The sequence below is a fragment of the Amborella trichopoda genome, chromosome 1, assembly GCF_054954075.1.
Source record: "Amborella trichopoda isolate Santa Cruz 75 chromosome 1, AtrichopodaSantaCruz75HAP2 v2.0, whole genome shotgun sequence".
Taxonomy (NCBI): domain Eukaryota; kingdom Viridiplantae; phylum Streptophyta; class Magnoliopsida; order Amborellales; family Amborellaceae; genus Amborella; species Amborella trichopoda.
The window spans coordinates 40904355-40972622 of record NC_142336.1 but is presented as its reverse complement, the minus strand read 5'-3'; the positions used below and the strand labels follow the sequence as shown (position 1 = coordinate 40972622).

Here is a 68268-nt window from a genome sequence, read left to right as displayed (position 1 = left end):
ATAAATATATAAAAATTTTAAATCACTCCATTTTTTGTTTAAAAAAATAAATATATATTTAGACCCCGGTTCATTGTAGCAAACCAACGAAATTTCAAATTGCACAATTTTTCCAAAAAAAAATAGATATATATTTAGACCTTACCAGTTCACTGTAGCAAACCAACAATTCATGACGCCAAGCTCGTGATTCCTTGTAGCACCACATCCGGATCCCGTTTTATTAACAGATCCAGAATGTCTTCAACAATACCTGCTCCGAAACCCCTGATTTCGGATTGAAACAACAATTTTTTAAACATTGCTTTTCCCTCCTCCCAAATCATTGGATGCTTTACCCATTATATCCCCTTTTAACGAGGTAATGTAAAAAACAAGTCCACCCCACCCTCACCCACACCCACACCCATCCCCTCCCACCCCCCGCCCCGCCCCGCCCCGCCCCGCCCCGCCCTTTTAGGATAACTCCAATGTGGTCCTCTTTGTGGAAATAAGTAGGGGATCCATCATCATGGGTTGGCATACCCAATAGTATATCTCTTTTACATATTGACTTAGTTCTTGAATGACATCAAATCCAGTCATGCGCGTAAGATTTCTAGCCTCGCACACACTATGGTGTACATCAAACACTTCTTATGGTCGATATTTGTTGAGGATTGATGTTTTGTATTTTGAAGAAATAGAACCGCCAAGGTGGAGTCAAAAGGACGACTTCGAAAGGCCATTTAAAAGGCTGAAGGCTGAAGGCTGAAGGCTCGAAGGGCTTGAGGCTCGAAGGAGTGTCTAGCCAGGTAGACTCGGTTGACTCGGCTGTTGAGGGGGTCCCCCGAGGAAGATTTCGGATATCCGTACATGGGAATTCGATATTTATGTACATGGGGTATTTCGGTAATTTATACCATCTATCTGGGACTCAATATACATTGTTACGATGGATTTTGTTTTTAGGGTTAAGAGAAAAACGCAGATCTCTTTGTAATCAGAGAGAATAGAGAAGCATGAGGAAGAGAGCTATTGTAGCCATACTCTCTATTGCCAATAAAGAAGTTCTCATCTCTCGTGGATATAAGCACGTTGCCGAACCACGTATATCTTTGCGTTGTATCTGATTGTCTCTTTCTTTTGTGTTTGTTTCTTCTTTCTTGTTTTCGTGGATTGCTTTTAGGGTTTCTACAAATTGTGTTTTCCAAATAAACCTTCTCCTTAAGATTTAATACTGTTAGTTTTATTTCTTCTCATGTTTGACAGAAAAGTAGTAGTGACTTCGTCCATCTTAAGAGTCTCATTCCCGTATAGTAGAGTCGTAACCAGGAGATCGTATGATCCTATAAGCGAAGCCAACAGAAGTAGGGCCTTGTCTTCATCCTCAATTTCGACCTCGCGGCTTGCTAACTGGCTTATGATCTGGTTGAACTCGTTGAGATGTTCAAGCAGATCCATGTCTTCTTCCATCTAAAGAAAATACAACTACTTCTTCAATAACAACTTGTTCGTCAGATATTTCATCATGTAGATACTCTCGATTTTTGTCCAAACCTCCGGAGCAATTTCGTGGTCAACCAAATAACGCAAGGCATCATCTGATAGATTCAGACGAATCGCTCTCACCACCTTTTCCTCAATCTCTTGCCACTCTTCATCATCTCTCTTTGCTGGTTTCATTGATTTCCCTCGCAAAGCCATAGCCAGACCTTGATGTATCAGAAGATCCTTCATCCTTCGTCGTCAAAGAGTGAAGCTGTTCTTTCCATTGAACCTCTCAATATTATACTTGACACTTGAGCCATTTCCTGTCATCGTGGTAGCAAACCCCAGAAAGCAGAATAACCTGGTAGGCCCTAATACCAATTTGTAGAAAACCCTAAAAGCAATCCACAAGAACAAGAAAGAATAAACAAACACAAAAGAAAGAGATAACCAACCACAACACAAAGATATACGTGGTTCGGCAACGTGCTTATGTCCACGGGAGATGAGAGTTTCTAACTTTTCTCATTTCTTCCTTCTTTCGTTTTATTAGGTTCTTAGTTTAAAATGACCAACAAATGGGGAAATAATTATCACAAGAGAAGATTCCATTAAGTCAAATGCCCTTTTCTGCTAGAAACCATTCACAATCAGTGTCTTATATCTTGGTTGTCAGCTCTTGTCATTGTCATTTATTTGGAATATCTATTTGTTCTTTAGTGTCTTCTTACCTTTTGGCAAGTTTATCAAATAAGCTTTATGTGAGGAATCTATGTCCTCTTATATAGATTTAACCTACTTCTCGTGTTCATCAGCGTGAGATTCTCGGTAGCTTTCTGGTTCACCGGTGTCATTGAGTCAACATATTCCAATAATTGGTACATGTTCAAGGGTTTATGGCTCCTTAAGGATCTTCTCACTTCACTTCTTGAATAGGATAATCTCCATGCTCCACACCACCTAGAACTAACATGTCACTCCTCATGGGATTCAACCTTTAGCATTTTTTGCACTTCTCCCCCTTCTTCATCATTCATCATGGTGGAAGAAAAAATGACCAAACCTTGTAAATCATAAAAGATCTGTGACTTCTCTTGCTTTTACATATATTTAAGAGAAAATATCTTCATACCTCTCATTTTTAAGTTTTATATCTCAATAGACCCAAGGTTTCAAAATATATCTTGGGTCATAAAAATACTAAGTTTTATATCTTTTAATACTCAAGCTAACTTTATCCCCTTTAAACATATTTGTTTGCCCTAAATAAATATAAAAAAACATATCCTTTCTAAACACCATTGTTTCTCTCTCTTCACATGATTTTTGCCTAAATCACTCTACCTATTTTCTCACTCTCTCCCCCCATGTATCTCACTCTCTCTCTCCCTTGTTAGAGAGACAAAAAGGGTGAATGTTAGAGAGAGAATTTAGGGGGAATATATCATATAAGAGATGAAAGGTTTATAATTAGCATGTCCTTTTTATATTTGTTAGGGCTAAAAAAATAGTTAAAAGCGGGTAAAGTTAGTCAAGGGGTTAGGAGATATATTTGAATATTTGGGTCTATTGAGATATAAAAACCAAAAAATAAGGGGTACGAGGATATTTTTCGTATATTTAATGGTTACCTCTTCTTGAAAGACTGCATCTTTACTCCTGATCACCATGTTGTTCTCGGGGTCCTATAGCCTGTTGTTGAAATCTTCGTCTAAGTATTTGAAGAATATGCACAAGAGTACTTTATCATCCAGCTTGGATCTTTGTGCTTTCAATGTATGCACAAATGACTTGCACCCAACTGCATTTAAGTGTGAAAAAGAGATCTTTTCATGTCTAAACTCTCTCAGGAATATCATCATTCAGAGAAAATGATGGGTTTTATTCATTAGGTAGTTGTGAGGACTGCTTGGCAACTGGATAGATAACATTCTCCTGAACTCTCAATAATTGTACTATTCATTCACTCTGCCACACCATAGCGCTTGAGGCATATATAGAACTTGTCTTCTCACGCTTTATACCATGCTTGATACAATAGCTTCTCAATGCATTTGAGGTGTGCTTGCCCCATTGTCTGAACTAAGGCCGCTCAATAACTTGCATGTCTCCCTTTCCACTATGAGATAAAAATTTTGAAAGATTTTAAATACCCAATGTTTAAATTTCATAAGTTACATGCATAGCTTCCTTGAAGCATTATTGACAAAGGTGATGAACTATGAGACACCACTAAGAGAATTTACATCCACAAGACCACAAAAATCTAAATGCAACAAATCCATGGTAGTTGTATCAACCTTAATGTCCATTCTAGTAACTGAAAGTGTCTGTTATTTGCCCCATAAGTAGTGGTCAAATAGGCCCGAGATGTTTTCTTGATACTCAAAAGAATATATTGATCTGCTTGTCCTTCTCACTCATTTGGCTAAGATGCGTGTGCCATAGGTCTAAAGAGAGTTCTTACATGGTGGCATTAACTTCACCATAGGATACGTATGCATATATTCTATAGGGTGAACAACACGAATGGTCAATTTCATAAGTTACACACAAAGCTTCCTTGAAGCATCATCGACAAAGGTGATGAACTATGAGGCGTCACCAAGAGCCTTTACATCCATGGGACCACAAAAATCTAAATACAACAAATCCATGGTAGTTGTATCAACCTTAGAATCCATTCTAGTGAAGGAAAGTCTATGCTATTTGCCCTATAAGTAGTGGTCAAATAGGGCAAAGATGTTTTCTTGACACTCAAAAAGAATTTGTTGATCTGCATGTCCTTCTCACTCATATGGCTAAGACATCTATGCCATAGGTCTAAAGATTTTTCTTCTATGGTGGCATTAACCTCACCATAGGATACTTATACATGTGTTCAACAGGATGAACAACACGAATGGTATTTAGCCATCACAAGATTTTCATTTGGTAGCTTAAGAATCCTCTCTTAAATGAGGTTTAGATGGAGATCCATTACATGCCTGACATCCTTTAGCACGAGCTTCATCCCGTTGTTTATCTTGATGTACACATCAATTCTTCTCTCAATCTTTAATTGTTTTTTTCATCTTCACAGAACCAAAATAGTGTAAGCACCTTAACATAACCCTATATATAAATATAGAAGTATTACAAAGAGATCATTTACCTTATGTAAAATGAGTGCACAATCACTCTTGTCTTTTAAATTTCAAAACGGGTAGTTGTAAGAGTATCATTGAATAGATACAAAGTTCAAAAAAAAAATTTCCGACTTCATGACTCACCCCAAGCCATCCAATTTGATATCTAATAGGCAGGAACAATTGTAATAAAGGTCTCATTGTACACAATATATATATATATATATATATATACACATGAGCAATGATCTAATGCAACGGTTGTATCGTAATATAATTCAACGATACTTCTAGAAAACCATGTTTGTGGTATTTGTATGACCCCAAAATTTGCATACATACTCTCTTCATCCCAATAATCAATCCCAAAAAAAGAAGTTCAATTTGAACCCTAGATACGATTAAAATGAGTCATCTCCAAAAACAAATCTAGACCATTCATTTTGTGAATTTCAATATCTTAGCCTTTATAAACTCAAAATCATTTTTTTATTTTTTAACATTGTTCATCTAATGATAATAAATCTATCCAAAAAAATTGGAAATGAAAAAATTCTTCTAAGGCTTAGATCTAAGCATCTCATCGAAATGAATGACCTATGTTAATTGAGCTAAAAAATACTTTATATGTTGTGTTTTCAATTTTTCATTTTTTGTGATCGTTCATTAAAATGAAAAGAGTGTATATTTCAAAATTTGGATCAAACAAATGGTAATAAGATGATTTTCTAAGGTTGTTGCATCATATTAAGATACAACCGTTGCATGAAATCACTGCCATATATATATATATATATATATATATATATATATATATATATATATATATATATATATATATATATATATCAAGAACAAGATAAATATAAAACAGTATTCAATGTACCTTTTGGCCAATATGAATGGAATGTAATGCTATTTGGCCTAAAAAATGCTCCATCAGAATTTCAGAATATTTTGACAAAACAACTCAGATCTTAAATATTGCAGATGGCAGTAGACTCTTTATCAATTATAAATTATCTAATGCTTCTGTTTAGTAGTTCAACTAATCAAACAAAAAGTTAAAACCCTAGTTTGCCTTGCTCTTCCTCATCCTACTGCTTTCAAAATAATTGAATGCGACGCCTCCGAATTAGGATTGGGAGGAATTCTCAAACAACGCATTGATAATCATGAACAACTACTCAGGTATACCTCTAAAGCTTGGAATCCAACCTCATTGATGCAATTAAGGTCAGAACCTGGTCTATTAAGGCTGATGTTTGCAAGCGATAATCTTCTGCTACTATTATAGTGACTTGAACAAACCATATGTATCAGACCCTTGATGAGATAAATTTTGTAATTCTAGAGTTTTAATTTTGTTTTTTAATTGGTGAACTTCTTTTTTAACTTCTTTAATCTCATGTTTCAAGTCGGAAATAGAAGGTTTTTTGTGTTGAGTACTATGTTGTTCACTCACTCTTTTCATAATAGAGGCAAAATTGTATTCATCAGGTATTTTATTAATAGAAGGTGTTTTTGCTTTTGTTTTTGTTAGAGTAATAAATTTGGTGATTACAGATTTTTTTTCTTCTGGATCTGTAATTTTCTCTATAAAATCTAATATTAGATTATCTTCTTAGGTAAGCATATGAAGATTATGAGTAGGTATAGGGCAGGTACAATTAGATTCGTTCATTGGATGAGATGATTCTGTATTTGTAGAAGAATATGAAGAATCAGATGATTCTGTCCATAAAAGGTCATCATCTTGAATATGTTCTATATGTGATTCAGTAGAATCTGAAGATTTTGGTTTATGAATAAAATCAGAATGTATTGGTACATTTTGATAATTCAAAGATATTCCTGTTTGATCGATTGATAAGGGATATAGTATTGTAAGAAATGTGACTCCAAGTATAACTGTTTGGCTTAGTCCTTTGACCATACACTATCACTTGCACTACAGCTCTTTGCAGCCAATAAAAATAATACTACTCTATCCAATCCACCTACTCTCATGGGCTCTCGTAGCAATTTTTCTCGCAATGAGAAACGCCCACTGACTATAATACTATTTGTAGGAAAAAATAAAATAAAATAAATAAATAAATAAATAAATAAATAAATATATATATATATATATATATATATATATATATATATATATATATATATATATATATATATATATATATATATATATATATATATATATATATATATATATATATATATATATATATATATGGCAGTGATTTCATGCAACGGTTGTATCTTAATATGATGCAACAACACTTATAGAAAGCCATGTTTGTAGTATTTGTATGACCCAAAATTTTACGCACACAATCTTTTCATCTCAATAATCAATCTCAAAAAAAAAAAAAAATCAATTTGTACCCCTAGATATGGTCAAAATGAGTCACCTCCAAAAACGAATCTAGACCATTCATTTGGTGAATTTCAAGATCTTAGCCTTTATAAACTCAAAATCATTTTTTTCTTTTTTAACATTGTTCACCTAATGATAATAAAGCTATCAAAAAATTGGAAATGAAAAAATCATTTAAAGCCTAGATCTAAGCATCTAACTAAAATGAATAACCTATGTTAATTGGGTTAAAAAAATACTTTCTTGGTTGTATTTTCAAATTTTTATTTTCTGTGATTGTTCATTAGAATGAAAAGAGTGTATATTTCAAATTTTGGATCAAACAAATAACCTATGTTAATTGGGTTAAAAAAATACTTTCTTGGTTGTATTTTCAAATTTTTATTTTCTGTGATTGTTCATTAGAATGAAAAGAGTGTATATTTCAAATTTTGGATCAAACAAATAGCGATAACATGGGTTTTGAAGGTTGTTGTATCATATTATTACACAACCGTTGCATGAAATCATTGCATATATATATATATATATATAATATATATATATATATATATATAAGAAGATATTACAAATGCCTATAGGCGAAAATGAACAATGATTTCGCCTACCCTCATCACCATCCAAACTTCATCATACGATCACAGTTATCCAGTAGTGTTTCAATTTTCTTTTTTTGTTATTAACCGAAATGATCTAAAATTTGAAGCATGTGTACAAACTATTGAGACGCACCTAATGAAAATATGGAAAAATTAATTCGTAAAATATAAATTGACCAAAATACCCTTGTAAATTTATGGGGTATTTTTGTTTATAGGGGTATTTTGGTCAATTTATATTTTACGAATTATTTTTTTCATATTTTCAGTAGGTGTGCCTCACTAAGATGTACACATACTCCAAATTTCAAATAATTTGGATTTGTAGAAAACAAATGTACCGGACAGCTGTGACCGTGCAATGAAGTTTGGATGGTAATGAGGATAGGCGAAATCACTGTTCATTGTCATCTATAGATATTGGGAAGAGTTATATATATATATATATATATATATATATATATAATGATCCTATAGGACCCTCCCCTACTCATGTATGTAGGACTCCAAAAGATCACCATTAAAGTCGACACAGATCTCTAGAAAAGTTATCACGTGGGACTTGATTTTTCTAGAGATCTGTACCAAATTTAATGGTGATCCTTTGGGGTCCTACACACATGGGTGTGCTCCTACACCCATGTGTGTAGGACCCCAAAGGATCACCATTAAATTTGACACAGATATCTAGAAAAGTCAAGTCTCATACCTATGTAATAACTTTTTTAGACATCTGTATCAAATTTAATAGTGATCCTTTAGGGTCCTATACACATGGGTATGTGAGGGTCTCATAAGATCATTACTCATATATATATATATATATATATATATATATATATATATATATATATATATATATATATATATATATATATATATAATCTAAACCTCACAACCCTTCAAATTACAAAGATTTATAGAGAGTTGTGAAGATTGGATTTATTAATTTTGTAGTTTAATTTTTTTTAAAAAGTTACTTTTGTGGGGCAATTTATAAATATTACTACAAGACAAAGTGTACCTTTGTCATTTTCATAAGAGGTAAAATTGAAATTCTAACTAAAAGACAAAGGCACTATACAAATAAAATTTCAAGACAGTAACTTCTAAAATGCCATTGTATTTTTAAAAAAGTTACTGCAATTTTGTAAATATTACTAGACAAATGGTACCTTTGTCATCTCCATAAGAGATAAAGTTGAAATTTTAACTAAAAGACAAGGGCACTCTACAAATAAAGTTTCAAGACATTAACTTCTAAAATGTCATGGTATTTTTGTGAAAATGTCAAATTTTAATGATAAAATTACCTATTTAAATAATTTTTTAATAAAAAAATAATTATTGTTTTGATAAATACACCCATCACACCTCTTTCTAACTTACACTTTTGTGTTTTGAGAGGTTGTTAACTCTAGATAAAACCATATAGTTGCAATTTTATACACGATGCATCTTTAATTCTACATTTTAAAGTTACAACCTCACATAAACATTTTTGTAAATGGTCCAATTTGATGCAAAACCCATGTCACAAATGCCCCGGGCCCTAACTTCATGTTTAGGAACCCTAATTTTGGATTCTAGAGCCATAATGTTGGGGTTTGAAGTACCGTTTCAAGGTCCTCGAAAACCGTAATCTTAGGCTAGTCACAAACCCTAACTCCAAGCCAATCTGACGCCCTAATCTCAGGCTCATTAGAGATCTAAATGTCGAGCTCACAAGCCCCTCCACCTCCATCGTCGAGCATATATAAGATGCATGCTTCCGCGATTTAAAAAAAAAACGTGATGGGGAAAGAGGTTCTTCATGGAAAAATTTGCCTCTCCTAAGAGGGTAGAAAGCCAAAGTCAAAATTCCAAACTTAAAAGTTCCAAACATAACTCATATGTTTTCTCTAAGGAGCGAAAAGAACCCTAATAATTATAACCATGTCTTTAACGGAACCTCCGCCGAGGCACACCATCGTAGCTCGACCTCCTGTTTCCCGAAGTTTCGATTCCTTCAATTGAATCCGAAATTCCGAACATCTCGGACTTCGAAGTTCCGTCAACTGAATCCGAAATTCCGAACATCCCAGACTTCGAATACGATTGAAGCTCCCGCCCTCATTTCCCTCTGATTCAGACTACGAACCAGTAATCTGCCAGTCAATAACCCCATGAAAGAGAGAGCCACTAGATAATCCCCTAGAGAGAGAGAGAGAGAGAGAGAGAGAGAGGAGAGGAGATAATTTCTTGAGAGAGAGAAAATGAAGGATGAAGAGGTAGAGAAGCTAAGGGGAGTGGTGAGGGACTGTGTCAGCAAGCACCTCTACTCCTCTGCCATTTTCTTCGCGGACAAAGTTGCTGCTTTCACAGGAGACACGGCTGATATATACATGCAGGCTCAGGCTCTCTTCCTAGGCCATCACTATCGCAGAGCCCTCCACCTCCTCACCTCCTCCAAGATCATATTCCGAGACCTCCGCTTCCGATACCTTGCTGCCAAGTGCCTCGTATGTACCTTCTCACCTTTCACAGTGATCTCTCTCTCTCTCTCTCTCTCTCTCTCTCTCTCTCCGTCTATCTTAATTTTCTTAGGGTTTAGCATTTGAAGGCTTGTCCATTTTTGTCACACTATCAGTTACGCATACTTGAGCTCTTGAAATTTTCTATGAAGTTTTGCTGATTCCCTGTTTCTAGGTCTATTATTCAGTAACTTTATTTTTTTGGACGAACTTTGTTACTAGGTCTATTGTTCAGTAACTTCTCTCTGCATTTTGGATTAATGGGCTAGTTTCTTGCTAACCTGCTTTGTAAATTTTTTTTGAGCTATATTTTCATACTGGCGCATGTTTTGAAAGTAGAAGTGCTTCGTGGCTTTGATGATCGTTTTGATAGTGTCTTTTGTTATTTATTTATTTTCTCTTTTTCTTCCTGCTATTTTTCATCTTTTACTAGGGCAGCTTTGGTTGAATTCCATTCTGATAGGATTTGGGGTTAGGGTTGGGGTTGGGCCTGAGATAACGTGTTGATGGTTGCCACGCTATGTCCCATGTTCAAATGCTACCAACAAACTACCCCGAAAAATGTGTTTTGATGGTGTTAGCACCTAAATTAGGTATATTTGTGTATAACAACACCCATGGTGATGCTTGATTGAATCTCTTAATATCAATTTCATCTGTGAATGTTCCAGTTCAATCTTTGTCTTTTTCCTTTCCTTTTTTCATCTTTAGTTCTCTCTCATAGTTGGCATTGTTGAGCTTAAGACATGCATAACATTGTTGAATTTAAGATATGCATATCTTGTCACCTTGTCTATATTTTGAAATTTCATCTAACTTGAACGTTTCCTCTCCTCTTTATACAGGAGTATATGTTTCTTTCCATTACCTATCAAGGAAGACTACTGTTCATAAATTCCTTTGAAGTCAAACACATTCTCATGTTATTTGTAAAATTTGAAAACTTTATAGATAGGTTTTTTGTTGCTTTTCATTGTTTTAATGTTTATTTGTCATTGAATCAATGCTTCCAAGAACTATATACTTCCACAGCAAGTTATTTGCGTATTGGTCTGGTCTATATATATGTGGAGTCAAGCAAATTAACATCTATATTTGTTTTACTGTATATATTTTCTCTCAAGGAAGAGTTGAAGGAGTGGCAGCAATGTCTAGTGATGCTCGGGGATGCAAAAGTTGATGAACATGGAAATGTCCATTCCTTGAAGGACTCAAACATTGCTTACCTTGATAAAGATGGAGAGGATCGTGAAATCAATGTATGCTATCTTGTTGTATTCATTATGTAATTCATCCTGAGTTTTTTTTAATCTTGAAACGCAGATGTTTACGTTAGAATTTTTTCTTATTTATTTGAGAAAATACCAGTATGTTTTTTTATCATGGATTTTATTGAAATTGTGGAATGATTTCTTTCTCTTGTATCTCACATTCTATCCCTATCATGTTAGAAAGGATTATAACTGATGTCTTATTGACTTTTTGAAGCCTTGAAAGGCCTTAGGTCTATAGAAGTTATGGCCACCTAGTAATTGGCTCAAGGCTAGGTGGTCAGGGTGGCCAGGTTCCACAATATGTCGTCTTGAGTTCCATCGTTACCATGAGTATCGAACCCTTTCCTGCTGAACAACTCCCTTTCCCCCCAAAAAAAAAAAAAAAAAGAAAAGAAAGTGATTGCCACCTTGGTTTGGCAAAGGAACTCTTCATCAATGTAGGAAAAGGACGGGAAGTTGTTAAGGGTATGTTTATTAATGGCTAGGAGTTTCTTCACTTGTTTCTCATGGGAACCACAAGGGAATGACAAAGTCTCAAAATACACCTTCTTTGTTGTCTAAAGTCCACTGCCCAGGGCCTTTTCCATAAGTAGTCCGTCCTGAAATGAATCCCTGTCTAGAGCTGTGATTGCCACCCCTTATGCACGATGGCAAACAGTGTTTGAGAACTCAGTGACCTAGGACTCGCCCTAGTCACTCAGATCTAGCAGGGTATGAACTCCAAAAGTTCATATCAATAGATTGTGAAGCCATACTCTTCTCACTCTGGGTAATTGACATGACTTGTATTCAGCTTTAAAAACTTGGCTAAGTTAGCATATCATGCTGCTCGTATTTCATGAAACAAATTAGTCTCCCATGGAAAATAAAACCAGTAGTGGACAATTTGTTGTTTGGGAATTCATTCTAGTCATCTTTATATATGCTTCTTTCTATAGATGAGAAGATGAACACATGAATATGTCCATGTCCATATTTTGTTGTTCAGCAGGTATATCAGTTGATGCATGAAACAACTAGTTGGTGAGTATACTGTTTTTTATGTAGTGATACCCCTGGCCGATCCAGTAACTGAAAGACCAAGAACATGTTATAACATACCTATGCCTAAATGTAACTTATGGATGTGTCTCTCGTGTTCCATATTTTCACGGCTTTAAAGGTCCAAGTCCAACCCTATTTGTTGGATGTGGGAGTGGGGGATCTTCACATGCTGGAAGATCCTAATCATTATTTACTTAAAGCTTCTTATTCTTCCTTTGTTATTTTGGGGCTTACTGATAGCCCCTTGGCGTTCTCTCCGGGCTAACCCCTAACAAGTGAGCTTGTGAATGGACTTCTTCTGCATCAGGAATTACACATTCTCTTTGTGCTGCCCTTACCTCCCTTCTCAACTTCTCCTGCATTTGTCATGTAACTCCACATCGGTGGAATTGTGCTTTTCAACGTTGTCATCATCAAACTCGGACGCTGTGTTTTTTGTGAATTGATTGATGGGAGAATGCATTTCCCATCCTCCGTGTCTTGTGCGAATAGATTGAATAATTCAGAATCTCAAAGATTAGACAATGTTAAGGACAAAATTTAAGGAATTAGATTTTTTAGAAAGGAAAAAGTTTATATAAGGCTGAGGCTCTAAACAATCAAATTAAGATGCACCTCAAAAATTCACTAGAAAAGTTTGTTTTGATGGCCCAAAAATCCTCAAATCAATCATCTCGACCTCAAGATGTATGGACATGAGAAAAAAATAGATTTTGAGTCTTGGAAATAGTGCATCTTGTAATGCATTTCTGAACCGTCAATTTTCAAGATTTTAAAGCATTCATAGATTTGCTTGATCTACGACATATTTGGAGCTTTAAATTTTATAATTAGATATAAAAATAAATTTTTGGCCATCACAAAGATTTCCAATACTAAAACTTCTTTCGACACAATTTGAAGGTGCTTCTTACTTTGATTGTTTAGGGCCTCTACCTTATACAAACCACACCCTTTTAAAAATAAAAGACAAAATTGGTACTAATACTATTTATGATTAGGATAAGTGATAACTGTGGTAAAGGTGCAGGAAATTTGCACATTTGCCCTTCTGGACATATCTCATTTGAAATACCAAGGGATCATATGTTACAAGACTTACTACTCAAATTACCCCAAACTTTTTGTTCCACATTTGGACTAGCACTGAGGCTCTCCATGAGGAAATTCCAGCTGTGGGGAAAGGTTGTGTAAAGAAAGCCCGTAGCAATTATTGCATCGTGCTTGTGTCCATTCCCATTAAAAAATTTGCAGCAGGTGCATCCCAAGCTGGGTCACTACCCGGCAATGAAGAGATTGATGGGTTTTCATTTTTTCTGCCTCTCTGCATGTGATGCAACAGTTTGAGGCATAGTATTCGTGTACGGGTGCCTTCCCAGGAGTGGAAGGTGGTTCTGGTCTGCAGAACTGTGGATTGCTCGAAGTCCCTTGTGGTTAGGATTTTTGCCCGTACGACTCTATACCAAGGGAGTATGATCCTTGTCATACGGAAGTGCGATTCCATAAGGTAGGAATCACAATAGTGAGTTTTAAGGGATCACAAATGATGTGTGGGTTCACAGTACCATTGGGCACAAACCTGAGTAAGTGCATATGAATCAGTGCCGATTATAGAAAACATCATATGTACTACGTCATACACTTGAGAACCGCAGTACAAATCTGCTGGGAACAAGGATCACAATATGGGAATTCATGTTCCATCCAAGATCCTTAGCTGGAATCATGGGATCGAGGTTCCAGATCGGATCCGTGACCTTGCCTAGAAGGTTCCAGCAACTATGGTTTGGGATTGGACCTTGTGAGGCATGGGATAGACCAAATTTTGTTTGTGATTGCAGTGTGGGCCTGGCTTTAGGCCAAGGACCCTCTACAAAGAAGAGAGAGTGAAGGTGCTGGAATTGTTCAGACCCTCTTTGAGCGAAAAGAAAGTTGGGAGTAATTACAACAAAGAAACTGGATCTTGTGAATCATTGTCGTTTAGGGCTCTTCTGATTGTGGGGTTGCATACTATTCACTCATAGCAGTTTGGAGATTTGGGCAATTGTGTTGTCTCACTTACCATCCTTAAAAGGTTTGGATGATGCTCTCACATATTTGGGTGATGCAGGCGCATCACCCTAATATGCAGGAGCATTACCCACATATGCAGGCACATCACTTAAATGCTGCACCCACATATGCGGGAGCCTGCTCATGGGTGGAACAATGCCCACGAGCAGGGGCATTTTTGCCATTACCCTCCCCAAAACCCCTTTGGAACCATAGGTATTGGGCTTGGAATAAGACGGTAGCAGCTGGGTTTTCATTGTGCTACGTCTCAAGATCCATTCCCATGTAACCTTGTCAATAAAAAAAAAAAAGGAACCTCTAGAACCACTTTTCAATGTTCCTAAGGGGATAAAAGTGAAGAAATTAGAAATCAATTTTTTTTCCATATCAAATATTTCAATGAAATTTGGGGATTATTTGGGCCAAAGGTCAAGTTTATTTTGTGCATTATTCTGAAGGATTTCGGGCAAGATTTACTGAGTCATTGTGGCTTTCATGATAAAAACCTAGAAGTTGAAAGTTATAATGATTTTGGGTTTGATATTAGAACTAAACTATCGTGAAATTTCTAGTAGCTCTATATGCTGTGCTCTATGCGTTAGGCTGGTAGCTCGATGCCCATGCTTTCATTTCTTCTTATAGAAAGTTCGTCAGTTTTGCTGCTTCTGCAGTTATGATTCGTTAACAATCATAGAGCACTAGATTTAGATTCTAGAGTGATAGTGGAGCTGGCCCATGATGTCAAATTATTGATCAAGAAAATAATGAAGATTTGGCACGACAATAAATTGGATAGAGATGTAGATCACATAGAGGACAACAACGCAAGCTGACAACAAATCTGCACTGCACACCTGTGGGACTTGATACAATTTATTTTCCCGTTTCATCCATGAAACCATGATTATGAATGTAGTGGCCTCAGTATCCTGTGGATTCTAGATGTAATAGTCTCTGCGTATCTTCTATAACCTATCACATTTCTTGAGATAGCATGGAAGATGATTCCAAGAGAAAATTGGTTTGAGTAATTAATTTTTTATTTGTTTCTCTTGTATTTAATTCCTGGAGGACATTTTTGTTCTTTCTCTTACTTTAGGGGCATTTTTGTAACTTTAAAATTGTTATTAGTAATTTCGCATAAAAAAAAACTTGTTATTAGTAATAAAATACATATAGGTGGGGCGTGGGTGTCTAAGAGACACCACCGTGGCTCTATTTCCTTTACTTCTTTCTCACTTGACTCTCCCCCCCTCTCTCATCTATCTCTCCAACTTTCTCTTTGTTCCTAGATCTTAATCTTCCTTACACTTTTTTAATTTTTTAATCTACTAGAGTGCAATATTTTAGCATGGTATTAGAGCAGGAGGCTTAGAGATATGTATTTTAATGTGGTATTATACTCATACTTATGGAATAGACTACCTTGAAACATTTGCTCCAGTAGTTAAAATGAATTCCATTCAAGTACTTCTATCTTTGGCAGCTAATTGGAATCGCCCTTGTATTAGTTGGATATCACGAATGCATTCTTTCATGGGGAATTATAAGAAGAAGTATGTATGGTACCTCCACATGGGTTTCGTGAATTTGGATGTGAGGAAAGTATGTAAACTGAGAGAGGCCATCTATGGACTAAAGCAATCTCCTTGGGCTTGGTTTGAGAGGTTTAGTGGGGCTGTCCAAAGATCGGGTATACTCGAAGTCATGTTGACCATAGCTTATTTACCTACTAGCACCACAAGCCTAATTGTATACATGGATGACATTGTTGTAACTGGCAATTGTCCTAAGGAAATTCGATAACTAAAGGATTTTCTGACGAGAGAATTTGAAATCAAAGATCTCGGCCCGCTGTAATGCTTTCTTGTAAGGTCAAAAAGAGGAATTTTCATCTGTCAAAGGAAGTATATATTGGATACACTTAAAGGAACTGGAAAGCTATCAAGTATGTGGGTATGTTTCAAAGATTAGTGGGCCGATTAATATAGCTTTTACTTACAAGTCCAGACATTGCATATACTGTTAGCGTGATTAGTTGGTTTATGCATTCCCCACGAACTATCCACCTTGACGGGTTGCTAATCACTAGGGAGAGGACTGCTGTTTGCTAATCATGGGCATTTACGGGTTGCATCTTATATAGATGTAGACTGTGCTGGTTCTATTATAGATTGAAGATTGACATTGGGGTACTGTATTTTTGTTGGAGGAAACCTTGTGACTTGGGGGAGTAAAAAGCAGTCAATAGTAGGAAGATCAAGTGCAGAACTTGAGTATAAATCCATGGCTCATGGTGAACTACTCTGGCTAAAAATTCTTTTATGAGAACTTGATTTTCTCCTGTAAGGGTCAATGTCCTAGTATTATGTTAACAAGCAGCTATCAGTATAGCCTATAATTCGATTTAGCATGACAAAATGAAGTATATAGAAGTTGATTGTCATTTCATTCGAGAAAGGGTTGCTACTGAGGAAATTTGTCTTCCGTATGTCAAAATAGAAGATCAGCTAGCATATTCTTACCAAGGCTGTGGGCAAATGTCGACGACGAATGAGTTTAAACAAGTTGGGCATATGATAAATATCTATGCACTGGCTTGACGGGGAGTGTTGTGAATAATTAAATTTTTGATCTATTTCTCTTGTATTTAAGTCCTTAAGGGCATTTCTGTCATTTTCCTTGCTTAAGGGGCATTTTTGTAACTTTAAAATTTTATTAGTAATAAAATACATGGAGTATCTACAGACATCACAGTGACTCTGTTACCTTCTCTTCTTTCTCATGTGACTCTCTCTCTGTCGCTCTCATCTCTATCCAACATTTTCTCTTCCTAGATCTTGATCTTCCTTACACTTTTTTGATTTCCAATATATTAGGCTGCTGGATTTTAACACAAATGTGTGGCAACATTTTAATAAGCACTCTATAGTTGCGGGGATCTTGGTCAAGGGGTGGTGATCCCCTCTTGGAATCTCGATTCAGCGATCCAGGAGCTGGAGTCCGAGTTGTACTCACTTCCTCCATCAAGGGATCTCAATCCTTGGATCTCGATTCCCTATTTAAAGGGATTGATCCTTGACTACAAAGGATCTTGATCCGCTCCTCGAAATTGTCTACTTAATCGATAATTTTATTATTTTATATTATTTCAAAGTGTATTCTAATGATGCAATTATTCATATATTTGCTTTTTTCTCTTCATTTTCATTTGAAATATATAATTTATAATAAAATATTTTTCTTGGATTTCGTAATGCCCTTTGTATTATTTCATGCATTTATTGTATCTAACTTCAAATATTCCCTATGATCTTTTCCTTGATTTTTAAATTAACATTTTCGTCCATTATATAGATTTATAATAAAAAATCTATTTTTGGATTTCGTGATTTTTATTTGCTTATGTCTATAGACGCTAACTATACTCTTATGTCGAGAGACTATAAGTGCTCTTTCTAAGTGTAATCTATAGACTCTAACTGTATGTCTAGAGACTCTAAGTGCTTTTTCTAAGTGTAATCTATAGACTCTAAGTGTACTTCTTTTTTAGATTTCGTAATTTTTTTTGGGACTTTCTAGCACTAAAGTCCTTAATTGCATGTGTTCAGCATATTGACAATGCTAAAAGATTGATTGTTCATTATTTTATTTGTAAAATATCACTTCTTAAAAATTGATAGGACATTTTATAAGTAGGACATTTTATAAGTATACACACACAAATACATTTATGATTTATTTTTCTGGTAATTTCAATAATATATATAGTAACAATTATATAGGACACAGTTTCTATGCAGCCAGCCCGCATATTGTAGAAATGCGGGCTAGGCAATAATTATATTTTTTAAATACAGTTTGATCATAAGTTTTTAGAGAATATGTAATCTTTAACATTGAGATCTTGAATATGAATTTTTTTTTTTGAAAACTAGAAATAATAATTATATTAAGAAAACATTTGGACCGTTAGTTACACTTGTTTTTAGATGACCCCCTGTTTGCATCCATCTTTAAGATGGATGCTTTATACCTCTGGACCACATATTGTAGAAATGCGGTCCAGCCTGCATGAAACAATTTTCCTTAAATATACATATATATGTATATGTATGTGGATTTGTAAATGTATATATACAAACATATACATGTACAAATATTGTAAATGTATATATATACACAGACATACACATATGCAAATATATAATATGAGGCGTTCCCCCTGCTTACCATATATATGTAATGCATATATGGGAGATCGCTTCTAGGTAGCTCCTTGAGTAGCACTCCTCTGTGCTCCAAGGGTAGGGAGCTTCAGCCAAGGTTCGATTCCAAGCTCCAACACCCGCATGCTCACCCGCTTCTGTTCCCAACAATTATGAAGTGCTCCTAGTAGCCTCTCAATCGTCGTTCCCAAACAACATATGAATCCAACTCCTGTGTTATAGGCTTCACGATCCCTTACAATAGGGATTACAGAACCCTAGCTCAACTGAGCTTCCTACAGGTATGGAATGCATAGTTGTTGGGATCGGGAGCAGGAATGGTATCGGGATCGAGATCGGGAGTGAGGGATCGTGAAATGCAAGAAGATCCCTATAGTTGGGAATGTCGTCCTTACAATGCACATGTTAGGGATCGAGATCCCCAAATGTTAGGGATCCAGATTCCAACCTTTTGGGGATCTTGATCCCAACTTTTTGGAAATCTTTTTACCAACCTTAAAGTGGACGATAATCTAGGATTATGCATACTTTTTAAAATAGGGATCTCATTATTGATAGCAAGCAAGCAATAGTTGTGTTTCTAGTTGGATATAAACAAAGAAAATCATTAGTTTGGTTGTTGTCTTGGTTTTTAAGGATGGGATCGAGATACCTAACCACAGGAATTGGGATCCTTGTCAGTGGGGTTTGAGATCCCAAAATTTAAAAGTCAAGATCCCAGAGATCCCCTCTGGGAGTGACAGAATCAAGATCCTAGAAGGGATCGCCTACCAAAGCAGGAGATCTTGGTAACTATGATTGAATGTGATTCTCATAATTGTGGATCATGTTTCCCCATCAAACATGCTTCAGGAACTAAGGAATGTGATACCGCAGAAACATTGTTGCCTTGGCATCAGAATTGCAGTTACTATGGATCTGACAACTACATACATTAGGTGTTTGGTAGCATTCCAAGTGGTTTGTGAGAATGTAAACCTTACCTAGATAATGTTTTGATTAGCTAATGTTGTATTTTGTGTTCCTCCTATTGCATGCTTCTCTTTATGGTTGCAAATTTTTTGGGACCTTTTATTTGATGTGCATGGTTATAAACTTGCTTTCCTAATGAAATAGCAAATATGTTCGATATAGTTGGGTTTAAGTTTGGAAAACTATCTGATGGTTAACACTTTTTGGTTACAGATCTCTGCTGCTATATGCTTTTTACGTGGCAAGGCACATGAAGCTTTAGAGAATCGTTCTCAAGCTCTACAATGGTGACTATTATGATTCATATTGGATTTGAATTGGACTATTTTATCATTGTTCACTTTGAGTTTTCAACTGCTGTTATAACTAAATCGTGCAAATTTAAATTTTTGATGTAGAAATTTCATACTATGTAATCATACCTGAATGATTCTTGTTCTTTGGGATTCTTTTGAGAGGTCTTGCTAGGGACTAGAAGCATTTGAAACCCATCTATATCTAATAAGATGGTGGGAATTTCGTAAGCAAACTATGTACCTGTGATTAAAGCCACTCATTCTTCAGATGGAGATACAACTCTTGCTTTCTGCATTCCATGTTATCATAAGTGCTTATTATGTCATTCTCTTAAACAGTGGTGCATTGCTTATGCTTATGGAGAGTTTATTTTAATTAGGTACAAAGCTGCTATCAAGGCAGATCCTTATTGTTATGAGGTATGTGCATGTCGAGGAGTATGGTTGCCGTAAATTATACTGTGTATAACACCTTGCAAAATTGTTGTATTTAATCAAATGGCATAGAGCCGACACCTATCTTTTGTTTTGTGATTATTAAGAATTGTTCCATTTCTGTGCTGTATTTCTCAGGCTCTAGAGTGTCTGATTGACAATCACATGCTGTCATTTGAGGAAGGTAAAACTCAAAATTTTGAATGCCTCCTAGCGGCTTTCAAGCAGCCTGTAAACTCAACTAATGTAGTTTCCACTGATCTTCCAGAAGTCAATCTTTTGTCAACATTGCAGTTTGCTCCGGAGGATGGATGGCTCTCTGTATTCTATTCTTGTTTAATAAAAAAGGTCAAGAATGTCTTTTACTAGGCTCTTGTGAGAATGATAGAATGATGGGTTGATGCTTCCAGTAATTTTGGAAAGTTTGCTTCAATAGTTTCCTTGTGCATATTTCCTTTTGTTTTCCGATGTAGTCTTGTTTATTTCAACATGCAGTATGATAAAGAATATGTTGTAGAAGCAAGGTTCACAGAGCTAGAAAGAGAGCCATGTGTTTCGAAATCATCTGAAGTCTCCGTTAGTGGCACTCTTAAAGACAATACAGATCTGTTGGCCTGCAAAGCAGAGTACTACCATCAATGTGGAGAGTATCAGAAATGCTTTGAGTTGACTACAATGTAGATTTGCATTATACTGATCCGCTGTTTCTTTGTCTGGTTTGTTGATAATAAGATTCGATTGAAATCGAGTAATGGACTGTTTACATTCTGCTTTTCAGGCTTCTTGAAAGAGATCCTTTTCATCTGAAATGTACGTTAGTGCATATAGCCGCTGCAATGGAGCTTGGCCATGCAAATGAACTCTATCTGATGGCTTGTAGTTTGGTGAAAGATTATCCTCAAAAGTGAGTACGTGCCTGTCATTGTTTGTATGCCATAGATTCTTTGCCCGGGACATCTGAATCTGACTAGCAAATTCCTTTCTTAGACTATCATTTCATAGAGTTTCTTCATCTTACACTGGCAGTTTTGTGACTAGACAAATGAATCTTAAGAGTCTAACACCAAACTTTGTGTTGTATTGTTTTTCATTTGATGCATGATGTACTCAAGTTGAACTCTCATTCGATGTTTTCTCAAAAAACATTGTTGACATGCTGGCTGCTAGTTAGTCAATCCAAAGTTATGCTGTTCTCAATGAGGTTTCATGGAAATGTTTTTCCTTTACGATATGGAGAATGGAAGGAAAGAATTAGTAGAATCACGTAGGAGGCTAGCGCTCTAATGTGGACTCCATGTAGCCTAGGATGTTTTGTACTAGGGTTTTGCTTGTGGAATCTACTAAAGAAAGTAACTTAATAATTTATTGAAGAGTAACATCTTATTTTGGATACTTTAGCTGTCTACATTAGTTATTGTCATAGCTTTGATCTCACGTCTAGAATTTTTATGCCATATCTGAACACAAATTATGAAAAACTTGATGAAAATGATGTCTAGTTTGTACTTCTTGTTGGCCCGACATGTTCATGCTTTTGAGGAGCTAGATGCCCAAATTATTCTGGACCAGATCTTAAACTCATAATTAGTGTCCTTAACTTCATGAGACCTTGAGGCATCATCATCATCATCATAGCGTTTTGCCAATTAATTGAGGTTGGCTACACGAATCCTGGTTTGCCATGCTGCTCTATTTAAAGCCATACCCTTAGTGAAGCCATAAGTCCCTATAGCTTTACTAACTACTTCAAACCACGTCCTTTTGGGTCTACCCCTTACTATTTTCAATCCTTCCACTTGAACTAATTCGCACCTCCTAACAGGTGGTATATTGGGTCGACGCCACACATGGCCAGCCCACCTTAGTATACTCTCTTTCATCTTATTGCCTATTGGTGCTACATTTAAACTTTCCCGAATGGATTCATTTCAGATTCTATCCCTTCTTGTCGTGCCACTCATTCATCTCAACATCCTCATCTCCTCTACACTCATTTTATGGATATATTATTTTTTGTTCGTGCAACATTCTGCTCCATAAAGCAAAGCTGGTCTCACAACTGTCCTATAGAACTTACCCTTCAGCTTCATTGGTATGCGGTGATTACATAAAATTCCAGTTGCACATTTCCACTTCGCCCATCCAACTCCAATTCTATGTGCGACATCTTCCTCAATCTCTTTATTTTCCTGGATTATAGACCCAAGGTATCGACAATGCGGTCTTTTTGTACTTCTTGGCCGTCAATCTTAACTACTTCCTCATCTCTACTCGTATTACTACTAAACTTGCATTCCATATACTCTGTCTTTGTCCGACTAATTTTAAAACCTTTAGATTCTAGAGTATCCCTCCAAAGTTCTAACTTTGTGTTGACGCCGTTTCGGGTCTCATCAATCAAAACTATGTCATTTGAACAACAGGCACCACTGTACCTCATCCTATAGGTGCCTAGTTAAGTCGTCCATAACTAAGACAAAGAGGTACGGGCTCAATGTTGATCCTTGATGTAGATCTATTGTTACTGAAAACTCACTCGTCTCTCCACTAGTTCGCACACTAGTTAGCGCTCCATTGTACATATCTCTCACCAAGTTGATGTAGTGTTTGGAAATTCCTTTCTTTTCTAACACCCTCCAAATCAAATCTCAAGGTACTCTATCATAAGCTTTCTCTAGATCAATAAAGACCATGTGGAGGTCTTTTCCCTTCGCCTTAAACTTCTCAATCAATTGCTTAAGTAGGAAAATAGTCGCGGTTGTTGACATTTCCTGGCATAAAACCAAATTGGTTTTCAGATACACTCATGAGACCTTGAGTATGAAACAAATTAGTATCATATCTATACTCCCAAAACTCAAGAACTATTTGTCAGTGTGCTTTCAAAAATTCCAGAAGCTCTTTTATGTCTTCACTTTAACTTAGCTTTTCCTTTGGGGTGAAATTATGTTGTTCATGGCCCACACTAGAATTAAGTAAAAGATCCTTGGATATTTAAAGGGGAGTGAGAGCTATGCACTGAGTTATTGGAGTGCCGACATGCATGTGCAAGGGTATATGGATGTGGACCACAAAGGTAATCTAGATGACCTGCTGTCAACTTTGTGAAAGAGAAGTTCACTAGTGCACCTGTTTGGCACTCCTGGACTTTGAGAAGAATTTTCTAGTGGGGTGAGATGCTTTGCATATCTGTGTTGGACTAGCCTTAGCAGGAAGGCAAGTCTGTGGTCTTCTTTAGTGAAAATTTAAATGAGTCAAAGGTGCGGTATTCTATTTATTATGTAGAATTTTATGCTATTGTGCAAGCTCTTCATCATTAGTGGCATCATCTTATACAGAGGGAGTTTATCTTTTTTTTCAGTTTCATGAGGCCTTGAAATTCTTATATGCTCAGAAGAAGTTGAATTGAAGACATGCCAAGTGGATTTCTCGTGTAGGAATTTTCTTGTATGATTAGGCATAAGTTGGGAAACCAAAATAAAGTGGCTGATGTATTGACTAGGAGGTTTTACTTTGGTTTTGTAATTCTTCCACAGTTATATGCTAGTATCCCATATTGTTATATGATTTTTGATCAATATTTGCAGGGCAGCAAGGTTCCATCATTGAACATTGTTTTGCTGGATGGTTTTCTTTTCGAAGGAAGTCAATTATGTATTCCTAAAAGTTCACTGTGGACCAGATTGTGGTTGAGTTCCATGGCAGCGGCCTTGTGGGCATTTTGGATGAGACAAGACTATTACAATGGTGAAGGAAAAATATTTCTGGTGTCGACTCATGTGGGTTGTCAGTCAGTTTGTAGAGATGTGCAGGGTTTGTCAGCTAGCTAAACTCTGGATACTGGATTGTACATGCCTCAATTTATTTTTCAAGGAGGTGGTCTGGCTTCTTAAGCCCATTACTTCTAATCAAGATACGAGTCACTTTTGGCTAACTCTATGGAAGAAATTAGGCACTCACTTTAGTATAGTAATGCATATCTATCCTAGATAGATGGTGAGACTGAGTTTATTAACAGAAGCCTAGGAAATATGTTGCGGAATTTGTAGCAGACAGACCTTCACATGGGATCAGATTTTGCCACAAGTTGAATAATAGTTTAGTCTATTGGACCATGGAAAGGTTGCCCTCGATTTGGTGCCTATCCCAGAAGGAGAGCGAGGTATTGACAATGCTGAAGCCTTAGTCGAGCATCTTAAGGAGGCTCATGGACAGGTGTGAGAAAAGCTACAACAGAGCTATGCATGTACAAGAATGATGCTGATAGACACCAGCACGAGAAAGAGATCATGACGGTGGAATGGTGATGGTGCTTTCCTGGTGGAACATATCATAACTCAAATACGAGATTGAGGAGGAGCATGAGACGAAGGATTCATGGATTTTAGAGGAGGAACTGAAGAATATTGATGCAGAAGCACTAAATAAGTTAATGAATGATCAGAACTTGAGGAAGTTCTCTCTAACCACGTGTGACTGATTCATGCTGACTTCGCAAAGCAAATTTTATGTAGACTCTCAGAGTTTGTGATACATTTTTTGGCTTTGTTTGCTTGAGAAATCCTATGAAGTCAATTTTTAGCTCGTAGGTTTATGCTGCCGTTTCTAAAATGTGTTCATAATAGCGATTTAGGCATCAAAGAAAAACGCTATACCTAGGTATTGTTTGAGGATTTTTAAGGATGACTTTGTTTTAATTTATTTTTTCTGGGGCCAAAAAAGGTGTCAAAGTTCGGGTTCTATTTTAATTAGGAGTACTTGTTAGGATTACGATTAGGATTAGGGGGTCCAATAAGGTCTATAAAAGGAGTTTAGTTAGGGTTTTCATTTAATGTTTACTATTATTATTTCAGTACATGTTTCATAGAAATCCTATTGAATTTGCAGAGCTATTGAAGTTAGACTTATTAGCTACCCCTAATTTCCTGTCAATACATTATTTCTTTGATTTCTTTTCTGATATTCAAAATTGCATCGTTGAAAACCTAAGTTGTTTTATTAAGAAAAAACAGTTATATAATGAATCAAACCCTTTACCCTTCTATAACGGAGAAACCTACTAGAGTTAACATGTTAAAAAAAAAAAAAACAGAGCAACCTGCTTTCTTCTCTCATCCAGATATGTCATCTCCTTCTCCAATCAAGCGACACACCATTCCCCTTAGAACAATCGCCCCTAGAGACATCGATTTAGGAAGCGTCACTCCTGATACACATTTGTGCTGTCATCTTCCTACACAAATTTGACTTCCTTCTTACTAGTTCTGCTACCTACTTGCCCAACACTGCCTTGCCATTGTACCATCAATGCCCCATTCTCAGAGACTGCCACATGGACTGGACGCCTTTCCCCATGCTCCTCTATTACATCTTCTCCCTACTACCTTGGATGAAGTTCCCTTTCCCCCTTTGCCCTTTGCACGTCCTTCCCCTTTCTCAATACCAATTTCTTTTAATTCCTTTTTTCCCTTTCTTTTCTTTCTGCCTTGTGATCCTGACACATTCACTTTATGTACTCTAAGTTCCTAGGCCTCTCTTGTGCAACTCTCAAATCCTCAAGGAGGGTCCACCCTTTGTAATTCTCTCTCCTGCCCCATGGCCATCAGCCACCATCTGGGGAGTTGTTTTTCTCCATTTGAAGACTCACATAAGGGATGAGAAGCCTTTTTCTTGCTGTCAAGCAGAGAAGGCCATGCTAGTTGGTTGCTGTTTCTTTGAATTTGTAATGGCCTTGGTTTTAACTTGCTGCATCAAATTGATTGATTCTTAAATTTTGATGAACCCACTCCTTGATGCTACCTGATTCTTCAATGAATGAAATGATATGTAACATCTCTTTCTGCATTTGTTATATGCCTCATTTTGGCTAATCCTCAACCTCTTGATTTAACTTTGCACTTTGCCTTAGCTGTCCCTCAAGGTGCCCCCAACCCCAGCGGCAGCAGGCTTTCCTTTGGTACTTGAATCAAAATTCAATGTAACTACTGCCCCTGGTAGAATTATTAAGTTTTTATACCTTGGGGGTCTTTTTGTGTGTAGAATTACCGACTTTGTATTTCTTGGGGGTCTTTGAACTTTTGTGTTGGTTATCTCTTTTTAGCATCTCTTGCATTGATTTGAGAGTCAGCCACAAAGATTCCCCAAAATTCCACTGGGAACTAAGTATTATAAATTTGTCATTTTGGCGTGAGCCTCTTCAATTAGTTTTGTCATTTCATTTGTTTTCATCATTTATATCATCTCTTCCAACATTTTCTGGATACCTGGTTCTGTATTCATTTAGAAGAAAACCAGAAATTGCGTTTTCATTATTGAAGTCTGGCTTTTGTATTCTATTACTACATTCTCTTGAAATAGCTTCCTTGGAGCTAGTCAATTTATTTATTTATTCCTCAAAAAAATGAATTCGTGCTTTAGACTGCCTAATCAGCCCCTAATCTAAAATGTGTAGAACATTTAACAATTACGTGAGACATTGCTGGCTTTACACATACACTCACATATCGATTCTTAACATTATTGATTATTGCACTTATTTCCTACCTCCCATGGTACAGATTGTCTAATTGTATGCTCACCTTTCAATACCAGAGCCTTGTCATGGTTTGCAGTCGGCTGCTACTACTATTGCATTAAGAAGCTTGATCAGTCACGGCGTTTTTTCTGGTATTATCCACTTCCTAATCAAAATGATACTTTGGTTCCTTTTCAGTACCTTGCTGCTTTATCTTTTTGTGTGAAAAATTGGTTTGATGTTTTAATATGATAATAAATGTGGGAAAAAAGCATCCATGGATTTGATGTGAGATGATCTTCTATTGGCATTGTCGGAGTAATTTCTAGCTGGCACCTGTATTCATCATAATGTGTTCTCTGAGTATATATTGTGATGGTAATGCCAATTGTCTCACTTTCTATGAACACAACCTAACGTTTTGAACTTATCTCGTGAAGAAGACTTGATGCAAAAAACATATTTACTCTTGTTATTCCTTTACTATTGTTTCCCTTCTCTGGTACAGTACATTAATGATTGTTTACCTGAAAACATATGCTTTCTATTACTTGAAGGCTGCATGCCCTTTTTATTCTATAAACAGAACCTGCCTAGTTCCTGAGCGAGTGTGAATTCGCCGGCCCTGTTTATAACTGCACTGTGCAGTCTTCAAATTGATTTGTACCTTTACACTTTGCTATACTTATTTTGGTAAAGGTGGCCATTTAGTTTATTTATTTATTTCTTCTTTTCAGCAAGGCCACAACTCTAGATGGGACTTTTTCTTCTGCCTGGATAGGATTTGGAAATGCTTATTCTGTACGAGAAGAAGGCGATCAGGCAATGGCTTCCTTCCGCACGGCTGCTCGCTTATTCCCAGGGTAAGGAATTTATGCTTTATTTGTTCCATCTATTTTGTGTTTCATGGTTGTGTAAACTTCTAAAGATGTTGCACATAAAAAAGAAATAGACTTAAATTGTTTTAATTATGCTTTATATTCATTATTGTTTATGTCAATTGTAATATATTGAATACTTGACTCTGATTTTAAACCCAAGCAGGAAGTATAACTTTTATAGCTCAATGCTCTTCCATTTTTTTGCATATGTATTAGGGCAGTTAAAAAGGTGCACTAGCTAAATGGCAATGATATTCTAGGGGGTAACTGTTGTAGCTTATCGCACATTGTAGCTTTAGGGAAGTATGTACACTTAAGCGTGTTTGGTGTTTGAGAACCAGGTAGGTTTGATTTGGAGGGGTACTTCCTCTGCTCGACTAGAGTTTTGGGATGGGATTAATGGGAGAGGGTAGTCAGATGTAGTTCTCGTTTGACTTTCAGTGGTGTGACTCGCTTATGAACCACTTTTGAGGACTTGTTTACTTTGCAGATATTTTCAGCTTCAAGATATGTAGTTTGCAAATTTTTCTAATTGTTTCAAAGGTGGGACATCAAGAAGCTGTGGGCCATTGTCTTTCTTGTGGCCTTTTTACAAGAACTATGTGAATTTTCTTTTTGATCTCTTGAGGTAAATTGGGGGATTTCCTCCTCTCTTAAATGGTCTTTTCCAAATATCCCCCCTGTTTACTTGAAATGGGTATGCATTTGCTGGGTCATGAATTTAGTGGCATTTGGAAAGAAAGAAACAATTGGGTATCCAATGGGCTTACTATTGTAAATAACTCAGTTATTCCATTCTTTTTAGTAATATCATAAATAAAATGATAGTCAATGTTGATGTGCTTGCCTTTTGAGCTATAGGCTCCATTCTCAATAATAAGAAAATAACTTGATTATGACAAAAAATTTGAATTGATCCATCGGCTATATCCAGCTTCAAATCCTTTATGAAACATCTAATGCAAACGGCACAAGTAGCAACAATGCTGCAAGCAATATACACATACACAACCTTGTTTCTTGCTTTACGAATAAGCACATCCACCTCCGAAGTGGATTACATGTCTTGAGTTTGATTTTCTATCACCTTGTTGTCCTGCAAAGTCTGCATCAAAGTACCCACTAACATCTAACTATCAGCTTGGAAGCACAATTTGTAGTTTTTGGTTTTTTGAATATGCCTAGGTATCCTTTTTATAGCTTGCTGATGAGCTATCCCATGATTACTTTGAAATCTACTTACAAGACAAAATGCATAACTCATATCAGGTCTAGTTTATAACATGACATACATTATACAATCTATAGCTTGAGCATGTGGAATTCTTTCCATCTTAGCTTTGCCACTGTCACTTTTTCTCTGACAATTTCATTCCTTTACAAATGGGTATATGTACAGGCTTACAATTTTCCATTTGAAATCTCTTTAAAATACTCTCTAAATAATTTTCTTGAGATAAAGATAAGATTCTTGTACTTCAATCTCTTGTTACCGTAATGCCTAGTGCGTAGGAGGCTTCTCCCATATCTTTCATCTCAAAGTAGGAACTTAGCCAATATTGATATGGTTAATCATGCCAAATCATTACGAGTTAACGAAATATCATCCCCAAATAATGTTTCTGAAAATTTAAATCAAGAAGCAAAGATGACTGAAAAATAGAAGCAAACAGCCGAGCAGATGTACTCTGATTTGCCTAGGGTTACCCCTATGGGATTTAGTACACCCCACATCAAATTTTCTCACCGATGGTACACTTTGATCACATTGGCCTTGCTGAATTTTTTGAGTTGTGAAGCTTTCTTAGGCAATACATCAAAAACTAGGATTTCATGAGAGCATAGGGCTAGATCTAGGGTTTTATATAACCCTTTGGAACTCTTAGGACCCTGCCACAAAGCACCACCCTTCTTCTTAGTGGCTGGGCGTGCCTCCTTTTTCAAGCCCTAGCGGGTGCCACCAAACCTTTAACAGTTTTTGAGATGGTGCATGCCACCCACTCTAGAGAAAGATAGACAAGAGTAGAGATCGAGAGGGGCGTGGAGGGGAGAGAGAGAGAAGAGAGAAAGAGAAGCTAGAAAATATGAGTGGAGAATGAGGTGGGGTTCCCATCCTTGTATGGGCCTTAAGGGCCCTAGGTATGCCTATCTAATTGTGACTCATCATGAAGTTTGTGACGTGAGAGGATTAAATATGAGCCACCCATCCCATAAATCAGGCATCATGATATAGGGAGGAATTTAGGAATTTTATCCCCTGAATCTTTGACCCATATCTACTTCTAGTCAAACTAGGATAAGATCAATCATAAAATAATCTTCTAAAACTTCCTTTATCATTAACAAAATTGTAGGAAGTGATAAATAGAGGTCAAATATGCAATATTTTCAAATGGAAAAGTATATAAAGAGACCATTGACTTTTGATACAAGGAGATCACAAGCATTCTCGTCTGTCAGATTTCAAATCTGGTGGTTATAAGAATGTCATTGACTAGACTTAAAGTTAAATTTTTTTTTTCTCAAACTTTGTGACACACCCTAGGCCAACTAATTTGACAGCTAATATATCTAGGCGTAATTTTGACGTCCTTGTAATAAAGATAAATGGTCTCAAAGTATACAATCCCTTTTCAAATAAGTATACAATCCCTTTTCAAATAAGTAACTCTTGCAATATGAGGATATAATATCCTTTCAAAAGAATTTCTAATAAACCAAAAGTTTTTCAAACTAAAATAAGAAATAAAAGAGGAGAGGAGGGGGCCGTGCCACCTTACTTGTGATGTGTGGGCCCCAAAGGCTCCACGCCCCACCTATGTGGGTGTTGGCACACATGTGGGCTGGATCCATGGCCCCCACATGTATCACTCCACCCCTCCACAATTCTAGAATTTTGGAAAAGCCCTTTTAAGGGTTTGCTGAAGTTTATTTTAAAAATTATGGAAAACTTTCTAAAATTCACAAAAACATTTATTACATAGAAAAACAAAACATCTGGAAATAGGTTGGTTCCAATGGATCAAGATAAGTGATTGTTAGGGCACTCCACCTGACCCAGTAACTGTGATCCTTGGCTATCTTCTCAAACCAGCCAAACGAGACCCATAACCCACATTTGCATGTAGGGGCTCATAATTGGTTCGTCAAAATTAGCCAATAAATAATGGAACCACAATCTCGAAATGTGAATTACAAGTTCAATACTAGAACGACATTCTCAAAATGTGAATTACAAGTTTGCCCATTTAAGAGGAAGTGGCACGCATATATCACTACAGTACAAGGGGGATTCTCTCTATGTACATGTACACGTATCTCTTTTTCGGGTTGTTTTCCAGCAATACGATTGTGATGTGTACATGCCGTACAAAAGTTTGTGAGGATTTAGCCATCACTTTCACATTTCTACATTTGCACACAAAAGACCACGAAGTTCTCCTAGCTTACAAGCCATCCTTGGGTGTCACTTTGGCCTCAATAAGGGACCCTTTTTGATAATACCATATATCCTGGGGTAAGGGTTTTGAATATGATCAGGGCATGGGTTTTGTTGCCTTTAAAGGCCTAGAGAGCTTGTAAATATAGTAATTTATAACAGAATTTGTGCTTCAGTGGGAGTGTGTGTGTTGACTGACCATGGGTTGGGCGGTTTATGGCCCTGGTTATATCCAAAATCCTTACCTGTGGGCATGTAGTATTATTGAGAAGGGTTTACAGTGGGTCATCCCTTGTTGAGGTCGGAGAAATGCTTAAATGATGGTTGTAGGCCAGGAGAACTGTGTTTATTGTATACGGTTGTAGGCCTGTGAGAGTAGGGGCCAAAGCTTTAAAAAAACTTCTACACAATATGTGCACATGATAGCCGCATTACTGCAAAGCAGCCCCCTATTGAGGGGCACGTGCACGTGTGCATAGCGATGACCCCTTTTGCACTATGGTGATAAGTGCTAGACTTGCTCTTAAAGAGAGGAACTGTATTTCACATCCGAAGATTATGGTTGTAATGTTTATTGTTCAACTTTGAGAAGCCAATCATGAGCAGTGTTTCAAAAAGCGATAGGCAGCACCTAGGCGCCCTCCTTGAACCTGGGAGGCCCAGTAGAATTTTTTTTTTTGGTTTTCTCTTTAAAATAGCCTCTAATGGGTTTTAGGTTTCAAATAAACCTAAAACCCACAACTTTGTCCATTTAGTATCAGAAAAGACCCAAAAATACCCTCAAGGAGCCGCATTGCCCTAGGCGACGGCCTAGGCGGGTTCAGGCGGGCGTCCAAGGATATCCGCCTAGGCGGCCTACCAAGTGCTGGGTGGTCCACTTTTTGAAACAATGATCATGAGCCCCTTCATTTATACTGTGGGTCATGGGTCTTTGTTGGGTTGGATGAGAAAACAGTAGTGGATCAGAGTTCTTGGGTCAAGTGGAGTGCTGTTATAATCACCAAATTTTGGCCCATTGGTATCAGTCCACTTCTAAAATATTTTTTTTGGTTTTAGAAATATTTTTGTATTTGTTAGATTTTTTAATAATTTTAATTTTTTTTCAAATAGGTTGACTGTATTAATAAGGAAAAGAATATACATTTCAAGCTAATCCTAAAGACGGCAGTCCCACATGTTGGGTGCTCAAAAAACATAAGTAGTGAGAGAAGACGTAGAGAAGAAAGAAGAGAGAATAACGAGAGGGGAAAATTACATAATGGGGTAGGTAGAGAGCCCTACATGAGCTCAAAAAGGTTCGTAGCCCCGGTGCCAAGTCTGGAGCAGAGGGCCTAGAGGCGAATGACTTGAACCTCGTAACCCGAGGGCGAGCCATGTGGAAAGGTCAACTTTGACATGCTTGAGACAATCGGGTATGGGCCTCTACTTGCGCATGAAATTACTGCGGCCTTTGAGGTAGCTGAAACCCAATTGGCGACATATTGTGGAAGAAAAACCCCACTGTACTATGCAAAGAGAACCGGGGAGCCGAGTGAGAAGAAAATGAGGGCGAGAGGAGGTGGGGTGAAGTGATGATCAGATTGAGGTTTAAGAGGTAAGGTTTTCCGTCCTTTCTCGCAGTGTCCACTAAACCAATCTTCTTCCTGATGTCCAGAACAGTAGAAACCGTTGAGTCCTTTTTCTTTTCCCTGGAGTTGAAAAGAGACTGATTTTATCGCTAAGCAATGAGACCGAGCTAGCTATCTCTGAGAATGGTTGCAGTGGAAGGCTTATGCGAGGTGCTATGAGCTCGGGGGCAAATAGTGGAGGCAGGACGTAGATTAATTTTAATTTTTTTAATTTTAATTTTTTCTTGCTGTAAATTCATTAAAAGGGGGTTTCCAAAATTTTCAGAATTTGGAAGGGCACATGTGGGACAAGGATCGAAACCCCACGTGCGTACCAAATCTAGATAATATTAAAAGTGGTTATAATTTGTATTTAAATAGAAGTTGGACTTGGGTCATATTGAAAGGGATAATGTTCCTAATTTCCACCCAATATCATTATGGCTGATTTGTGGGACGGATGACTCAGATTTAATCTCTCTCACCCCACAGATTCCCTAAATATCCTAATGATCAAGCTGGAAAATTAGATAAGGCATGCTTAGATAGAATCCTATTCAAAGTGGGAAGTAGATTTCATCCTATTTAAACCCTATTTGAACCCTTCTCTAAAATTAAAACAAGACAGAAAAGAAGCCTCTCTCTCTCTTTCTCACACACCAACCTCTCTCTCTCTCTCATCTTTCCTTCACACCCTAATTTTTTCTCTTTGTCTCTCTCAAATTTAAACAATGTGCCTCCCCTCTCTTTTCCTTAGGGAGTCACACCATCCTCTCTCTCCTCTTTTATGTGTCATCTATCAAAGAAAGTGAAGGAAAGGAAAAAAGGTGGCACTTTCAAACTCTAAGTGAGTTTTGCTGATTTTTGAAGAAGGAGGTATAGCCAGCCAAGAGAGAAATAAACCCTCAAGCCTTGCGCTAGTCTGTTCCTATAGGGTTTCTACAAATCCTAGTAGAGTTTTTGAGCTCTCTAACACCTTGGATTGAAAGGTATTGCCTGAAAAGCTTATCTATCTCAGTAATTTAAGCAACACCTAAAGATTAAGAGTACGCCATCGATCAGGGAATTGGGAGTGGGGTGTATCAAGACTTGTGATGGTAACACTAAGCATCTTCTAGTAAGTCTTCCCTACAAATTTAGTTAATTTTCAGGCATATTTTATTATTTTCTCTGAATTTCCAGGAACATATATTGTACTCGAAACCATAATGGAAGATTGGTTATTGCTCCTCTATTTTTATTTGTTTTGACAGTGGAAATAAAGATCCTCGATTGTATCTAGGGTATTAATTTTGATTTTACAGCAGTATATAGTAGCCCATGTAAGTAGAATTCAGGTTTATTGAATAGGAGGAAAATATTTTTTTAAAATTTATTACCTTGAGTTCTACATAGCCATTCCTTTTATTGGTATCAGAGCTTCTATTGTTTACTGCCATAATGTAGGAGTTCTATTTTTATTTGAGTATAGAAATGTGACATCAAAAAGTTTTTTGGCTGATTTATTAAGTCTGAAAGATTAAATAGGAAGAACTATGTTAGTTGGAAGAGAAAAATAGGCTATGTTCTCTTCGAAGAACGACTTAGCCAGATGGTTACTGATGATCCCCTCACCTGCTTCAAGAGGTAATGTTTATGAAAGGCAATCCATAACATATGCTTATGCTGAGTGGGAGCGTAAAAACACTCTAGCAAAGCATGTTCTACTTGTGGTCATGGATGACACCCATGCTCTCGAGTATGAGCACATGAAGACTACAAAGGAGATTCATGAACGACTTGAGGCCCATAATGCCACTCCTCTCACCAAGAAAACAATGGCTATGAAACAATATTCAGATTTCAAGATGGAAGCAAATTGAATGACTATATATAACAATTCAGAGCCTTAGTTCGTGAACTCAATGCTGCACAAGTTAAGTTAGATGAAAACATGCAAATCTGCCAATTGTTGAATTCTATGCCATGCTCATGGGAAGCTTCATTTCAGGCCTCACCGCAAGAGAGAGCATGCCAAAATTGGATGAGATCAATCCCAAGTTTAAAGTCGAAGAAGAAAGGAGATTTGACTCGCGATAGTTCAGCCCTGAATGACTGACTCCGTGAATCTGGTAAATATTAAACCCAACTCTGGTTCATTCAAGAAGAAGAAGGGCAAGGGGAAAAATAAAAACAAAACCAATCGGAGTCAAAAGGGGAATGATGGGCCTAAGAAGTGGAAGGACTTAAAAAATACCTAGTGCTATAACTGCAACAAATGTCGGCACATTGCAAAGTCTTGTAGAGCACCCAAGAATGTGAATCCCAACGGCAATAGGGGGCATGCGTGTGTGGACCTTGAGACCTTGTTGATTGACTCTAAGGTAGGGTCATGATGTTTTGACTCAAGGTCCACTGCCCATATGTCAAAGGTTAAGGATGGGTATAGAAATTTTAAACTTGTTGCCCCTGGGGTTTAGTTTATCTATATGGTTGGGAATCGAAAGACTGAAATTTTGGATATTGGAGAATTTGTCCTTCAACTTGAGAATGGCAAAAGCATAGTCGTAAAGCAAACTCTTTATGCTCTTGAGATGAGAAAAAGTTTGGTTTCAGTTGCTAGATTGGCTAAGGCAATCTACTCCATCATCTTTACTTGTAATAAGGTGGAAGTGAAATATGAGAATCAATTGGTCATTAATGGTCATCTTGTAGGTGGTTTTTTTTTGTTTGCAATAAAGTATTCCATTTTTTATGTCTCGTGTTTTGATAATAATGATGATGCCTAGATATGACACATGAGACTAGGGCACATAAATCCTAAAAGGATGGAGAGATTAAAGAGAGAGGGCTTATTAAATAATCTAAATGGAGAATTAACGAAAGTCTGTGAATCATGCATTCAAGGAAAGCTGGTTAAGAAATCCTTTGTGAAAGCTCTGAGAGATATGCATATTAGAAGTTGTCCATAGTGACATTTGTGGACCCATGAATGTGGCCACTAAGGGAAGCAAGAGGTTCTGTCCTCCAGGTAGACACAACTTGTAAGTGTTGACACCAAGTACATCACATTAATTTTTGTTCCCCATATAAGTTGTTTACTTGTTGCGATCTCCCTCAACTCTGTGAATCCGTCCTTGCTTCTCAAAACATTTCAAGTAGAGGATGATTCGACCCACTAATTCCTCAGGTCATGGTCAACAACCAATGATTATGAGCTTATACATATCAAGTCCTTTGTCTTATTTTGATTATGGTTATTCTGAGCATTGTTATTATTCTGGTTTCTAATTTCCTTTTTAGCTTAGGACAATTGGCCTTGATGTGCCTAGGTACCTTGCGGTAAAGCATGTCCTCCTAAGTTGCTTTTGATTTTTTTAAATTTGTTCCCTTTCTTTTACACCTATTATTATTATCAGTATTATTATTATTGTTGTTGTTGTTGTTCCCATAATTAGGTTTCTTAGGGGAAGAGGAACTTTGAGCAAAGAAGAGTTCATTTGGCTTTTTCGTCTATTCTCTTAGCATCATTGCTGACGTGCATGGAAAGATTTAGCATGATGATACCCTATGTAGAGTGTTTCAAAGCAATTACAACCGGCTTCCACGATGGGGGAGACTGTTTAGGACAATTGACACTTGCATGTAGTAAGGAAGTGGATTCTCGGGCACTACAAGGTCCTTTGTGAGCACCTTCATTTTGCTGATATGCTTGGTTACTTTCCTTCATCCTACAAGAGTTATACTTTTCAAGTATGAGTTGGACATGAGTCTCAGAAGTGGTCGCATACTTCTCAGATAGGGTACCCATCATGCTTTGCGCTCTAGTGTGGTCCTCAAATACCCTAATCAAGTCGTTTAGCATTGTGGTCCTAGCTATTTTATCATTTGCTAACCATTTTTGTAATCACCTTCTAGCATGACCATTCACATTTGGCTCTAAAGCTTGTGGGTGTGAATTTAAAATATAGTCTTCCCTATCATGGAAAAGGATGTAATCTATTTTTCTCTTCCACATTGAGAAATTAGTTCCATTCAATTTCTTGAGTTTTGACACCTCTGCCATCACTAGCCTAGATGCCATTTTGTTTTGTATGCGTTAATTTAGCTAGAGTTATGGATTAAATGCACTGATGCAGATAAAACAAGCAAAATGTATTAAAATTCTATATTAAATTTGAGCTCGAAACGGACTGACCACGTTATCAGATTCAATGATTTACTGACTTTGTTGATTGCCTCTCTCTTAGTAGTTGCTGTCAGATGGTATAGGCCTTGTGTCGAACACTTGGCAGGCTAAGACTAACAACAAGTGCTGGTTCATACACCAATTTTTCTATAATGATTAAATGATTACACTAATACTTGTAATATCTCAAGGAGATGCCCAACACAATGTTCCCATTGAATATGGACCAAAAATTTCTGTGAGGCTTCATAGGTGGTTCATGGGCTTGTATTTAAAAGGAAAATACAGCTGAAACAAGCGAATCTCAAAGCACACTAAGAGAGTGAGACGGAGAGGGGGGATGAGAGAGAGAGAGAATCTGGCGTGACTTTACTGTCTAATGGGAAGATAACAGCTTCTTGAAGGCTTTTCTTATTATAACCACCTGCAAGCTGTTATTGATGGGTCATCTGATTGTTTCAGAGCCAATGATATGGTCTTTAATTGGTATGGTTTGGTTGAAGATGTGGAGGGTCATCAATTCACATGCTCATGGGTTCTAAAGAGTAATTTTTATTTCCTTTGAAAGTGGTGTGAAAAGAGATTGAAGCGGTATGTCCCCTGGAATGAAAAAAGAAGTTTAAAGAGATATAATAAAGGGACATATACATGTATCTCTTTATATAGTTGCTTCCTAGAGTGCGGCTGTAGTACGTGCGGAAGTTTGTTGAGGATTAGGCCCTTACTGTCACAAACCTACAACTACACATAGGAGACCATGAAGCTGTCCTGTCTGACAAACATCATTCTTGGGTATCTCTCTAAGCTCGACAAGGGATGACCCACCAGAACAAGAAAACCCTCAACGTTAGTGCCTATTCCAAGGGTAAGTGCTTTGGACATGATTAGGAACATAGACCGCCCAACCCTAGGTCCGTCAACCAACCTACACTCCCACTAAAGTGTATAGTTCACTATTTATTGTATTTCTATGCTCTCAACCGGTTTTACAGGCCACAAAACCCCAATACTTATCACTCTACCCATGCTGAGATTTGAGAACTCCTTCAATTTAAGGTGACTCTCAATGTTTTATGTTGGGCAGTGAGGGGGGCCCTCTTTCTATGGCACAAGACTTGAGGATGTAGATAATGAGAGGCTTGCGACAATTTCTTTTTTTGTTTTTTATTCTTGTAGATCTTATTTGTGGACCAAGCTAAAAGAGGAGTGGAAGACATTGGTTGTCCAAATGAAGAATGTGTTAGATGTTTGCTATGACTTATCAATTTGCATTTCTTATTGAGTTATCGATTCTTGGTGTGGATTCTTTCTTAGTCTTGTTAGGTATGTAAGCAAACATATTAGTTGCAGTGTTATCTGTTGTGCTAGGTTTTGTTGTAATAATCTTTTATACACATATTCGAAAAGTGAGCTTTCAAAAACCTTAAGGCCCTTGACCTTTTCCTTCAACCAACTAAAGACATTGGCTTTCTTTGTATTATACGTGTCAGTGAATTTTATAGCTTCTAAATCAGTGGAATATTGCCTTTTGGCGAAAAGCATTTTGTTATTCATAAATTTGAGGTTCATGCTGATATTACTCTTATTCCAGGTGTCATTTGCCTATGCTCTATATTGGAATGGAGTACATGCGTACACATAACTTTAAACTTGCAGAACAGGTATTGGAAATATGTCAGTGCTGATGTTTAACATAGTGAAATGTTTTTATTTTACATTGCAACTTGCATTTTTTGTAATGGTTAAAATGATTTTAACTTTCAACCATTCCAAGAAGAGAAAAAAAGCATTTCTAACTTTTTGCCATTTATTTGACAAGAAATAAGCTCTAATATGTCATTTATTTTCCTTGGAAGCTATTAGCCTGTTAGCAACTACTATGGAGTCATTTTGGATTCTGCATTCTTACATAATTAAGTGTATCAATTCATTGTCCATGTTATAATTGGTTCACATTAGGGGTCAGCATTGAGCCTATACCTTTTTGTCTTAGTTATGAACGATTTAATTAGGCGCCTACAAGATGAGGTACTATGGTGTATGTTGTTCATGGACGACATACTTTTGATTGATGTGATTGGAGCAATGTCAACACAAAGTTATAACATTGGAGGGATACTCTAGAATCTGAAGGTTTTATAATTAACCCGATTAAAGTATATGAAATGTAAGTTTAGTTATAATAGGAGTAGAGACGTGGACGTAGTTAAAATTGACGGCCAGAAAAAACAAAAAATGAATGCATTTTCGGTTTCTTGGGTAGAGAGATTGATGAAGATGTCGCACTTTGAATTAGAGCTGGGTGGGCAAAGTGGAGATGTGCAACCGGCATTTTATGTGATCGCTGCATACCAAAAGCTGAAGGGCAAGTTCTATAGGACAGTTGTGAGAGCAGCTTTGCTTTATGGGTGGGCGCTTAAGAAACAACATAACCATAGAATGAGTGTAGCTGAGATGGGGATGTTGAGATAGATGAGTGGCAAGACAAGAAAGGATAGAATTTGAAATGAATACATTGTTTAGGTGTGGCACTAATTGGCGATAAGATGAGAGAAAGTAGACCATTGTTTTAAAATGCGGGATGTGGTCTCAATGCGCTTGGGGGGCCGATGCGACAATGAGGAAAAAGATTCTCTCACAAAAACATTTTTGCCTTTTCTTTTTTTTTTTATCGATTAAATGGAAAAAAGGAATAAAAGTGCCTGTTTTGGGGGGGTTTAATATCCCCTCCAAAACCCTTCCCATTGTTGTTGTAGGTGGGAGCGGGATCGGTTCGGGATTTGCTGAACTGCCCAATAGTGGAAGCTCCCTAGGGTTTGGATTGACATCCGTACAATGAACAAGACAAGGAGTGAGATCCTTAGGTTTATGGGAGTGAGATTCGTTGTCAATGGGTTCGATGTTTTAACTAGCAGGAATCTAAGCTCTACCATACAAGTTGTACTTTTGTTGTTAAGTAGAGCTAGTACGAGTTTCCTTGGTTAAAGAATCGAGGTTTAAGTATGTCATATAACGGCGTTCTTCTTGTTCTAATATCGAGATTCTTAAAGTATAGGAATCAAGGTCCTCCGCTGATTGGCCCCGAGGTCCGCAAGTACCATTTACTAAGAATCCCTTATCAAGTGCCCCCTGCCCTTAACAATGGATTTATTTATTTTTGCGTGAATATCAACAGATTAATTATGTAGCTCTGTAAGTCGGTCTTTCTTATGACCACTACATCTTCAGGCCATGACACAAGTTTGGCATTCACCATTCCCTTTGAGTCTCCTGCAACCCAGAATCCTACCACTCAAGAGTCATCTTCTTCGAATGTAATTTCCTCTACTTCCATTGTTTCTCAAAGGCTGGCTCCCCGAAAGGGCAAGAGGACAAGATGAACTCTCTCTCTCTCTCTCTCTCTCTTTGATTGACGTAAAATAAGCTTTTTAAAGCTTGAAATGAAAGCATGTATTCTCTTCTCACAACTGTTATCATATTTAAGACTCTAAAACAATAGGACATCATCAATACAAGATTTTAAATGGAATATATATTCTCACAACTAAGAGGGATGGCTTACACAACAGGATTTAATAAAACAATGGGTCACTCTAGACTATGTCAAGTTCAAATTAAGAATCTAAAATAATGTAACCTCTTGCTATGCGAAAAGGGGTTTGGATTTTAACATCATGGAACTTATGATTCCTAAATAATGGGAACTTCTGACAATGACAATCTCTAACTTGGTATCATCCTTTAATGAAAGTGGAATCCACAAACATGTAACCCAAGATTTTAATGTACCAAAACCTTTGACCATGGTTGATGGGAGCAGGGATCTATTTCAAAATTTGAACTGGATTCCACTGACGGATGGAATGTGGTCCTTTTCTTTTGGAGTGAGATCCCAAAGTAAAAAAAAAAATGGGTTCCCTCTAAGATCCCTTGTAGGAACTATGGGATCGAGGTTCCAGAGTGGAATCGTTGCCCTACCCACAAGGTTCCGTTAACTATGACCCTTTTTCCCACCTTTTCTAGAAAAATACCTAAAGACCGCTTTTTGAGAGGTTTTTTTCATCACACTGTTTCAGTGCATATGCGATGCGTATGCCGCATATGTGGTGGGATGCGGCACATTCCATCAAAGTGCATATGCACTGTTTTGCGATGCGCCTCCTAGCGCATACCGCATGATGCAGTGGCATATGCGGCGATGTGGCCGCATTTTTAAATTATGAAGTAGATTAACGTGGGCTGGCCATTTGTAGTAGACCTAGTACAACGCCTGTTAGGAGGCACGAGTCAGTTCAAGTGGGGGGCGCACAAAGGGCAAAGGGTAGGCCCCCAAAGGACATGGTAGAATAAAGATGCATGTCCGATGAAATGGTTATTGCTTGGAAGAAGTGAGAAAAAAAATGGAGGCTTATGGCCTCATCGAGGGTATGGCCCTTGATGGAGCAGAATGGTGGACCAGGATTCATGTAGCCGACCCCAATTAGTTTGGAAAAGGCTTTGATGATGATGATGATGAATTCATTGTCATTGTTGATACCTAACTTGGTTGTGTCTGCTTTAGAATGCGATCCAGAAGAAGGCAGGAAGACAGACAAGTACATGGAGAGAGAGGGAAGAGGGTGGGGGGAGAGGGAGAATGTATCACCAATTCAAGAAAACCACACTAAAAAAATGTGCATATGCCTCCTCTTTCGCTGTTGAGTGGACTGCTGCATTGGTCTTTCTCATAAAAAGTTTAATGGTCGCTTTTAGGGATTCAAAATGTTGATTACTTGATCAATAATGGTTTCCAGCCTCCAGGCGATGGGGCCACCTTAGATGCCCATGTTATCTCATTTGTTGAGTCACCCTTGACAGCTTGATTAGGACCCCTTGAGCCATTAAATGCTTTCAGGTCTTCTAGGTGGTTTCAGACCTTTGAGATGGTTTCAGGCCTTCTAGAGAATAGGTGGAGAAGAGAGTTTATGGAGAGGGAGCCCACACCCAGGGCCAACCAAACTTTTGTGGGAGTGCCAACTAGGTAGAGACCATTGTTTTCGTCGTAACGTGGTAGGCCATGCCTCCCTAGCAATTATAAGGGAGGAGAGGACTTGGTGGAGTGACCTGTTGAAGGAGGTCACTGAGAACTTGCCTGAGATCTTTCCAAGGTCGGAATGCTAGACCCTAGTCTGGGAAGCGGGATTTCATGGGCGTGTCACTTATCCATAGGTCTTTCCATAGGCTAATTCTTCTTGTGACTTAACCCTTAAGCACTATTGCACAAAAATACCTGATAGGATGAGACAATGACTTTCCAGGCCCCTGAAGCTTTAGTGCAAGACACGCTGCTCAGCAGCCGGCCTGAGCTTTCCACCATATTTGTGGAACATTAGTTGCTTCCAAAGGTGGTTGTGATTGGCCACTAGTCTCCACTGTTGGGAATTTGATTGTAGATGAGAGATTTGAATGTCAAAAAAATTAGCAAATCCACAATCATACGATGTATCACAGAAAAAGAAATGAGCAAGAGAAGACAGCAAATCCCAGCACAAAGACGCCTTCAAGCCGAGACTTGTCCACCTCCTAGGGACCCAACTGGATGAGTGGCGCTCCTTACACTTATGCAAATGTGCCCCCACAATGACATTTACATGGACTTGCAATTTTTCCAAAAAACTAGCTTGAATTACTTATCCTTTTTGTTCCTGTCTCTCTCCCTCTCTAATATGTATAACCTACACATTTTGCAAGGAAACCTTGTTTATAGGCTCATGTAGGGAGGTTTGAAAAGCCTAGGAATCATGAAATGAAAGGTCATTTGAGAAAACCAAGAGTTGCAAGTGGTATGGAGGATTGCTATGGTAATAGAGAAAAAGGAGAGGGGCGCGTGATCTTCCTTCAGGGTTTGGGTCAGAGGAAAAGATAGAGGAAGTGGGTTGCGTGTGAGGGGATTGTGTGAGCCACAAAGACGTCTTCCTAACTGCCTTGTCTGAGAGATCCAAGGAGGAAAAATGGCCTGCAACCTGGATCACCTTGCTGGCAACTTTTTCACCCATAACAGAGAGGAAGGGAGCTTTCAGTCTATAAGGTGCACAATCAATCCGGGGAGGATTATATGGGTGTATGAAGTCCTAGAGGGTGAGGCAATTTTCTGGATAGTTTTCTTTGCTGATTTTTTATTGTGTTTGGGCAATATTTTGGGAATATGGCAGCAAGATTGCTTGGGCTTTCTTTTTGGTTCTTTTTGCTTTTGTCTTATGCTTGTTTGAGCGAAAAATCAGCAGCAACACATGCAGGACAGATGGGTGTATAAGCCTGTAATAAAAAAGTGTGCTGAAATTTTTCAAATTCGCATGTTGTGTCACCCTGTCATAGCTGCAACACCTGGACACTTTTTTGTTAGTTGCGTAGAGACTTGGCCGAGTCTTGGTAGATGAGACTCTGCTGAGTTGAGCTGTTGACTTAGTGATGTAGCCTAGAAATTTGCTCTCGAGTATCTAGATAAGAGAGACAAGCTTAAAGTTTACAAGAGGAAATGCTGAAGGCAAAAGTGTGATTGAATTTATCCTTTATGTCTTTTATTTATTTCTCGAGTCATTTTATTTACTTACGGGCACATGTAGTAATTTCTAGAGTATTTAATGCCGTTTTAATCACTTAAATTCATTGATAATAAACGGCCATGATTAGATTAGATGGATGGCCAAGATTAAGTCTTGTAGGGTTTTTTTATATAAGATATTGTATCAAGTATAATGAAGCATCTTGTTATGGATTTTTTTCAAAACCCTAGAGCAGCAAGTGCTCCTTTTATCTCTGGTTTTTTAACCTTTCTCTAATTTTGGATCTTCCATATCTTCTTCTTTGCTAAACCCTAGCTCCAAGCTACTAGTTCTGTGCCACTTAGGCTCAAGACCTTGGCAAATCCCGACCTGCGTCTTTGTTTTAAGTCGCTACAAATTATTGAGAACTTCAATGCATGCAGTAGTTGATGGTAATAACTCGTCAACAGCTATGACCAGTTTTCTCTTGCTCAATGCAAATAAAGTCTATGATTGACAAAATTATTTTTCTCATCAATAAAATTTTCGATCACAAATCCAGGGTAAGTCTTCATTTTGTTACTCAATTGAAAGGTTTAGTGAAAGCGGCCTTCTTCATAAAAATACTTGCAAGAAAGTGTTAGGGTTTTGAGAAATCTCTCTAATTGCAGCCATGAATACCTATGCTGAGATATGCAGAATGCAGAGTTAAGATCTAGAGTACAACATTCTCGATGATATGTCAACAATTTCTATGACAAGTATTGATGATTATAAGGATGTATGCTGCATTTAATATCTCATCCATTGTCATGACCACTTCCACTCTTCTGTAGAGCTTCCAATTCTGTTACTACGTACGTACTTGCTGATTGTGTGGGAAAACTTCAGAGAGAATATAGGCATGAAATAAAATATGTTTTAAAAAATAATTAAAAAACATCGAAGAGAATAATACACCAGAGGCATGAGGTATATATATATATTTATATATCATTTCTTGAATCTCACCAGAAAGACCAATAAATGGAATTTATCCTTTAATCTAGATTGCAATTTAACTCTTGGATTTATGAAAAAGTTACCAATTTGTTCGACTGCTGGAAGATGCCATATGACAAGTGCTATCAATATAAAAATAATGAAGTGCTTGGAGACCTATTTTGGAATCACCTGACAAGTTATGGAAATCTTCTGTTTATTTCTTTCTCTTGAAATTCAACTCAGAAGATTCTTTATATTCTTTGTGATTATTCTTCCAGCCACTGGAAAGTGATTTTCGTAGTCTCTTTTGAGTGCTATTAGAAGTTTGCTTGTTATAATGAAGGAGTTTAGTTTTTAGTCTAATTATTTGGTAAATTTTTCGACATATTGTATGCGTATTTTCTGCTAGTTGGTATTGATTTTACAAAAATTACATCTGACTCAATGAAAATCCATTCACATGTATGCTTTATGATGAAGCATTTGAGGGACCTGAATTTTCTGTGTAGTTTTTTATGCAGGCAGAAGCAATTTGCCCTGTGGATCCTCTAGTGTACAATGAACTTGGTGTTGTTGCTTATCATACCAAAGAGTAAGGGTATATCAAATATAACGTGCTCTTCTTTTAACTGTGTATTTGTATTATATTGGCTCTGCTTTTTATCTAGTGTTACAAGAAGTTATTTGATGAGAAATAGTTGAACTGGTGCTCGCCCAAACAATAATGTTGAAGGAGAAAAAGATTACAGAAAAAAGGGATGGGACAAACTGTTCTAGTGCCATTTCATATATTTTATAATTGTAGCATTTACAATAAGTACCCTTGTTCACTTATGCCCTTAAATGGGTTTTACATAAATATGATGAGCAAACTATAAAGCATACATAGAGGGTGACATTGCCCTTATGTGTCACATCCATCTACACTTACCCTCTAATTGGTGTATGAATGTCATAAATGCCCAACTTGCTAACGAGTTCTTGTAAACGTTTGCAAACTATGAGCTATCAACTTCCCTATTTCGTTGAGGAGATCTAGGGTTATTTCATTGGGATCTAAAAATTTCCCCTCTTCGCATTTGTTTCTTCACAGAATTGGCGAGCTGTGTATAACTAGCATGTACCATGGGTTAGCTAAATCCCGTAAACCATGCATGAGGGGATTGCTTTGGACCATAGAAGGCTTTCTTAAAGCAACGTGCAATGCATAGTGGTGCCTTGTGACGAGGAACTTGTGGCACTGTATGCATACTTCTTCCTCGAGATCCCTTGGAGAAAAGCATCTTTGACATTCAAAAGAATAATTTCCAATTCTTATTTGCTGCAATTAACAAGAGTGAATCTCATGGTAATCGAATCTGCAATGCTTAATGCCCTTAGCCACAAGTCTGACTTTGTACTGATCAATGGTACCATTTGAAATAGTTCAACCTATGCACCTATCTGCATCCTCTGACCTTCTTTCATTCAGGTGAGGGAACTAGATTTGAAGTTCTCTTTCTTCCACGTGATATTACCTTCCATTGCATTTCTCCTTAAAGCAAGCTAACTTCTACTTAGCAGGTTTTGGGTTTGAAACAGAGTTGAGGGAAGAAAGCAAAGCAAAAGAAGAGGAAGATATCGATGGGTAGATAAGGAGAGGAGGATATCAATGGGTAGGAAACCAATTTCTTAATTGGATGAGGGTTTTTTTTTTCTCTTCAAAAGGCAATATGTGAATCAGTTATTGATAGGGATACCTGGGTCTTCACCTGATTGCTGAGGGTTGTCACGAGATGAGTTGCTATGGATTTGCATGTTCATCAGTACGATTAAGCTTTCCTTGTAAGTCAGAAGGACATGAAAGGAGTCTTTATGTGCGGAAACTGGTTCATTGCATAGATGATGTAATAGAAATTAGTGAAGCAATATGATTCCTCCTCCTCAAGCATATTAGCTCTAGTACTTTCGATATATAGACATAACATGTGCATGCAAAAACCCTAGGATGCTCTAAAGTCAAATTGTCACCAAAAATGTAGTGGCTAACCTATTTATTATGATTGATGCAACAGATACGGCACAACACCATTGAATCTGAAGCCAATTCACAGTAAATATAGTGGTCCTATTTAAATCCAGGAGTTTACTCTTGTTCTCCACAACCCATTCTAGGTTAAGATGTTTGATGGAGAATGCCATTTCCATGAAGGTAGTTAGTCATGTGCTGATTAATAATCTCTCTTCCATTTTTAGAACATAGAATTAGAAATTTAGCATTCTATTGGGTTCATTCTAGTGGGTTACAATCATTTTGTGAAAAGCTTTAAACACAAATGCTACATCTTTGGATTTATTTGAGTAGATCCATGTAGTACGAGAACAGTCATTGGTTTGACTAACAAAATGCTTATTACCAACAATTGACACGTTCGGAACTGGGTCTCATACATCAGAATTAATTGTATCAAATAGTTTATCATGTGGACTAATATTATAAGAGAAAAAAAAGAGATTGTTTGCACACTTGACATACTCCCGATTATTCTGAAGTCTTAGACTGGGACTCTGAAATAGTACTTGAAGTCTCTACAAATTTGTTGAGTTCCAAGTTTTTGTTCATAGTTTGTATATGAAATAGTACTTGAAGTTTGAGAAATGTTGTATGAGCAAGAGAAAAAATATTGGGCCTCATTTTATGTTGGAGTGATTTATATTAGGTTTTTGATGAGAACATGCTTGCTGGAAATTACATTGGAGTTTCTTAGAAGAGGTTACAATACTTGTTGCAATAGATTTTGGGCTGTGATTCTTCTGTGGATAATAAATTTAATGATCTTGTGGTTCTCTTTTGAGTCCTAAAGAAATTTACAGCAAGCTTTTGTGACTGTTGTAATAAGAGTTGCATGTCATATGTTTGTTAATATTTCTGGTTGATTCAAAATCCAACTTGCATGTTACTTTAGCTTTATTTACTTCTTAAAACCAATAGAGATCCATTGTTTTTGGGCCAGCAATTGATATCATAGCATAGGGATTTTCAATTTGTATAAAAAATGGCTAATCCTAGAGTTGTATTGACTGATTTAGTAAAGATTGATAAGCTTGATGGCTATAATTTCTCACTTTGGAAAAGTAAAGTGTCTTATTTACTGCATACTATGGATTTGATGTATGTAATTGAAGAAGAAATCCTACTTGAACCTGATGATGATTCTACACTTAGAGAAAGACAAAGATACATATAATGGAAACAAGATAACTTTGCATGTAAGGGTGCTATCTTGAATTGTGTTAGTGATAGATTGCATACGGTCTTTGAACCTTACACCGATGCTAAAGACTTTTGGGAAACTGTTGAGAAAAGGCACACTGAGGACAATTAGATGGAAAAACATTTTTTATCATCAGAGAGCCATCAAATGTGCTTCTAATGAGTTTTTTTTTTGGGGGTGGGGAGGTGGGGGGGGGGGGGGGGGGGGGGGTTGGTTGTTTGCAATTAAACTTTTTTGCCCACAAGTGTGGATGGCATATGTGGGTGCATTGTGCAAGGCACTATGAGCCTACATATGTGGCACATAACCCAAAGGCACATATGTGGCTTGATGCGATGCGCCTTACGCCACATGGTGCCCAATAGGCTATGCGGCCTCATTTAAAAACAATGATACAACACATGAAGAAAAATACAACAATATACCCATGGAACAAGATTCAAAACCACCACAAATATGGCTGAAACAAGCCCAAGACACACCTGTAACTTGCCCCCACACTCTTTTCCATTTAAAAGAGCAATTGAGATTATTTGTTTTTGAGAATGAACAATTGAGATTATTAACAACAAAATAATTCACACTTAGACAAATTTCTGCACTAGTATAACAAAGACAAGTGCATATTTAGATGACATGTTTTCAGCCTTCAACCAATGTCGAACATGCCCTTTGACCTTAGGAACAAGTGACCAAGGACTGCCCCTCAAATCCCATCACATGTGACCAAATTAAAATAACACATTGGCCATTTAACAAATACAAGGATGACAAACAAGTCCAAGCCTCCACGTCATGGTTGCATCATCGCTAGGTGGCCCCACCAAGTGAGCCATGTATGGGCCCCAATTGTTCATGTGGGGTCCATTGGCCATTTGAACCCCACATGTGCTATGGTTCCTATGTGCTTTGTCCTTATGTGTCATTCCTGTATTTGTAGTTTACGACCAATTCCTTGCTTAGAAAAATTTCCAAAATTTTCAAGAATCGTTAAAAGTCATTTTGAACATAAATAATTAATCCAACTTATTTTGGACTTCAAGAAAAATCATCAAAAAGAATTAGGTGCTTTGGTTTTGGAATCATTGAACTAGGGCATTCCATTCGGCTCACCCCTAAATCCACTACCACTTTCTCAATTCAACCAAAATAGGACCCATGACCCACAGTCTCTAGTAGGGGCTCATGGTTGGCCCCTCAAGCCAATGTGATACACAGAGGGAATCATAGAGGAAGGACATTGGATATGGAGAATTGGGAAGAGAGAGAAACATAGATGGAGAGCACAGGAGGAGAAATCAAGTAGACACGGGAAATTGGTGACGAAATGTTTGCTTGGGGGGAGGGCGATCGAGGCTCTTGGTTCTCAGTCACCCTTTCCTTGGTTTTTGAGTGCAATCTGCATCGTCTAGTTCTATAGACGGTGTAAAGCTCAGGGCCTGCACCATAATAGGTTCAAGCCCTACCAAACCAAAATTTGGTCCCCGCATGTTTGTTTATGTGTGCACATGTATGTGTGTGTGTGTGTGTGTGTGTATATATATATAGAGCCGTTGCGTTTTTGGGTGAATTTGAATAGTGTTTCATTCTGCAACTGCTCTCGTAGAGCCGTTGCGGTTTTGCCTGAAAAGTGCAACGGACATATTATGTCCGCGGCAGAATCCCATTTTTTTTGTATGAAAAATTGACCGCAACAGACATGCTACCGTTGCGGTCTTTTAATCCATGCTGTCCGATTTCCGATAAAGTCAGACGGCGTCGAGCCTACGGGCGAAAACACTATACATTTTTGCTCATAGTTGCGCCATCTCTTCCATTTATATATATATATATATATATATATATATATATATATTCTAGTGCTGTGGCACTACTTTATAATTCCACCCTGCATATGCTCATGCATCCAGCGTGGGCCATGTTATCCCCAGGCAGTCACTTGGTTAGGCGTCTAGACCAGCTAGATGCGTGCATTAATGTCCATTGTGGTTGCCCAAGTGTCGGACCACTTAATGGCCACCTCAACAGCCTGTGTATGCATATATATTTGGCATGCTAATTTCGATCTTGTTGTTTCATAATGTTAAATATCATCACTTGTTACTATTTCTGCCTTTAATAAGCTCATCAGGGTGGGATTGATTATTTGTGGTTTTTGGAAGTCTTCTATTAGGAGTTCATTTGTGGAGTGATTACTACAAGGAGGGCTTAGTTTCACTTTTTGAATAATAAGAGGCCTTTGGGGTTTTATGATTTTGTATATGAGGCATTTTGATACTTTAGTTTTCTTCTAGCTCACAAGAAGTTCGGTTTGTATAGATTGTATGGTGTCCACGCAAATTATATATCCTCCTCCCTTAAGATATTTCTAGAAATTCAAGAATCTGCTTGAAATAAATAGACCTCTACATAAAAATGTAAACATATATTCATTCCCTTGAAGGGGAAGTTTTCACTTCTTTAGAGCTTATATTTTGTGTAATTGAATGATTCGGTTTTTTTATTCCCTTATCCATCGTATTACATTTAGCTTGTTTTCAATCTAAATTGTATCGTAATTTGACTTGAACCCTGCTTGTCTTAAATTACTCATAGGTATCAAAAAGCAGTGAGATGGTTTGAGAAGACACTATCTCTTGTACCCTCTACAGTAAATGAAAGATGGGAGCCAACCTTGGCAAATCTTGCTCATGCACTTAGGAAGCTTAAGTATGCTCTTCTCTTCAAAGATTTATGTTAATCGATGTTATCTTGTTTGTCTTGTGATAATTTTCTTGGAACATGTCTGATGGATTCCATTGCACTATTTCTCATAACCATCTTTGTTCTTTTCTACATATTTATTTGTTAGTATTCTACATGCAAACTTAAATTTAGGAAATGCCATGGCTCTGGAGACATTTGAGGGTCTTCTTGCAGTATGTTTTCCCATCAGAATAATTTTTAAGAAATTTCAGTCAACTTTTAAAATCTTGACAACTCAAATGCCCCAAATTTTGTGAAAAGGAAAATATAGGAAAAAACGTGGTGGCAAAAAATTGCACTAATTTGATGTTCTAAAATTTAGAAAAACTTGCTAGAATGTTCATAATAATATTTTCTAAAAGTTCACACCTTGATACAATTATCTGATTGCCATACTAAAAGAAGGCTTTAGAGTCAGGTTGAGTAAATGACTAAATCATAGTTCAATTTCCTGCAATCGATTTATTAGAAATTTGAGACCTACTTAGAGTTAACTGTGTTTTATTTACGTTTGAGGTTTGAAGAACATTTAAAAGACTGGAATGCCACAATAATTTCTTTGATCCCTATTACTTGACTTAAATACTAGTATGCTTTTGCAACTTGTGCACAACATCAAACAATGGTTCATCCCTTTCTTATGACCCCTGGTCCCAGAGTCCTATTATATGTCTTAATAATATCTGATATCAATGGTATTTTCAAAAAAGAACAAAAGAAAAAACTGATATCAATGGCACATGGCACTTGCAGTGACTGTACACACCTAGTATGTTAGCAAGAAGTGATGTAATCTACCACAAGTTAATATCATGTCTATTCATGTATGTTAGTTACAAAAGGTAAATGATCAAGTCTATTGAGATTCATGATGAAGGTTTCATCTATCCCTCCTTGCCTCACTATGGGCACTGGATCACATATGGGGATAGTCATGAGAAGCTGGAAGCCATAGCAATCACAAGTAATCCAAGGTATTATATTACTTACATCTACACACTCAATCCTGATGGTCTTACCACATGGTGCCACTCAAACTTGCATATTTTGAGAGTATGAAGTTATGTGCATCGTAAGAATATATGGAGACCAAAAAATTGCAAGTGACATGATAGCCTAATTGGCCAATGGTCAGTATGTAGATCAATATAAATGCCTTCGTAGGCGACAATTTCTTGTGGATGATCACAATGCATGACCATTCAAGATTTTATTCATGAGTATTGTTCACATGGGTAAAACTGTCATTACAAAATTTAATTTTAAGTTAGGATATATAGGTCATTTTAATAATTGTATGGTTGTGTAATGTTTTTGACCATTGAATTATAATTTTTAAGCGATGTGTGGGGCCTTGAGAGGGTCAATTTCACATGTTTTTTAGAAATTAAAAGAGATCAAAGCTTAGGCTTTTGGGAGCCTAGCTTGGAGTATGGAGAAGAAACCCTAGGTTTCTTCGACTTGTGATTGTGTTTGGCTTTGTTTCTTGCTGATTTTACTGTTCTCTTAGATTTTCCTACTTCAAATAATGGAGGGAAATTTATACTTAGCTTTTGGAACCCTAGCCTGGGGTATGGGGAAGAAACCCCAAGTTTCTTTCGACTTGCGCATGTGTTTGGCTTTATTTGTTGTTGATTTTACTGTTCCCTCAAAGTTCCCTGCTTCAAATAATGGAGGGAAAAATTATACTTATTTTTAATTTCTATTGAATTTTAAGGGATGTATATTTTGATTTTAATTTTAGAGTTTTAATTTTTTTTGAGATTCTAGGGTTTGCTTATATTTTCTTTGTTTACTATTTACAAGTACTATTCATGGTACTATTCATGCATTACTGTTAATGTGTTACTGTTTACAGGGGTATTTTTAAAATTTTAATATTTTTTAAGGGTATTTTAGAAACTTACATGTTTACTTGAATCTCAAGTTAAATTAGGGTTTCATAGGATTATAAAAGGTTGGATGTCATATTTTGGTTTGTACATATTATTGGAATAAATTTTATTTTATGAAAAATGAAAATTCTTCCTCACTTGGCTTGATTTATAGCCATGTTCTTTCTTCAATATTATTGATTTTATTTGTTTAAGGTTCAAGGAAAGGGTGGATTTAAGTTCCTACCTTCTTGCATCAAGTATAGCATAATAACTTCAGGTACAATTGATGTTTGTGGTTACCGTCTTTTAGATGTGATTGCAAAAAGAGAAAGGAGGAATGCCTTTGTTTTTAGCGTTCGCTGATTTTGTACACAGTACAGAGGGAATATTTTTGTGCATGGCTGAGATTTACATTGTCTAGATCTTAACCCAAAATAGTCATATTGAGCTTTGCTGCAATAAATAGATACTCTTTATTGATGGTGGCGTGATTGGTGCGTGCTAGGGTTTGTATTTCAAAAAATTCTCATTTTCTTTTATTTATCCCCCCTATCACCCACAAAACCATACATTGGAAACCCCTTTTCTCCTTGAAAAAAATAGGAAGAGAAAATAAAATAAAAAGAAAATAAGACCCTGAGAAATCTTTGCTGCCACGTTCATGAACAAGCCATGAAAGTGGACACATGATCAATATTTTTACATGGTCAAATTCAGCAGAAAATAGACAGGGCACCTTCCAATAAAACATCCATATGTCCCAACTATCTGTGGGATTTCTCTGAGATTTTACAAGGAGGTGGACTCAAAAATAAAGAAAACAGGCATGGCTTGCACCAGGGGAAGTTGTTGTCATGTAAAAAACCAAGGGCTTGATCACGACTGATTTCTGCAGTCAAAACAACTAAGAGTATGTTTGGTTCGCATGAAACACGTTACTGATCTATTTGTATATGCAAACAGTTTACAAGAAAGAGTCTCTCAAGCCTATGTTCTCCCATTTTTGGTAAACACGTTTGGGACAAACCTGTGTGATCGATTTCATAGGTATAGTAACTTGTTTGGTAGACTGTTTTCTGGAAATCTTAACTGAAATCTATTTTTAACCATTCATCAGTATATAAAATTTGTTGATTACATATGGATATCTACCCATTGAAGGTAATATCTTAAAAATAATCATTCTATCATGTGACGAAAAAGTGGCAGCTTTAAATAATAGGTTGTTTAACAAGTTATGGATTACTACACTGTATTTGGACATCTCTCTCTCTCTCTCTCTCTCTCTCTCTCTCTCTCTCTTGCTCTCTCTCTCAAACGGAAAGAAAAAAGATTAAGCCAAAATTGCAATAGATATCATACATGGCCATTACAATAAGTCGGTTTTGGGGCTTTAAAGTGGTTTTTTAGAGCAAGAGAGAACTACTTTGGCAAATTTTCTCTTTCTGCTCGAAAACCCCCAATGTCTATGGCTAAATTTTGGCAATTTCAGGGAGGATTCTGGCCATCAATCAATCTAATTTCAAACCTCAAGCAAGTTTATTACACTGTTTTCTTAATTTTTTTGTTTTACATTTATAAGAAAAGAAAAAAGATTGATTTTTAGGGCTTTTGTTAGGTTTTCTTTTTTCTTGCAAATCAATGCAATAGAATGTTTCCTTTATTTAATTTAACAGTTTTTGTTGCTAAAGCAAGTATAGGCTTTTACTTTATTGATGGATTATATGCATCTATAGTACTTAAATTAGCTTCTTCTTTTTTTTAATTATATTTTTAATCTTTAATATTTTAATGAGTATAGCTGAGATGACGTATTGAGTTGGATGAGTGGCAAGACAAGAAAGGATAGAATTCAGAATGAATACATCTAAAATAACTTGGGTGTGGCTTCAATGGGCTGTAATATGAGTGGACTGACCATGTGCAGTGTTGACCTAGAACAACATGATTAGGACGGGCCATTTGGTTCAAGTAGAAGGCTCTAAAAGGGCTAGGGGAAGGCCCAAAAGGACATGGATGGAAGTAATGAGAAGAGATATAGTGACCTATAGTCTGACTGATGGTATGAGGGGTTGCCACTAGCATCCACTTCCCTAGCCATCTAGGGCTAGGGCGTGACTAGCCATGTGGCACCCACCATATTGTGACCCACATGACCTATAGTGGTTCACCACATGGCTCCATGCGGCTACCTATTTACCATATTGTCGTCTACTAAACTGTCAAAAGCCAAAATCAAATAAAACCAATTCAATTTTTCTAGATCTTTTTTTTAAAAAATATATTTGCAGAAATTCGTTTCTCATTAAACAAATAGTAACACGGGTTCTTTTTCTTTAAAAACATGCAAGAAAATCCAAGAAATATCTCATTAGACGATTGAGCATGCTTTGGGAAGAAAAATTCCAATTTCCTCTAGGAAATCCTAGATAATCCTCAGTCACTACTTACCCTCAAAACTAACCTAGTTAGCCTGTGATCTAAAGTACTCTCATGCAAGGGGCTCAGGATTTGGCCCATCAAAACCAAGTAAGATGTAGATAAAGGATAAGTTATATCCGACCAATTAATTCTGGCTGTGACTTGTGCCTGCCTAACTCTAGTACCAATACAGGTAGCGAAGATCTCTTTCCAGCACATACACACTATCCTAAATCTAGGGTTTTGACTAATAACAGGTCCATGCGGAAGGCATGTGTGTACGCTGCAAGGACTGAAAGTGTCGAAGTTAAGGCCCTAGTCCTTGCAAACTCCATACAGTGGTCTATACGTCCAATGGTTGATAAACTTTTACCATCACAGGGCAAAGCTGGCTGTGGCAGGTTTCTGGGAACCCACTCTAGCAGATGCATCTTGGGATCAAAACCCAGACCAGTCGGTGCGGTTCCTACCCTGCAAGCCTCGGCCCTTGGACTGCTAAACTAAGGTTAGAATCCGAGAGTAGACTAACACATTGCCAGCCTATTCTAAATCTTAGAGTTGCTAGCTGAGCCTGCTCCTAAGAGTCTGCTCTTCATGACATGTCATAAACCGCTCTAAAACACATAGAACCCAATACTCCCACTAAAACTAGGAATATTGTATAAACACGAGTACTAAAAAGAATAACCCATATATAAAACAACCAAGAGCTAGTAGCCCTTAGATTGCCATAAACCCGACATATATGTTATAGTTGTGTGTTTCAAACTGGTGTATGGGTTTCATTTTCTTCTGTATATTCCGATGGTCATATTTCCATTCTATGTGGTTGTGTATTTGTCATGTTTCATATGACATTTCTTCCAAGGAGTTAGATCCATGTTTTCTCAGGATATTAGACGATAGTAATTAAGTTCATGCGTTCCATTCGCTTAGAACTCAAATGGAACCGATATTAGTACCTTTACTTACTGAAGAAAAAATTTGATGTTGTCGTCTGCATTAATCTAAACAGCAGTGATGTTTTTTCTGCTTTTGCTTTGGTTTAATTTTTTGTAATCTTTTTTTCTTGTTGAGAAAATCAATAATATGAAGACCCACCTGAATTATATGCAGAATTTAGTAGAGAGCATTTGCATTCTTCTGTTATTCCAGCTTCTGAAGGTTTGTTAATTGTACTTATTAGGCGATACCAAGAAGCAATTTCTTATTATGATAAAGCACTTGCGCTTTCTACCAGAAGTTTAAGCACTTATGCAGGTCTGGCCTACACCTACCATCTACAGGTATTTTGTTGTCCTTCTCAACTGATAATATATATAAAATCTACTAGCTAAAAAATCTTCTGAAGGCCTCGCTATAATAGTGGGACAACTTCTCTTTGGCAGCCAAATGAGCTGTCCATTAATATAAATTTTTGTTTTTGATGATGCTTCTGGAACTTGTGAGGTACACTCACTGCACAACGCAACTGTTGAACATTTAAAAGCAAAGTTGTTTTTATTTTGTTTGGTGATAATTAATAAAAATAATAAGGATTGTGTACTATGAGACAATGTAACTTTGTTACAAGGAGGTCACAATTACTCCTAGCCATTAGATGTCAAATTAGATAGCTTGGGATGTCACGAAGTTTGAGATTTTTTTTCTTTTTTTATTTTTGACTTTGAGTCTAGTCAATGACATTCTTACAGCCACTTGATTTGAAATCTGATGAGCAGTGTTTGTGACCTCCTTGTACCAAAAGTAAAAAGTTACTTTGTATTTTCAAACTAATATTCATGTTTTTAATAAACATTACTCTTGCAACATATTATAGTGACCTATTGTAGGTCTCCTGCCCAATGAATGATGAACACTATCTGTGAACCATCTTTAAATTATGTTTTCCATCCTCCTGATTTCACTGGATACTTAGTGGTTTTGGCTTAAATTAATGTCATTTTAGTTGGTCTAACAATTGTAGCGCTGATGAATATTGCTTGAAAATTACCTTACAATGTTTTCAGACTTGCCCCAGGCATGGGGCTTGGCCCATACCTTAGGCGAGTTACTTAGGCGAATCCAAATGGACTTGTCCGAGTATGGGATATTTCAAAAAAGGAAAGGAAAAAAAAAAACAAAGAAAAGGAAGAGGGCATGTGGACAAAGGGAAAGAAGCTCTTGGCTACATCTCTCTCTTTCCCCCCCCCCCCCCCCCCCCCTTCCCCTCTGCCCCCCGAAAAACACCTACAACATCTAACCCCTAAACAAAGAAAGGGAAGAGGGCATGTGGACAAAGGGACAGAAGCTCCTTGCTACATCTCTCTCTCTCTCTCTCCCCCCACTGCCCCCCAAAAAACACCCACATCTTACTCCCCCCCCTCTGGAGGCCGACAGCATTTCTCTCTCTACAGGTCTCTCTTTCTCTCTCAGGCATCTCTCTCTTGGAGGAGAGATGGAAACAAGGGGTGATCTCCACCCCCTTTTAGAGAGATGACAAAGGGGGACAGAGAACGAGAATGAGAGAGAGAGAGATAGAGAAAGAGAGGAGAGAGAGAAAGACAGAGAGAGAGAGGGAGGGAGGAAAAAGGGGGGAGGAAATCAACCCCCTTTGAGGGTGAGAGAGAGAGAGAGAGATACCTGGCCCTAGTGAGTAGAGGGTGAGAGAGCCTCGTGCCCCCCATTTCAGAGGGTGGGGTAGGGGGTGGAGCAAAACCCATGTACCAAGGTACCGAGTAACTCAGCGGAGTTCACTGTTACCATGTATCACTAGTTTCAAATAGTCAGTGCATTATTTGCATGTTTTAATTGCAATGTTCTAATTTTCAGGATAATTTGGATGCTGCAATTACCTATTATCACAAGGTAAATTATTTTATTTTTTAACTGTACAGTCATCGTGATGAATGTTTATTTCATCTATAAGCAATTGATGATTTCCAATAAAGAACTCCTGTGATTCTTATTCGTGACTGATGGTATTTCCCATTCTTCTATGCCTTTGTGGAGTCACCACATAATACTCTCTCTCTCTCTCTCTCTCTCTCTCTCTCTCTCTCTCTCTCTCATATGCTAATGTGTACTTTTGGGTTGTGGAGCAGGCTTTAGGGTTGAAACCGGATGATCAGTTTTGCACAGAGATGTTAACAATTGCACTAGCTGATGAATGCACTCGTGGTGATAATCCTGTTTAAATGGAATGATATCTTCCTAATTTTTATTGGTAGTTGAGATGATGTTTAATGCAGTCACTATCTGAAGTGTATTATTTTGTCTTCATCTCTAAGCTGGGTGCTTCAAAGTGTATGTCCATCTCCAAAGGTTATATCTAAGTTTTGTACATAACATTGCTGTTTTAGTCCTCAAATCTTTAGACTAAAGTATGGGCTTGAAAATATGACGAATTTTGCAACTAATTAGGATTTGGGTATTATTTAATGTCCAAGGAGTGTATTTTTCATTGACCAAGTTTTATATTATCTTAAAACTTGGATTCATGTGAGATTCCTTGAATCCTGGGGTTTTTGATGAGGCATGTATACGAAAAGGTGGAAATTAGTTTGGGCTTGTGATTCTTCGAGGGATGGGAGCCTTTGTATGGAAGTTCACATGTTTAGGAATGGATGGCTAGGATTTCTTAGAAACTTTAGGATTTTAGGGTTCAAAGTTATTTGAATAGTGGTGTTAGGAAATTGCCGGGGTACTTCTTGGATTGTTTACTTTTCTTACTGATTTCTTCTGTGGAAGAAAAATTTGAACCTTGTGATGCTATTCCTTCTCTTGCTACTTTATACAGAATTTTATATTCATTAGTTTTGATTATTTGCATGTTTTAAATATCTCTTGAAGAATAGAATATCGAGGTCCCATCAAATTGGTATCAGAGAAGCGCTTTCCTGGGGTGTTCAATTTGTGATATGAAGATATCATTGAGAAGTCGAGCTTTTGCTGCATATCAATATGCATTAGCCCAGTTACAAGAAACTGTCAAACTACTGCCCACAAAAACTATATCAACTCACCCATGATGTGCAAACTGTGCAGTGGAAGGACATAGGAGTAGAGATATGTGTGTACAAGATTGATTGTTAGGAAGAAATATTTGTTGTCAATTCATTTCATCAAGGGGCCTTGACATTGGTTGGTTTCCATGATTACCATGAAGAAACTTCTAACAACTTCTTCGTAAAATCAGCAAGTAATAGACTGTGAAAAGTTCATATCAAATGAGTGATTGGATTTTGAGGAAAACTTAAGTGGTAAATACACATAAATAATAAAAAGCTGGTTGAATTTGCTTTATGGTATCAATTCCCTCATTGACATATCTTCATCCATTTCATGAAGTGTTTTTGTTAAAGTTATATTTTAAGAATCTTAACAAAGGTTAAAGAAGAATATGGAAGGTTAAAGAAGAATATGGACGTGATGTAGAAATCAAGTTAGCTCTCTTCAAATTTTGATGACGAGTTTTCTCGAAAGAAGCGAGGTTAATGCAGTCATTGTTTGAAGAGCATGAATTGTCATCCACATCCTTGAGCTAGGTGTTTCAAATTGCATTTTGAGGACCTAATTTTCTACAAAGACCATTTCTAAGGCTTTTTCATAACTTGCCTCATTTAGGCCTCAAATCGTAGTCTAAAAGTATGGAAATGAAAATAATGATGATTTTTGTGACTAATTAAGATTTTTTGATAGTGTGGTTTGTATGAGGTTGAGGCCCTAAATAATCAAAGTAAGGTGTATTTCTAATAGTGTGGAAAGATGATTTTTTAGTTGCAAAAGTCTTTGTGATGGCAAAAAATAGTGCAGATTGAGCAGATCTATAAAAGCTTGAAAATATTAAAAATTGATGGCTTAGATAATGCATTATAATATACACTATTTTTTAGACTTGAAACTTAATTATACATCTTGAGGTCGAGATGATCGATTTGAGGGTTTTTCGATATTGGAACCACCACTCCAAGTGAATTTTTGAGGTGCGTCGTGTTTAGGGCCTTAACTTTATATAAACACTTTCCTTATTCAATTGTCAAGAGGTAGATTTATCGTTAGCCAAGTTTTATATTTCCTTTATAATTGGGATTCGCTTAGGATTTCTAAAATTGAGAGATTTGATGAGGCATACATGTATGGGAAAGGTTTCTATGCCTCTTCTACAGCATAGAAGTTCTATCTTCTTTTGACCATCCAGCCGTCCAATTTTGATCAAGAGAGCCATTCATCATTTGATCTTAGATCCGATGTCTTAAAGTATTTTATTTTTAGTTTTTTTTTATACAAATTGTATGATTATGAAATTTGGTACGTGCTATCGTCTCATTGGGGCGCACCTATAAAAAATATTAAAAATAATTTTTTGATAAAATGTAATAACCAAAATACCCCTTGAAACTTTTAGGGGTATTTTGGTCATTTTATTTCATTAAAAATATTTTCTTTATATTTTTTGCTAGTGCAAGTTAATAGAGGAATAGGCATCCAAATTTGGTGTCAAAATAGTTTATAGAAAAAAATTAAAAATAAAATAGTGTAGAGACATGACATTGTGATTGGGGCAATCTTAGCCTTCCATTCAGAATGGATGGTTGGATAAAAAGGACGATAGAACTTGTATATTATAGGGAAAGCATAAAAAGCTTACCCTAAATGCATTGGGATATGAAAAGTTTGAAAAAGTAGTTTTAGGTGTGTGATTCTTTGATAGACTGGATTCTTTACGTGGAAGTGAAGGGTTCAGAGTTATTGAAATGATGGTACAAGGAAATTGCCCAGAGGCTTGGATTATTTACTTTTGTTAATTGATTTCTTTTGTAGGAGAAATTTGAAGCATGTGATGCTTCTTTTGTATGGTATTCCTTCTCGGCTACTTTGTGCAAAATCTTATGTTCATGGGTTTGATTATGAGTATGCTATGATATTTTTTCAATAAGGCATATCAAGGGTTTTCGTTGATGTAATATCTTTTTTTTTTAATTCATTAATCAAAGTGTAAAATACGAAGTGTTCAACCAAAGAAGTTAGATGTAATATCTTTCTCTCGCATGGACAGCTATGTTCATATGAGAAAGCTTCATATGCCACTAGGCCTATGGAATTTATATATACTACTCTTCCACCCTTCAGATCTGAATAGCCGTCAGATCTAAATAAATGGCTGGCGTACCTTTAGCCATAATGTCATAAGTGACCCTCGACCGTTTGATCAAGATCTAATAGCTTAGAGTATTTTATTTTATTTTTTTACAAATCAGATGAATTTGAAATTTGATGTGTGATCATCTCAATGGGATGCACCTAAAAAATATATCAAAAATATTTTCATGAAAATAAGAACAAAACTACCCCAGAGGGGTATTTGGTTATTTTATTTCTTAAAAAAATAACATTTTAAACATTTTTCATAGGTGCGAGCCTATGAGAGGATTGAATGCCCCAAATATAGTCAATATGACATCAGTGAAGAATAATGTAAATCTTTGTATTCTTTTTTTTTCTTTTCTTTTTTCTAATTTTTATGTTTTATATGTTTTATCCTGTTCATTATTGTTTTCTTTCGGTGTTCACATGACATCAGCCAGTCTAGTCCGAAGCGTTTCACAGCATTTTTAAGACCTTAAATTGAGAGACATAGCATCCTCAAATTAGGCCACCAACTTCAAAATGAAAAATGCTTCGGCAACCAACCTCAACTAAAACCAAGACCATCCAATTCTAAAACTCCAATTCAAACAAATTTTCCATACTAATTTGGTCATAAAAGATCTTCAAAATGAGGTCTTTTTGCATGAAGGAATAAGCATACAATTTTTTTTTTCCTTAGGCAATTCAGTGGGGAAGACAGCCCCTACCCAATTTTTCCAGATAAATTAAAGAGTTCATTTTTTTTAACATGTCAGTGTCAGCAGGATTGAAAACCACAACATGATAACTAGGTATGGAGATGCTACCATTATGACCCAACCCCTTTCCTAGGAATAAGCATACATTAGGCTCCCATGAAGTGTCATATGCGATTAAAGTAATATCTTTCTTGATTGCAAGCTCTAAAGCCATTGGCTATGATACACTCATCCAAACCACTCTGCCTCATTTCTACTTCATTTTAGTACTTAGGGATTGTCTAAAAGAGCCCATTTATTTTTTGTACATAGAGGTCACAATCATTCTTGTCCTTTAAATTTCAAAATAGGTGGTTGTAAGAGTGTCATTGAATGAACACGAAATTTCAATAAAAAAAATTCTCAAACTTTGTGACTTACTTAAACCTATCCAATTTGACATCTAATGGGTGGGGATGATTGTGACCTCTATGTACAAAAGTTAAATGGTCTCTTTGTAGACAATCCCTATTACTTATGTAATTTATTTTACGGAAAATATCCTCTTATCCCCTATTTTTATCTTCTATATCTCATCAGATCCAAGAATCCAAAATATTACTTGTAAGCCAAAATATTATATCTTTTCTACCTTACAACCCCCTAAAACCCTTTGACCTTAAAAATTTGACCCAAATAAACACAAAAATGACACTATAACTAAACTTCTCATCTCTATTAAAATTCATTACTCTCTCTGTTAACTCATTACTTCGAACAACCCTCTCTCTCTCACATCACCGCTTATCTCTCTCTAGCGAAACTAGACAGCTCTCTCTCTCTCTCTTTCGAAAACCAGAGGAAGCTCGCTCTTAGAACCTCAGAGGCAGCTCTCGTGCTTTGAAATTCAGAAGCACTACACCAGGTATGCTCTCTCTCTCTCTCTCTCTCTCTCTCTCTCTCTCTTTCGCTCTCTCTCTCTCTCTCTCTCTATATATATATATATATATATATATATATATATATATATATATATATATATATATATATATATATATCGATTTTTTTAGGGCCTTTTTGCATTTTCCCTCTCTCTCTATCTCGAATTTTTTCAGGGCTTTTTTCTCAGATTCTTCTTCTCTCTCTATCTTGAGATTTTTAGGGTTTTTCATCTGTTTATTTCTATCCCTATCTTTTTTTTGTTTTTTTTTTTTGGATCTTTATTAGTTTCTGTCTATACGATATGCATGTGATATTGAAAGGGTGCTCGTGTACCCTTCCACTTGTCCATACGATATGCATGTGATATTTTTCCATTTCGTTACTGATTGTTTATTGTTGTTTCTATTTTTTATTTGGAATGATTGTCCTGGTAGTTTGTTAAGTTGGTTTTTATTGTAGTATTTTGATACAGGTTGAGGAGATAAGTTGGCTTTTATTGTAGTATTTTGATATAGTCTGAGGAAGTTTACAGAGCCAGTTGGGTCTTTTGATTTATTGACCTTATGGGCTGGTTTATCAGCTAGGTCATTGTAAGGGTTTGAAGATGAAGTGCACAGCTAGAAGGTTATGTTTGGCTAAGGATTTGATTAACTGTTAAAAAACAGGAAAACCTCTTTTTTAATGAAGTGGTTTGATGGACAAAATATCACGTTGCATACCAAACCTAGCGATAGGGAGAAATTATGGTATCTGCTACATTTGTAATAGGAGTGGAGGAACCAATGGTATGGTTCAAATGATTTAAATTTAGAAGAAATGAGTAGGAGAGAAATCAAACAATCTGTTAATTGAATGATCAAATAGTACCATGTATAAGTCATCTGAGAATTATAGAATCAGGTTAACAAAGTCATGTACATCAAGCTGATCGAACAATACCTATAGTTCCAATGGAGCTGTAGAGCTATGTTGCATAGACACATACTTTTGCAAGTGGCAGACACTGTTGTGGGGCATTAAATTACCACTCTATGAATAACAAGGTTCAATGATACATTGTATTGTAAAGAGATAATGAAAATCTAATGCTCTTTTCTATTATTTAATTTCATGATCAGTAGCTAAAAAACTCAATTATGCCCAAACAATGCTAAGTTACATCTTTCTTGTTTGATCTTTTCTGGTGTTATTGTGTTGCTTTCATGAAATATTCGCAATTACTTTTGTCTCCTTTTTCTTTTTTGACGTTGTTGTGCCTGCTCAATTTGTTTTATGTTACTGATTTTGTTAATTTTTCATTGTTGTTGCAGATCGAAAAGAAAGGTCCTGCAAGTCGAAAAGGAAGGTCCTAACGGGCTAAAGTTTTAATTTTCAGCATAGTTGTGAATGGGGATCTCAATAATTATGATACATATGGTATAATCGAATTGTTGAGGAGTTGAATTTGAGGGTGGGTAGATTGATGCTTTGATCTATAGACTAACTGGCAATGAAGGATTAGTATGGTGCTTTCAATGTAGTTTTGGAAATTCAAGTCATGCTATCCCAAAAACTTCTTATTCGGTGTGGGGTTTTAAAAGGGTCTAAACTACCAAATTATGTATAATGGGTTGTAGTGATTTGGATGTTTTGTAGAGCTCCAAAACCAAACCAAAATTTGAAAATTATTTGATATAATACTAAAGTTGAAATTAGATACATTCAATAGAATCAAGTGCCATGTTCATTTTCTAACCATCCATTGTAACTGCCATCTCCCTTGTAACCAAACCCGTAATATATATATCTCTCTCTCAATGCTTACAATTGGCAAGAACTATATCTTTTTTTAATGGTGCACCAAAAAACTCTCTCTCTCTCTCTCTCAAAATACTTACAATTTACAAAAACTGTAATTTTTTTGAATGTTGCATCAAGGAAAACACATAGTTGAACTTTTTCCATGGCTCTCTTACTTTAGTCACAAATGTAGTAACAGGCTAATAGCTACATATGCTTACTTCAATCAAAACTATAATAATAGCTACATATGCATGAGATATACCCATAATAATGTGCATTCCAAACTATTGAATGTAACTGTCATTACAAGGATTTTGAGCTTAGTTCCAAAATAAGCAATCATTTGCAACTCAGTTCCTAAAACTTGATCAAAACTTGTGATCTCACAAAAGACCAAAAGAATGCCCAAAAAATGCTCTACAAAACATAACCAACCCCATAAATGGATGCCTTGTATAAAAACCCACCAGGGGCCAAAAAGTTTTACAGATTAACCATCACTTCCATTTTCACAAAATACTCTTTTGGTTGACTATCATCGCCAGCTCAAGCGTGTCTGAAGTTAAAAAACCCGGCTACGCCTCTTCCCTTCGCAACGGGCTCCAACTCTTTGATTTTGTACTTGACTCCTCGATTTTGTGCTTGACAAGCTCTACATATGAAAGAGATGAATGTGCATTGCACATAATGAACTTAATTAAAAAATCAGCAACATACATTTACTTGCAACTAAAAATCAACATTTGTTTCTAACTGTCCAAATCAGCAGCAAGCATTTGCTTGCTCCATAACTTTACATATGAAAGAGATGAAGGTGCATTACATACAATAAACATAAGTAAAAAATCAGCAGCATACATTTATTTGCAACTGAAAATCAACACATACATTGGATATCACCTATTGACAACTAGTAACAAGCAAAGTTGCAAAACCCATATTCAGGGTTCTAAAATTTCCACTGAATAACATAAAAGAACCCCACATATGTTATGCTCTATGTGATAAAGGATCGCGTATGTTATGTTCTAAATGATGAAGAAGGGTTTCATAAACATATCCAAAATATAAAGCATTTACTTAAAGGAGTATTCATGATAGCCAAAAGCACAAGATAACTATAAAGGAATAGTAAGTATATTTCTCAGACTAGTCACAGTAATTACCTACAATTTATAAGTCAAAAGAACAGCCCAAGGTAAGAAAGTGGCACTCATCAAAAATATAAACCTTGAACTGTGTCAAAACAGGAGAACTAGAAGCATGCTTAAGAAGACCTTTGAGCCTATTTATATTGTTAAATTTGGCTGCATCCATTTCTTTAACATCTTCACACCTTCCTGATGCCAAAGTTGTGCATTGCCTACAAAAACCATGTGGCACGTGTTCCTTTAGAGAGACAATTCAAAGCAGTAGCAAATCTCCACACAAGAAAGAGATGATGATGTATTACACATACATTTATTTGATTCATAACATTACACATACATTTATTTCTAAATCTCCAAATCAGCAACAAGAATGTGTTTGATTCATAACATTACACATGAAAGAGATGACGATGCATTACACATAATGATGGTGCCTTATGTACGGGCAACATGCATAATATGAATAAGGATTTTGATAACTTCTATATAAAACAAAAGTTGATTGGATCAAATTTATAGGTCAACGTACCTTGTGTTACCATTCACCACAGAAACACCACTCCTACGTTCACATCCATCGAAAACATAGATTTCTAATTCATTGCAACCTTCATGTGCAAATAACATCCTTTCGACATCATGATCATTAAATAAGGTAACAAGGCGTCTCTTGTTGCTCGGGAAGATGTACTTAAGAGACACTCTAGATGATTCTATGGTGAATTGATTTGCTACATCTTCCTTTATCTCATCCAACTTTGTTTGTCCATGAATTGAAAAAGTACATCAATCGCCCCCAACATACTCTTATACTACCATCAACGTTATTGCAAAGTTCACCTCCATATATACACAAAAACATTTTTTCATTCATCTTCACTACTGCATAAAAGATAATGAGGTTCAACACTATTACTTCAATCTACAGAACAACACTCATATAAACAATAATTTGCCAATAAGAGTAACATATCTATCAAATGACAAGGACCGTTAATTTTCAATTGAGTGAGCAACTAGTTTTATATAATCATCAGATTTCAGGCTCATATGCCTGCATGTTTCTTGATCAGCCATAACTTTACAACTATACCTATACTATCCTTTCTTAAACAACTATATGTAACTTGAGAACCCATTGTATTTTGTTTTCAGAAAAAATCAAAGACCATGCATGCCACATTGAATCCAAAGGACAAAGCTGTCATGCAGGGTAATCACCAATTTCAGACACTTAATCAGCAAAAGAGGGTAATTCTGCCAATTTTGGACACTTAATAATCAAAAGTTGCAGTACGTCTAAATAGGAGTAAACAAAATCAAGGCCAAATAACCAGAAACACATGCAATCGATATTAAATAAAAAAATAACTGTTGAATTTGGTAGAGGCCAAATAACCAGAAACACATACAATCATTATTAAATAAAGAAATAATTGCTGAAATTTGCAGAAGTGTCTGAGACGATGCCAACAAAACCAGAAATTTTTATGAATATAGGGATCCTGATCAGCCACAAAATATATGTCCTGATAGTTATTTTCAATATTTGTTTTTTGAAATGTAATTGCTTCCAATAATTGTATCTATACATTTTCACTCACTCTATTCATTGTTACAGATACACAAAATATAGCAGTAAATCCTTCATAAAAAATCCTTCGTAAAAAACCTCTCACAAAATATAGCAGTAAAACCTATTCATTGCATCAAAAATTATTGTTAACATTAAACAAGAAAAACCTCTGTAAAAAAAACCTCTGAAAGAGGCGGATCCCAAAAGATTAGAAGCTGAGAGAGAAAAACCATATGAGGAAGAAAAAATAGAGACACTGAGAGGAATATTGAGAAATATAGAGAGAAAAAGAGAGGGAGAAACCAAGTATCTGATGAAAAACCCTAAAAATCTCATGATAAAGATAGTGTGAAACTGAAAAAATGCCACAAAAAAATCGAGATAGGAAGAGATAGAGAAAAACTCAAAAAGATTCAAAAAACAAAACAAAAAAACGAGATAGAGATAAAAATAAACTAATGAAAAACCTTAAAAATCTCAAAATAGAGAGAGATGGAGAGAAACTAAGAGAATGCCCAAAAAATAGAGATAGCAAGAGATAGAGAGAAACTGATAAATATCCAAAAACAAACAAAAAAAAAGATAAAAACAGAAATAAGAGGATGCAAACCCTAAAAATCTCGAGATAGAGAGAGAGGGATAGAGAGAGAGAGAGGAAAATACAAAAAGGCCCTAAAAAAATTGATATAGCGAGAGAGAGAGAGAGAGCATACCTGGTATAGTGCTTCTGAGTTCTAGAGCACGAGCGCTGCCTCTGAGGTTCTAAGAGCAAGCTTCCTTTGGTTTTCACAAGAGAGCGAGAGAGAGAGAGAGCTACGTCTGGTTTCACTAGAGAGAGATAAGTGGTGATGTGAGAGATATGGTTGTTCGAAGTAATGAGTTAACTGAGAGAGTAATGAGTTAACGGAGAGAAGTTTGATTATAGTGTTATTTTTGTGTTTATTTGGGTCAAATTTTCATGGTCAAAAGAGTTTAAGGGTTGTTAGATAAAAAAGATAAAGTATTTTGACTTTTAAGTAATATTTTAGATTATTAGATCTGATGAGATATAGAAGTTAAAAATAGGGGATAAGATGATAGTTTCCTTTTATTTTATTACTACTCTTTTAACACATTTTTTTATTGGGATTGTCGAAAAATATACCATTTACCTTTGAAAAACGTTTATATAGAGTCGAGGCTCTAAACAATCAAATTAGAGCCCA

At 36.6% G+C, this 68268-nt stretch overlaps 1 protein-coding gene and 1 long non-coding RNA gene across 14 annotated transcripts; both read left to right on the top strand.

The window, feature by feature from the left end:
• The first annotated feature begins 9127 nt into the window (after window positions 1-9127).
• Window positions 9128-58204, top strand: APC6 (anaphase promoting complex 6). 13 transcript variants are annotated; one of them, XR_016054682.1, is made up of 18 exons: window positions 9365-10081; window positions 11218-11352; window positions 19878-19951; window positions 20341-20380; window positions 20534-20579; window positions 20664-20743; window positions 20891-21072; window positions 21174-21299; window positions 26304-26372; window positions 26987-27061; window positions 27647-27772; window positions 38596-38665; window positions 45019-45101; window positions 50359-50472; window positions 51342-51482; window positions 55993-56092; window positions 57618-57653; window positions 57890-58204. XR_016054682.1 is itself a non-coding variant. In XM_020662450.2 (17 exons), exons 2-17 carry the CDS (start codon window positions 11251-11253, stop codon window positions 57980-57982), a joined length of 1416 nt encoding a protein of 471 aa, XP_020518109.1. In that variant the 5' UTR covers window positions 9364-10081; window positions 11222-11250; the 3' UTR covers window positions 57983-58204. The 13 variants fall into 13 exon arrangements, 8 of the variants coding, with proteins under 8 accessions (XP_006833048.1, XP_020518109.1, XP_088721656.1 ...); XR_016054700.1 differs by lacking the exon at window positions 26304-26372 and having other exon boundaries at window positions 9323-10081; XM_020662450.2 differs by lacking the exon at window positions 51342-51482 and having other exon boundaries at window positions 9364-10081; window positions 11222-11352.
• On the top strand, window positions 45893-46116 carry LOC148783832 (uncharacterized). The gene is made up of 2 exons (XR_016054713.1): window positions 45893-45980; window positions 46073-46116. It is a non-coding gene; the product is annotated as an uncharacterized LOC148783832 (long non-coding RNA).
• Window positions 58205-68268: the final 10064 nt, after the last annotated feature.

Coding starts and splice junctions, on each gene's coding strand:
- APC6 (XM_020662447.2), top strand. CDS start 9,836: ATGAAGGATGAAGAGGTAGAGAAGCTAAGGGGAGTGGTGAGGGACTGT. Junction 20,381..20,533: donor CAGATCCTTATTGTTATGAG/GTATGTGCATGT, acceptor TGTATTTCTCAG/GCTCTAGAGTGTCTGATTGA. Junction 50,473..55,992: donor CATGCACTTAGGAAGCTTAA/GTATGCTCTTCT, acceptor TGTACTTATTAG/GCGATACCAAGAAGCAATTT.